General features: G+C 34.9%; 5 protein-coding genes and 1 non-coding gene across 6 annotated transcripts; 3 read left to right on the top strand and 3 right to left on the bottom strand.

The window, feature by feature from the left end:
• Nucleotides 1-9,507: 9,507 nt before the first annotated feature.
• TRNAS-GCU (transfer RNA serine (anticodon GCU)) lies at nucleotides 9,508-9,589 on the bottom strand. The gene has a single exon. It is a non-coding gene; the product is annotated as a tRNA-Ser (tRNA).
• A 7,299-nt stretch (nucleotides 9,590-16,888) lies between these two features.
• Nucleotides 16,889-25,771, top strand: LOC111998573 (ubiquitin carboxyl-terminal hydrolase 17). The gene is made up of 12 exons (XM_024030661.2): nucleotides 16,889-17,439; nucleotides 19,707-19,843; nucleotides 19,934-20,727; nucleotides 21,038-21,126; nucleotides 22,210-22,295; nucleotides 22,429-22,591; nucleotides 22,710-22,824; nucleotides 22,955-23,112; nucleotides 24,051-24,135; nucleotides 24,214-24,426; nucleotides 24,908-24,969; nucleotides 25,074-25,771. The coding sequence occupies exons 1-12, from the start codon at nucleotides 17,168-17,170 to the stop codon at nucleotides 25,669-25,671; spliced, it is 2,772 nt and encodes a 923-aa protein (XP_023886429.2). The 5' UTR covers nucleotides 16,889-17,167; the 3' UTR covers nucleotides 25,672-25,771.
• A 103-nt stretch (nucleotides 25,772-25,874) lies between these two features.
• LOC111998574 (uncharacterized) lies at nucleotides 25,875-30,947 on the top strand. The gene is made up of 6 exons (XM_024030662.2): nucleotides 25,875-26,400; nucleotides 26,622-26,663; nucleotides 27,932-28,047; nucleotides 28,203-28,308; nucleotides 28,508-28,561; nucleotides 30,182-30,947. Exons 1-6 carry the CDS (start codon nucleotides 26,137-26,139, stop codon nucleotides 30,338-30,340), a joined length of 741 nt encoding a protein of 246 aa, XP_023886430.1. The 5' UTR covers nucleotides 25,875-26,136; the 3' UTR covers nucleotides 30,341-30,947.
• Nucleotides 30,948-43,428: 12,481 nt separating this feature from the next.
• LOC111998609 (extensin) lies at nucleotides 43,429-44,076 on the bottom strand. Its single transcript, XM_024030702.2, has one exon. It carries the CDS (start codon nucleotides 44,074-44,076, stop codon nucleotides 43,429-43,431), a length of 648 nt encoding a protein of 215 aa, XP_023886470.2.
• Nucleotides 44,077-49,595: 5,519 nt separating this feature from the next.
• On the bottom strand, nucleotides 49,596-50,024 carry LOC111998608 (protein PELPK1). Its single transcript, XM_024030701.2, has one exon. It carries the CDS (start codon nucleotides 50,022-50,024, stop codon nucleotides 49,596-49,598), a length of 429 nt encoding a protein of 142 aa, XP_023886469.2.
• A 13,495-nt stretch (nucleotides 50,025-63,519) lies between these two features.
• Nucleotides 63,520-68,749, top strand: LOC136064987 (uncharacterized). The gene is made up of 2 exons (XM_065767553.1): nucleotides 63,520-63,793; nucleotides 68,463-68,749. Exons 1-2 carry the CDS (start codon nucleotides 63,520-63,522, stop codon nucleotides 68,747-68,749), a joined length of 561 nt encoding a protein of 186 aa, XP_065623625.1.
• Nucleotides 68,750-72,089: the final 3,340 nt, after the last annotated feature.

The raw sequence follows: 72,089 nt of genomic DNA, 5'->3' as shown, positions 1-72,089 counted from the left end.
TTGAGCTCTTTGGAGTTTGGACCATTAACCATCTAGTTGGGCTTTGAGTGGAAACTGTGTCCTTACAGTAGCAATAATGGATACATACAGTGTTATACATAGACAGATGTGGGTCAATTTTGAGCAAAAATTTGTGAAATTGTCCACTTTTTTTTTTCTTTTTTTGCACCAATTAGTGCGAGTGCTCTATGAATCTTTTAGCAAATCCAACGAGGCTTATCACAAAAAATGCCCCCAAAAATAGGGAGAGATTGTTTATAGATTACTGATAATGTAGAAAATCAACAGTTGAGATCTTTGTATGTGTGGATGGATAATGGTAATGGATTCATCAAGGGATGAACCTGCAACAGATTTGAAATGGAGAAAAAGGAATACATCGGTGTGGTGTTTGCCAAACACCTTTCGATGATTAAGTTAGAACGGAATTCAGTTGAAGAGTATTGCAAGAGAATTCAACTTAGCAGTAGTTTTTGGGGTGAGAATTGTGTGTACCTTTTGGTTCTGTTCCTATTTGGCTTTATAGCCATCTTGTCTTTAATGAGCAACATATCTCTGCATTCATTCTCATTTGTAACGGTTAATATGTTACAAACCGATGCTTTGATTTGTGTAACGTCTTCTTTTCTGTTGTTCCGTTTATTACTCTTCGGCATAAATGCTCGCTATAAATGCATAACGTATCTTGGGTGTGTCCATTATTGAATGACGAAGTTGTTATTTTTTGGGCTCATCAGTCGCCCCCTTATTGCTGTCCTTGTCTTTATGACAGGATAAGAATATAGGATTCGTCGCTTCATTTTCTAGTGTACGACGTATTTATTGCAAGTTGATGTTTCATCTGTCTCTGTGACACGTGTACGACTAAGATTGAAGTACTGAAGGCTAAGGTTACATCTCTTTTTGACAAGGTGAATTAGGCTCAGGATCATGTGAAAGTTCTAGAGCAGGATGTGAAGACTAAGAAAGCTTTCTCTAGGCTGAAAGATAAGTAGATCGAAGATGCTGCACTTAAGCTTCAAAAAGTTGACTTTGAGGTGGTTGAAAAGTTTAAGAAGTCTGACACATATTCTGACAAGCTGTGCAATTGTTATGTGGAAGATTTTAAACTTTTTCACAAGTACATGGCTAAACATAATCCAGGTTTAGACTTTTCTACTCTTGTCATTGAGGTAGTTGAGAAGGAGATTCTGACGATCATCCTTCAACTGATGCGGCAATTGGTAATGTAGATGATATTGTTGTCACTACTGAGACTCCAGTGAATATGTCTCCTTCTAATTGGCTTGAAACACTTCTTTTATTTCTAACTTCTGAAAAACAATTCATTGGACTCTTTTATTTTGAGCAATTTTATATTTCCAGCTTTTAGTCTCTGTTGAGGACCAAAATTTCATAAAAAAACTCATTCCATGAAAAGTAAGGAAAGACCATGGGCCTTAATAAAAGAATGCCCAATTCATGAAGTTAAGAAGGACCATGAAGACCCAAAATCCCAAAAAGAAGAAAAAAGAAAGAAATAATAATAATAATAAAGAAAGAAAAAAAGAAGAGGATTTCGGCCAGGTTAGAGGACATGCAGCAAGGATCTTGGTCAGGCCAGAGGATATGCAGCAAGAAGAATCAACATCAAAACCAAGATGTATGTTCAGATTTCCAACAAAAAAGCCATTAAAAATCTAGCAAAGACCAGGTATTATCTTTGTGACCCATGGTCCAAGCCCATGAGATCCTGAGTGAATAGTAAGGGAGGAATGGTTTGGTCGGTAGGGGAGTAATTTTTGGTGAAATGAGGATCCCGAGGATTTCCATTGGTTCATATATTTGCTTGGAATGCATGAACCAATGAAAAAACTCAGTTTCCCCATGTGCATGACACCTCCCCACAATTTCCTCTTAATTGTCATTTTCAACAAAACTGTCACAGTACATCAGGCAGCCCACCCACTATTTTGACTTTTCAAGAAGGAATCTTTCATTTGTAACTAAATTCAAATGCTCCTTTTAAGTTATAATTGTCTAAATAAGCTAAATATATGCCCAATGCACTTTTTTAGGTGCCAGAGGACATGGTTTTACCCAACAGACCTGGGGCGTCCTCGCCCGGGATATCAGACCAAGTCTGTTATAAAAAGAACACTAAGGCATAGTAGAAAGGGGGATTGGGAGGGGAGAAAATGGGCATTCATGGGAAGATTTTAGAGGTTCAAAACATATATTCTTAGAGTTTTAAAAGTCGACAAGAAAGAGAAAGAAAGAAACAAAATAAGAGAGTCAAGGTGGAGGACTTTGTCCCATATCCTTGAGATCATTCAAAAATATCACTTAGCCTCCAAAGAAACATGTGCCAAAACATGTACACATCAGATATCACTCTCTTCCACAAAAATCCTCCTCACCTAACTATCTTGAAAGGCAATGCTCAAGCAAAGCCACTTGGATTTGAGTTCCAAATCCCACAAGTCTTGTGCAAAAGCACTAAGTCTGTGAGAATTGGGGCCAAGATCCTCGTGACTGAATCATTCTCATAAAATTCATTTACATATATGTATATGTATTAAAATGTATATCCTAATTTAAGAAGTTAACAATTATTTAAAGATATGTGTATTGTATAGAGTGTTCTTATGCAGGACTTATAGAGGTAAAGGGAAATGACAAAACTCTATTGCACAATAAGCATGGAGAAAGATTGTATAGTTCAAAGAATCAGCATTCTGAGTTCTTATAGGCCTAGTACGTCCGAGGTACTACGACAGTGCGCTCGAGGTCCCAAGTGAAGGAACTCTTTTAAATGTTTATACAATAAAAAATAAGCCTTAAATATTCTATTTTAATCTCTTTCTCATTGTGAATATTATGAATAATTATTTTACTTGTTTCGTAAGAGTAAAGGGTCATTTTATAACACTAAAACACTTATAATAATATTTTATTACTTAGGAGGAATCGCATTTTTGCTTTAAGGAGATTTATGTGACTTGCGCACAACTTGGTTCGTAATCAGCCCCCACTTAGCTGCGGTGAACCAAACCCAGTCCACTAAACAACAAGTAAAGGGCCCAGGATCCTTGTTTCTACTTGAGCCTGGGTACTGTCCAAAAAAAAAAGGACCCTTACAGTCTCTAAGAAACAATCTCTTGGCTCACTTGTTTTGACCATGTTTATTTTTTTTGCTTTGGTAATATTTTGCTTCATGTTTGAATATTTTGATGCTATATTACCTCATCCTTGACGTGTTAACTTTCAGCAATTTTTGTGGTCATGTTTGAATGACAATTATATTATACTTTTAGATAACTTTATTTCATGTATTAATGACAATTAAGTTATGTGTTAATAACTTTTTAGGTCATATATTAATGACGATTTCATTATGTATTAATAACTTTGTTTGGGTCATGTATTAATGATGGATTCACTATGTATTAATAACTTTTTTAGGTCATGTATTAATGACGGATTCGTTATGTACTAATAACTTTTTGGGTCATGTATTAATGACGATTTCGTTATGTATTAATAACTCTTTTGGTTATGTGTTAATAACTCTCTTGGTTATGTATTAACGACGGATTTCGTTATGTATAATAATTCTCTTGGTCATGTATTAATGACAATTTCGTTATGTATTAATAACTCTCTTGGTCATGTATTAACGACGATTTCGTTATGTATCAATGACTCTCTTGGTCATATATTAATGACGATTTCTTATGTATTAATACCTCTTTTTTGGTCATGTATTAATGAAGATTTCGTTATGTATTAATAATATTCTCGGTCATGTATTAATGATGATGATATCTTTTGAATAATATTGTTCTTCATGCTTTATTTGCAAATGATAGAAATCCGAGCTAAAATGGGAAATAACAAAAATGAAAATACACTTAAAGTAAAAATGAAAACTCTTTAAAGTTTCTTATTGGTAGTACTTTTCTAAGTACTTCATGCCCCATGGACGAGCATAACTTCTTAAGGTCTTTCCACATGCTACTAACTCACTTGCTATCATCTTTATTTCACCTATGGGAGCCTTGATATTGTTTGTCTCTTGCTCTCTATTCTTTCTGTCTCTCCACTGTCGTCTGTATGGATCCGTCTTTCACACGAATTTCTTCAGCTTTCCTTGACAAATTAAGGTCTCTATTTGTTTTTTTAAGTGTCTGCATTCGTCGGTGCAATGTCTGTGATCTTAATGAAACCTACAATACTTGTTTTTATCTCTGCCTTTTGTCGGAGCCAATATGGGTTGAGGTCATTGCAAAGATGATTCATCTTTTATATGTATTAACACATATTCAATAGGCATTATCAAAGGTGTAAAATTAGTAAACATTAACGTTTGATTTGGGAGGTTTCTCTTTTCATCCGAAGTCTGCTTTGGGCTTTATGTTTCCTTCTTCTTCTCAAGCTAGATGTATTTTGTTGAACCAAACTTTGGCTGCCCCCTTTAGTGTAGTCGAAAAGGCTCTACACATTACTTCATCCAGAGTCATCTGTTGGTGCATTCAAGTTTTGAAGGACTCGACATAGTCCAAAGGATCTTTTGAATCGTCATAACTCGAGTTGAGGGAGGCAAGACTTTGGTGGAAGAGGACTATTCAATACCTTAGTGGTGAACGGTGAATTTGTTCCAAGTTCTCCATGTCTTTTTCTTTCACGACACTCCTAAGCTCGTCCATTTCTCTTCTTATGTTGTAGAGTTCACTTTCTATCTTGGATGAATTTTCTTCTGATGCCTTTGTTCTTCTGTTAATTTGACTATCTAAATCCTTTTCATTATCGTTTCCTTCAATTCTTCAAGGTTGTTATTCCTCATTATAATTCTCGGCAATCCATTACCGTTCCTAGTTTTGGGATTCAGCTGCTCTTCGTAGTTCTTCATTTTGGTGGGTCAACTTTGCTACATTAGCTGTGAGAGCCTGAATCTGTTGTGTAGCTTGCTTAGGGTTCATCTTGTACTATGAAGATCTCTTTTGTCAATTAGGGAAATGACTTGAATGATCAGCATTTCCCACAAATAGGCCAAAATGATGATGCATAAATTCAACAGTTGGGATCTTTGTCTATATGGATAGACAATGGTAATGGATTTGTCCAGGGATGAACCTGCAACAAATCTAGAGAAAAAGGAATACACTGGTGTGGTGTTTGCCAAACACTTTCCGATGATTAAGTTATAATGTATTGCAAGAGAATTCAACTTAGGAGTAGTTTTTGGAGTGAGAATTGTGTGTACCTTTTGGTTTTGTTCCTTTCCGACTTTATAGTCATCTTGTCTTTAATGAGCAAAGGATCTCTAAATTCATTCTCATTTGTAAAGGTTAATACGTTACAAACTGATACTTTGATTTGTGTAACGTCTTCTTTCACATTGCTCCGTCCGTTACTTCTCGGTATAAATGCTTGCCATAAATGTGTAACATATCTTGGGTTCATCCATTATTGAATGGCAAAGCCGTTATTTTTTGGACTCATCAATTACCAATGTGGAACCATCAATAACTAATCGTTTAGAAATGCATTCCATGTGCCACACCGAAACATTCACACAAACAGGAATATTTTCACACTTATTAGTTATTAGGAACTATCATACCTACTTACGTATGATAGTTCACGTAGTGTAAGAAGGAGGAACTGGGTTTTATCAATCCCCTAAGAAGGGAACAACGTTTCTCATTGACACGAGATGAGTTCGAGAGAAATTATATATACTTATGGTTCTACTTTGATAGATTATATGCCCCTTTAATAATTTTACGATTCATAGGATATATTAAGTAATAAAATTTTGATGAGAGAGCCAAACTTCTTAGTATAAAATTTTCTTTTTATTCAAGGACATTTTAGAAAAATCTATTATTATCCCAAAATTTAACTATTGCACATATAATTATATAATCTTTATTATGAGGGAAAATTACACTTTATCACTATACCCTATGTTACACTTTGCATCCTAAATTTTTTGAATGCACGTTTTGTACCATAAACTATGACTTTTGTTACACTTTGCACCCTGATGTTAAGATTGGTGTTAATTTGGATGGAAAAGTATAATATAATGTGAAAATACCTAATTTCCCCTCTTCTCAATCCATTAAAAACAAATGAAAAGGTACACTTTATCATCTTAAAATATATTTCTTATTACACTTTGCACTCTAAATTTTGAATTTCCATCCAAGTTAGTACTAAACTTAATGTCGAGGTGCAAAATGTAACAAGACTCATTACTCATTAGTTTAGGGTGCAAAACATACACTCGAAAAGTTTAGGGTACAAAATATAATATGTGGTATAGTTTAAAGTGATAAAGTGTAATTTCCTCTTATTATAAAATAAACTGAATTAAAAAATATAGAATGTTTTACTAATTATATAAAATAAATAATTTTTTTGATCATTATAATAATAGGAGAGGGAGCTCGAACTATGATTCTTGTCATAAAGAAAAACAAGTACGTTCACTTAACTAATAACTATAACGCTTTTGTATCCAATAGTGGTAGAAACTTTACCATTATATCGAGATGTTAATTATTCACGCATGTCTTCCACATCTTTTAAATAATTGGCATACAATTTTATTATCATTAAATAAATGTAAAAATAATTTGATTATATCATAAATTAAAGGGTCAATATTGAGTAGAAAAAAAAGTGTGAGAGGGTATTTTAATTATTTTAAATAAGATAAGATATCAACCTTCAAAAAATTTCTCAACTTAGTTATATGAAATTAATCTTATTTTTATTCTAACAAAATAAAAATTAATCTTATTTAAAATAAGTATATATTTGGTTTTATAATTTACAAGATATACACTTGAGATAAATATTTATCTTGTTTTTTTTTAAATTATTATTATAATTTATTTTAGGCAAGACTTATGTATAGTACTTAATACTGTTTCTTAGGTTCCCCTTTTAATTAAGATTTTACAATGTAGTTTTTTTTTTTCTTATAGGATGAAAGTGTTTTTTTTTTTTTAAGTTAAGTAACTATATGGCTGAATTTCAAAATAAGAATTTAAGGAATAATATTTAAGATATTGTAAGTTTTGTCCTTTTATTTATGTACATATAATAAGCAGGGGAGGAGAGATTCAAGCCCATATTTTTTTTTTATTATAAAAGAATAGGGTAAGCCTATATTTTATTTTTTTAGTAGAATTGTGATGTGCTTTTGTGTTAGAATCTATTTTCCTCTCCCCTCTGTGTGTGTGTGTTTATTTCTCAAAAAAAGAATGGATAATTGTACCACATTGCTTAAGAGAGTGTATTGTGCGTGGTATAACTTGTCCCACCCTCCCTTAAAAGTTACCATGACTTTTAAGTAGAGTTGTGGTGTGCCTTTGTGTTAGAACTCCTTTCCCTCTTCTCTATGTGTGTGTGTGTTTGTTTCTCCAAAAAAAAAAAAAGACTACGCAAATTAAATATAATTTAATTGGAATGATCAATAATATCAAATATATCTTCTCAAAAAAAAAATATCAAATATATATATAAATTGTCACCATCATGAGAAATTCTCAAACTTAACTAAATCTTATATCATCATTAATTTAGTAAAAATAAAAATTTATACAGATTTCATTAAATCATGAAATGGCTCATTCTAAAAAAAAAATGAAATGGCTAAAATCATCACTTATAGCTATGGTTCAAATTCTTTTAAAGGCTCGAATAGACTTTGTAATTCTTAAGAGTCGATGATAATAAATTGTGACTATTTTTTACTTTTTAGGATACAAAATAAGTCGTGACTCTTAAGGATTTCAAACACCGCTACTTTATTTACTATTTTTGATGAGGGATAGAGACTACAGAGGGTGGATTAATTATTGGAGGAGATATAAGAAAGTGTGGTATCGATCATTTGATTCGTTTCGGGTTCTATCCCATAAATCCCAGCATTATGTGACATTGGTTGCTATTCTTTAAAAAGTCATAAAACTCATAATATTGTTTGTGGAGTCGTACGTAAGATACAGCACAAAACATCAAATCGATTCCTCAAGCATCACGTGTGACATCCAAAATACGTCCCCCCATGAACGCTTAGAGTCATAAATCGACACTTATATTAGAGATTCTCCAAGATTTTCTGGAGCAAGAAAAAGTGCATGTAACGGACCAAAGGTCCAAAAATGATTGCATGTTTTTTGTTTGATAGTTTATACTTTCAGGTATAGACGGGTTTGGGCAATAAAAACTTTTATCAATTGAATTAATTAAAATATATCGTGATCTCATTCTTTCCCAAACTTTGCTTCTAGATGTCTAAAGTGACATTAATTATTATACAGGAATAGGTCCTTGGTTGGTAACCAGTAGTAGCCCACAAAGGATTTGGTTAATGCTAATCAATCATGGCCTTGTGGTGAAAGTGTTGAATCTTTGGAAAGGTGGTGTGGAAGAGGGCACATTATTCAGATTCAAATTAAATACATGTAATTGAGTAGGGGACGAGTCTATTTAGTGGGCACCAAATGCTATTATTGACTTGGACACCCATTTTATTTACCCACTACAGATCTTGAAGAAAGTTTGATATATATATATATATATTATTAAGGCCCTTTTGGCTGTCTCCAAAAGCCGTCCACCTGTCCAGTTTTGATTAGAAAAAATAGTAGAATGGCACCAAGGGTCACTGACTAGAATTGCACAAGTCTAAACTGACCAAGTTTAGGAGTCAGAGTCAGAGTCAGACCAAAAAGTGCGAGGTAATATTTGAGGAAGGCATTCAATTGAGCCGGCTTCTATAGAGTATAGACTAAAGCGTAAATATAGGCCTTTTTAGTGTACTAGTATTAGTGGTGCTAAATAACTATTTTTAGCACTACTAAAATTCAAAATGTACTCTGCAATAATGGAAAAATAATATTTTTTTTGACTCCACACTATTTTTGACTGTGCATTGTAGCTGAAAGGTTAAAAAAAAAATTGCATTCACACTACTTTTCTTATTTTTTATTCTTTTGTCTGCATTTCATTTTGCGTTCACACTACTTTTCTTCTCTTCGTGTTTTTGTGCAGTGATTTCTATGGCTTTGATTGTGGTTGTGGTTGAGTTTTGGTGGTTGAATGAAATATTATTTTATTGTAGTGTTTATATTATTTTATTGTGTTAAAAACTAAAATAAACTGCTATTGGATGAGAGAAGGTAAAATATATAAAGTGACTTTTTATAGTGTTAAAAAGCTAAAACTTTGGCTCCATTGTTCTGGATGCTCGAATATGATGTGAAAGAACCAAAAAGAAAGAAAGAAAGAAGTTTTGGTGGTTGAGTGAAATATTATTTTATTGTAGTATTTATATTATTTTATTATGTTAAAAGCTAAAATAAAATCATTATTGTTGGATGTGAGAAGATAAAATAGATAAAATGACTTTTTGTGGTGTTAAAAAACTAAAAATTTGGTTCCACTACTATAAAGACTCAAATATGATGTGAAAGAACTAAAAAGAAATAAAGAAAAAAAAGGTTGCGTCGCCTGAGAGATTCGAACTCTCGCGGGGAAACCCCATGTACTTAGCAGGCACACGCCTTAACCACTCGGCCAAAGCGACCCTTGATGACATTTCGACAGCATATAAGAATATTAACGAAGGATATTCGCTTATGATTTGCATGTGAGCCTGTGAGGTACGTCGTTATTGGCTTATGGCTTACACATATTTTGTTTTCTTCGCAAGAGTAATTTTTTTTTAGTAAAGGGGGAAGATTATTCCTTTCTTCTCTACTTCGAATAACAACAATATGGAAGAAGAATATTCACATTGGTTCTCTTCTCTTGCTTTCGTTAAAGAAAAAGTTAAATTGGTTATCTCAAGCTACATTTCCCTACGTAATCAATAAAGATGGCTAGAGATTGCATGAATCAGAATCATGTTATATTAGGGGCAAAAAATTAGAATTTTAAGAATGAGAGATCAAAGTGATATCATAACATATACAAAAGTTCAACAAATTTAAGAAGTCATATAATGATACAAGTAATATGAAGATTTTGAGGAACCAGAAATATACATTTTGAAAAAAATTTAGAATAGTTCCACCCTGGGTTATATACTTATATATAAGGAAACATGTTAGGAACTCCGCATTTAGGTATAGATAGAAGTTTTGTAATCCCTTTAGTTAATTAGTTGATATTAGAATGAGTTAGTTAAGATTTGAGCATATGTAGCTCATTTAACATACGGCTTAATTCTTAGTAAAGGGTAACAACAATAAGAAAGAATTAACTAGCCAATATTATTAGTAAGGGGAGGAGATTATTCCTTTCTTCTCTATTTCGAATAACAACAATAAGGAAGAAGAATATTCATATTGTTCGTCTTACTTTTCTTGCTTATATTAAAGAAAAAGCTAAATTGGTTACCTCAAGCAACATTTCATTACATCATTAGTAGAGACAGTTAGGGGTTGAATGAATCATATCATGTCATATTAGAGGTGAAACTAGAATTTAAAGAATGATAGGATCAAAATAATAACAAAATAGAAGAAGTCATATAATAAATATGAAGATTTTGAGGAACCAATCATATATATTTAAAAAGATTTACAATAGTTCCACCTTGGGGTTATATATAAAGAAAGTAGGAAACAGCTTGGGACCAAATGCATTGAGATGTGGAGACATGCTAAATATTTGTCATGTGTCCACATTTTAACGAGATCACTAGACCTAAACCTTGTCCTGTATATAAATCTATCATTAACCTGAGATTGTTTGCTTCTTTAGTTTCAACCATTTGTCACGTGTCTACATTTTAATGGGATTACTAGACCCAAACCTTGTCCTATATATAAACGTATCATTAGAGATTGTTTGTTTCTTTAGTTTTTCTGTTTTTGACCCTTTTGAGTTTGCTGGGTGGATCAGTTTTGTAAGTGTTTGAGTAATCCCAAAATAAGATGAAATTTCAAGTTGTGTGTGTTTTTAAAGATTATCATTTCATCAACGCACGTGTTTCAATGGCACATTCTATACCGTATAGCATTCAACATTGAAGTAGCCAAATTCTTATCTAGCACTCTAGAGTCTAGATGGGAAATATGTTCATCCACAACATTTTATGTTTTAATTGACTAACATTAATTTTGTCCAATAATATGAAATTTTAGAGCCATGATTATCTTTTTTGAGATAGAGAAAGGTAGGTAGTTTGAGCCATGAAATCTTAACAAGTAACCCTTTGTCCCAGATTTGGTAAATGCTTAGATCATTCACATCCATTTATACAATAAATAAATAAAAAACATTTTACCTCACTAAAAAACTACTTTATCTATTTATATAATTACTTTTTATTTAGAAAACAGTAATACTTATTAAAATACATGAATACAAAAGTAGTATATAAAATTTTTTAAACAAACTTATATAATTACTTTAATAATACATTCTATGTCTCATTCTTTATTTTATAATACATTATATTATAACAATATTATTTTAATGTTAAAATGAGAGAAGAGAGAAAGTGAAACAAAAGAAGAGAGAGAAAATAAAAGAGGAATATATAATATATATATATATATATATATATATATTAGCTCACTGGATGTGGGTGGTTTTTTTTTTTTTTAATGAATTGTATTAGCTATTTTGCATTTTAATGGGTTATGCATAGCCCAATGAGGATACTTTATAAGATAACACATATTTTAATTTTTAATGGAAAAAGTAAACATACCAACATTTAAAAGGTTATATTACGTGGGTTATGTGTATTCTGATTCTTTATGCTCCCACCCACATGTGTCGTGTGATGTTGGGATTTTATTATATTTATTTTACATCACTAAACTACTAAGTCTTTTTTATTTTTTGAGAATCCAATTAGTTTGAGTATTATATTTCTTGCAAAAAAAAAAAAAAATCAGAAAAGTTAAGATTATACATGTCAGAAGTAACTGAATCCATCTAGACTAAGCTTCTCAAAAAAAAAAAAAAAAAAAAAAGAATCCATCTAGACTAACAACGAAAAAATAAAATATTGCTCTCCTAGCTAATGCATGTACTATACCGCATTACCTTTTCTACAAAAATAAGAGAAATAGTAGTTTTGAAGAGAACTAGCCAATGGAAACCAAAAAGAAGAAGAGAACTAGTCAAAGATATAATGTCTTTAATTAAATGACCAAAGGAAGAGTGAGATGTATCACTTGAGTGAAGAGTATTTAGGACAAGCTCTGAATCTACTTCAAAGATTGAGTGAGAAATTCCAACTTCTTTGGCAAATAAAATAACCAGGTCATTTAAAAACAATATTGTAAATTGTGTGAAGAATGAAGTATCTAATAATACCAAAAATCCCACTCAGCCTGGTAATTATTGTAATTATTGGTTTCCCCTTTATTTAGCTTTTTATTTGCTTTTGTCCTTAATGATATTCATATCAATTGTAATCACGACTAAGGAGCACTAATTTATTTTATTATTTACTTTAACTTTATTAGTTATTTAAAAAGTTTTGTATCTCAAATGAAACCTCCTAGTATTTTCAGAAAATGTTTATGATTTAAATCTCCCCGCTCTATTGTAATTATCAAATTATTCTAAATAAAAAAAAAAAAGCAATTTAAGTCTATAAAATCGAATAAAAATGAGGTAGTCAAATCTTAAAAAAATAAAATAATTGTATTGATTATTTGATGACTACGAAGAGATGCGGTGTAACAAATCGAATTGAATCAACTACCACACATATTTCTTTTTCTCGTACGTTAAATAACATGACATTTTAAAAGTTAAAATCAAAGAAACTAATATAATGGATTATTGATAATTTAATAATGTAATTTCAAATTTTTAGAACTCCTATGAAAATTGTAACACAGGACTTCGATTAAAAAGGTGGTACAATCCTATTGTAATATCAAAACTTTTCATACTTTGTGTGTTTGGATAGAATGATTACATATATTTGGAGGATTAATCAAGTGCTCGAAGATCTTTGGACATCATTGTTAGTTAAAAAAAAATTGTATATGATAACTTATTTTTGGTATTGTTAGTTTATTTTGCTTTATAAACAAAATTTAAAACTTTGCATCATTTCTAAGATCCAATTGTGTACGTATATGCAGAGATTATGTTTTAAGATTAATAAAACAAGCAATAGAACTTGCATGGAAATTGTGTGGAATTTGAGGACCAAAGAGTACTAAACCGAGGATTAACTTACCTAATCTAGGCCTAGAAGGGTAAACGAGCTTTGAGGACTCCGCCCACTCGAGGAGAGTAAGAGAATCAATACAATTGGTATCTTGTGAAGGCCAAAAGAAGGGGAAGAGATAACAATGGGAACAAGGATGGTGGAAGTTTCCTGAAGGATATACCTCCCACCTCCGCATTCAATGCCCTACACCAACCTTATTAGCTGCATTAATGTAGAAATGACCCATGAACAGTAATTTCACAACTATCAACTCTTTCTACCACTTTTAACAGAGTCTTAATAGGACAAATATCCTGAGAAATGTCCTGATACATACAAGTAGAGGGTTGGGATACATGGGAGAGTGATATAAAAGGAAAAGGAATCCCCAAGAAAAAAAGGGGATGAACATTTTTAGGACCAATAGAACAGAAAAGAGAATAGTGAATAGCCTGGTGTAAAACTTGAACTATAGTTATATATAAGAGATTGATCCTCGGACTTGCCCGATGAGGTCATTATACCCAATTGCTGTTTAAATTATGCCTATCTATTACTTTGGATCATTTGGCCTTAAACTTGGACTTAGTTTAAAGTTGCACTTGGATTAGTTTCTCACTTTTTTCAAAATATTCTATTGTTTGAGATTGATTTGAAGGACAAGGTACCACTAATCTAAGTGGACTTGGACCTTTATTTTTTGAGTCCTTACAGAAATTTTTCAAAAAGGTGTGTAGTTATAGAAAAATAGTTCCTTGAAACCCGTTAGTATATAGAGGAATATAGTCACTAAAAATGACATCAATAACGCAATTTTTTTTAAAATATATTCCATAATATCCATTTTTAAAGAAACATTAAAGCTTAAAATCCTTTCATAGAATTGAAAAAAATTATAACTAATGGGATCTACATTGTCCAATAAATCTTTCAAACAAAACCGATTCCTTGTCCAAAGTAAGGATGAACGAGAAAGATAAAGATGAAGATAAACTGATAAAGTAAGTTCTAGACAATCCAACTCCATTAAGAAGAGTGAGAATTAGGGGCATGCGTTCAAACATGCAATGTCACATTAATGGTGAATGAGAGCTTGTTTGGATAGCACCAAAACTAAGTGATATCACTCGGTTTTCAAGATCCATCATCCAAAACGAGTGAGTACCACAGATGACAAAGTGTTTGATTTGGTTTTGGATGATTGTTTCCATCACTCAAAAACTCAAAATTTTGAGTTTGGATGATGGAAATTGAAAACACAATTTTGGTGTTTTCACATTTCCAAGTTATGAGTTACATGACATTTTAGTAAATACATAAAAATAATGGGACCCATCTAAATTCTTGTCATATCAATTCTTTTTCTTATTTTTCTTTCTTTCTTCCTTTCTTCTCCAGGTCACATTCCTTGTTCTCTCTTTCTTTCTTCCTTCTTCACTCCAGCACCATTCTTCTCTTCTATTTTCTTTCTTTGTTTCTTCATAGCTGCTTCTTCATTTTTTCTTCATGTCTTCACATCAATTTTTTTTCTTTCTTTTTTCACACTGATTATTATTATTATTTTTTTTTCATTCTTTTTTCTTGATGGGTTGTTTTAGTCTTTTTTGGGCATTTTTGGCTTTGATTTTCGGACTAGATTATTTTAGTTTTTTTTTTGGGTATTTTCTGGGTTTGTGATGTTTGTGCTACTTACTGGGTTTATGACATAAAATCAGAGTTTCAAATATCAACACCAAATCCTTAAAATTGAGATCTTTTGGCTTCATTTTCTGGGTTTATTTTATGAGATCAAAGCTTTTTTTTTTTTTTTTTTTTTTTTTCTTCGGGTTGTAGCCGTTGGGTTTTGTTTAAAGAGATGAAGATGTGAAGTAGAGAGGATGCATTTTGCTAAGAATTAATTTTTGTAGGTCCCACAACTTTACTTAAAATTGAGATTTTGAAATTGAGTTTTTTCAGCCAAACACACTACCAATAGAATTATGGGAAAATTGAGTTAGAGATATGAGAATTGAGTAATAAGTTTGAGTGATGAGATTTGAGTGTTGAGATATAAAAATTGAGTTAGAACCAAACTAACAGGCCCTGAATATATGACCGGATGTGTACCTTCAATTTTCACCCAAACTCACTATATGACCCTCATAATAGGATATGGTTAAAATCATGGAGTAATAGCCAATGGCCTATATAAGCAACAAATGTTGCTTGTGCCAAGGTATGAAAAAAAATCCCAAAAACAGTGCATACAACATATATAATTTGAAGGGTTAATTTAAGGAAGTATCAAATAAGTTTTTGTCGGCAGCACAATAGTGTCACTCTGAATTTATGTGTAATCTTTTACTACTGCAGGTTTTTTCAAAACTCGTTTAGACATGTGAGTCATGTGACCGTTAATTCTTTGTATCATCAACTACGTATTTTGATTTTTAAAATTTTTGGCAGCAATTATGTAATACAATAATTGGTTTTGTTTTTTAAAGCTTTGCGTGGCAAAATGTTTCAAATAATATTCTCTCGTGCCTTAATTCAAAAGACTATAATAACTTTTCACACTTTGTTGTCAAAAACTCAAAATTTGCACTCACCCAAAAGAGGAAATATCACTAAAAATTCTAAGAAACGTTTTTGACCAAAACTAATTTCAAGAAACAACTAAACTAAAAGATTAAAGACATACCAGCACGTAAAGAAATTATATGATGGTAGATTATGTCACTTGTTCATGGGATGGACCTAGGTGGGGCCTAAGGGGGCCTGAGCCCCCAGGTGCAAAATATATATATATATATATATAAAAAAAAAAAAAAAACTATTTTACCACCAAAGAATCAAAAAATCATGTATTTTTGGAGAAGTTAAAGCTATATTTTTTGCAATTACAGTAAATTGGTATAAATTCCAATTTACTGAAGCAAGTTGTTAAAAATAAAATAAAATAAAATATTTTATTAAGATTATATCTCTTCATTCAATTAAAAAACTTAAATTTTCTCACTTCCTTTATTATTTTAACGAGTTGTTTATATCATTTTAAATGAAGCAATAAAAAAAAGAATATTTGATATTGGATGTATTGTAAAGTGAGGTAGTAAAATAGATAAAGTACATTTCTGAGGTGCTAAAAGCTAAAATTTTTAACACTACCACTGTAAATGCTCTAACTTAAAAAAAAAAAAAAAAAATCCTAACTAGCCTATTATTAAAAATAAAAAATTTTGTTTTTGTTTTTGTTTTTATTTTTGTTGGTAAATGATTGCATTTTAATGTATTTAGAAACAACAATTTTGAATATTTAGAATTTATAAATACTACATGGATGCCTATTCAGAATTTTTTTTTCTTTATACTTTGGCTCCCACTAGCTTAAAATCCTAGGTCCACTTGTTCACTTTTTATCCACAATTCTACTAAAAGACCTTCATTTATTTAAAATTATTGAGTCAATTTAACAAATATTTTTTAAAATCATAAGTTAGCTCAAAAATTTTAAACAGATGTAGACATTTTAGCGAAACGGTAGACAAAGTGACATAGTTACGTGTTTTACGCTAGTACGGATTCTTTTTTCGGTCACGTGCAAGAAAAAAAAAAAAAAAAAAAGAAGAAAAAGAAAATCCACACAGTAACACACACGCGACAAAATAGTAGTAGCAATTGAGCCCTTTTCGCTAGTAGTAAAATCAGACGACAAAAATCGCACATCATTCATTCACTCACTCACTCCATTCATTCCCTCTCTCTCTTTCTCTCTCCATTTTTTTAATAATTATGCTAATCGTCATGACTGCCATCACCAATCCCACCTGAAATTCCATTTTTGCCCTCCACCACCACCACCAACACCGAACGGTTCATCCTTTACGGCTCCAAAACCTCCACCGCCACCGCCGCCGTCGCGAAATCTATGTATAGCAAAATCACAATCCTAGGGTTTCTCTGTTCTGGATTGATTCTCGGCGCCGGATAAGGCCAATGCTGGTCTCCGGAATCTTAGGGTTTGAGATCGTGCTCTTAACCCTAATCTTCTTTGTCGGCGTGCTGATTCGCCACAAGTGGAAGGATGCGGAAGCGAAGAAGGAGGAGATCATGAGGCTTGTGGCTATGGCCTCCGAAGAGGCCGCCATGGCCGAGGTCGAAGCTACTGTTCAGTACGGACCTGTTTCAGTCGTAGGGCAATACCAGTGTGCTGTGTGCTATAGTCCCACCACTATGCGCTGCTCTCAGTGCAAGCTCGCTAGATACTGGTTCGTACTTTTGGAATTTTTGTTGTTAATTTTGGTAATTTGTGTTTGGTTGCTTGTATTGTACTCTTTTCGTATTCCTTACTTTGATTGTTGAAGTGATTGAAAGACAATGAAAGATTAGAACTTTAGGAAATGCTGGAGTCTTGTTTGTTGCATTATTTGACAAAGAATCTCTTCATTTTGAGATGGGTGTGGGTGATATTACCATTTAGGGATGGGACAAATACAATGCATAGTGTCTAGAGGGATAATATTCGCAAGACATTTACATGGGTTTAGAAATTCCTCGTCCAACCTTGTTTGTTATTGTGGGTTAGAAATTTGTTTCATTTGGGGTGAGCTTGAGGCTTATGCTTATGAGCTCCAGCCACTTATCAAATTACTGTGGTCATGGTGGAGTCAAGTTTTGTGATTGATGGTACCGTTAAGAGGGTAGACATTCATTAGTGGCCAAGGCTATACTTTGATACATAGAGTTGTTTAAACTATCCTCTTCTTCAATCGGACTTGCAGTCTGTGTGATGAGGTGTTTGTTATTAATTGTTTTAGTACTTTTCAAAAGAGAACAGAATTGTAGTAAGGGTAAATCATTAAGTACAGTCAAACTCCTTTTTGGGTATAAAGCAGTACCCAATGTTCTAGTTTGATATGTTAAGTCCCTGCATTGTCACAAATCACCTACAAGTACAATCAAGTGCACTAGTGTCTTATACCTATCAAAAAAAAGAAGTTGCAGTAGTGTTTTACATAATATTCTGGTAGACACGAATCAGATACAAGTAGAATCAAGTGCACTAGTGTTTTTGATAATATTCTGGTAGACACGTATGGTGAGGATGTAGCATTTACTATCCGAAAGGTCTATTTCATTTAGGAGTGTGAGATTGAAAACCAGCAAGAATTTAGGTACTTTCCTTGTGCTGTAATATTTAGGTCAAAGAACTCACTTGGGCTTTCTGATGATGTATTTTCTTGAGATTTGTGAAGAAGGTGGGATGTCTCTTGTTGATGCATTTCTCTATCTTAGATTAACGTTGGTTGGTAACTATTCTCACTCCTTAGATTGTATTTCCATGTGGTCTTACCGTCTTTTAGTGCGTTTGGAAGGAGAGGAGAGTAGAGGGTATGAGGGAGAAGGAGAAGAGAAGGGAGAGTAGGGTTGTCCTTTCTTCTTGTTTGGATGTTTTAAAAATTAAGTTGGGGGGAATTCCCCCTTTGTTTGAAGAAATGATAAGACATCATATAAATTGACAATCATACCTCCCTTTGTTGTTCAATTTAATGAAATAGATATAAATGGACAACTTAAAAAATTTAATACAAGTGGAACCCCTCCCCTTCCAAATTCCCTCAACTTGGGGGAATTAAAAATGAGTGGTTTGGAGGGGTAGGAATGCCCCCAACTCTTTCCCCCTCCCTTTAAAAAACATCCAAGCAGGGTAAATTAAACCCCTTTCCCTCTATCCTCTCCTCCCCATCCATCCAAACATACTGTGTAATATACATTGTTGCTATGGAAACTTGAAAGTAATATCATCATGCATTCTTTGATGATGATATTGGATTTTGTTTTAGTGAATTTCTTCTGTCATTTCCGGTTGAGCTGTTAGATGAATATTGATTATAATTAAATTCTTTGGTAATCTGGTTGTTTGATTATGCTTGATTACATTAGTTTTTTCCAAGGAATTGAGTTTGTGAACCAGTGTCCGTGGTTGTAAAGTTGTTTCTATATTCTTTTAGGGGATATTATTATTAAGGAAAATGAATTTTATCTATTTACTTGGTTTAGTGTTTATGTTTTTTCTCTCTCCTTTTTTTGGTGTTGGGGAGGGGGGTCTTGGCTGTCTGGTAGGTGGGGTATAATTGTCAGCCTGAGGGAAACTATTATCTTTTTTTGACTTGTCAGACACGTGCGCGCGCACACACACACGCATATAGTGATATGTAGTGGAAGTATGTTCTTGCATAAGTTTTTTTTCTTTAATTTAAACTTAACAATGTTGTGATGGTTAGCATGGATCATTCAACCTGCTCAGATGGATCTCTATTCTTCTAAGATTTGTTAGCTATTCATCACTGGCTCTTAAACTTATCAATTGGATGGTGTAACTGTGGAATTTTAAAAAATAGCTCTATCTCAGGCTTTTGTGATCTCTTATTGTATGTTTCACTATTTGATTTTGGTTGTCTACTGGCTGTAATTTTGCCCCCTTGGGTACTGCTAGGGTAGTTATTCACTTTCAAATTTTCCTATTTGGTTGTAGTTCTGGCAAGTGCCAGATTTTGCACTGGAGACAAGGTCACAAAGATGAATGTTGTCCTCCAATTGCCACCATGCCGTTCGAAGAGGAAAGTGACTTTGATGGGAAATCAATATTGGAAAAACAGTCTGAAATTAATGGTAATAATTTTGGGAGAGAAGAAGAATCTGAAATTTTTTCTAATGCTTCACTAATGATGGATGATGTTAATATTCTATGGTCTTCTGCAGATACCAAAGGACCATATTCTGGATTTGCATCTCCTAGTGCCTCAGTGTCTCCTGGCTCCTCTCCATCTTGTGCTGGAAGTAAACGATCTATAGATATTTCTTCCAATCAGGTCATTAGGTCTGGCACTAATGATGAATTAGAGAAACCTCTTTCTGATGATGTTGCCACTGATATGGTTGGTACAACTGTTAGTTCTAATGAGATGGAACTAACTAAGGCGCTACCTACACAGTCTACTAATGTGGTAAATTATGTAGATGGTATTTCTAGTGCAAGTAAATCAAGTAAGAAGAAATCTGGTCATATTGATGAAAGGGCTGACTTCAAATCACATTTTTCTAAGCCCACTCCAGTTATAACTAATGATGTTAGGCCAACAAATTTTGGCAATAGTAAGCCCACCACAGGATCCACTTTGCCAGGAAAATTAGCTGCAGATGCTTCTAAATTTAGGTGCTCACCATCAGGGTCAGATTCTGTAGCTGATGATGGGGAAGATGATTCTGAATTATTTAAGCATAAAGAAGTGAAGTCTTTGTCCTCTAATGCTCCTAATGGTCGTCCATCTTCAGCCATTGGAGGACAGTCAATTTCCCATCCCAAGTCTGCAAAAATTGAAGCTTATCATGCCTTACCTGCAAAAGTTGGTAGCATCCCAAGCTTGCCACAAAATGTTCGTAATGGCTTGAAAACATCTGTACGAAAAGTTGTACAGCAGTTTAAAGCCTCCAAAGAGTCAAAGCCTAATCTTTTAGATCATGGCAACGAGATTGGTGGGAAGAACAATTGCAAGGTGGTTACAAAAATGATTTATTTATTCTTGATAGGATAATTGTTTTTTGCAAACAGTTTGGGAAATTTCCCTTATTCCAGTATGTGGAAAGTCAAATGACTCCCCATGTATTTTAATTACATGACTCATTGAATCATTTAAGAAATCACATGATTATTAAATAGGTCATGTGATTAAAAGTACACATGGATAATCATTTTGATCACCCCATGGTGGGATTCATGACCATCTGTCCTTAATAGCTGCCTCAATATTTTCTGTGTTATTACTTGTATTGATTATTTTCCAAAAATTGGTTTTGTTTTGTCAGGTAGCCTTTCCATATGAACTTTTCATGAAACTTTACTGTTATGATAAGGGGGAACTACGTCCATTTGGCCTTACAAATTGTGGGAACAGGTAATAAACTTTACAGCTTTGGATTATAAGGCTGCTAAATTTATGTGGAGGAATAATGACTTTCTTGTATAGTGTGTTATTATTATTATTTTTTTAAATTCCATTGTATTTCCCTCATCACTTCATGTCTCCTTAATTTAAAATTTCATTGGTAAAAATAAATTACATGAAAAAATACTGCAAGAATGAGTCATGTGTCTGTAATATATGATGAACTAAGCTTATAGTCTACTTCCTTATTATTGCCTTTAGGTTTCATTTTGAAATCTTTATATAATTAGCCATTTTATTTTTAATTTTATTGTATTGTTAGTATCATTTTAACAAAGGTCTACACTCTTACCACCTTTTAGATATAGATAGTAGAGATTAAACTGAAGAGATTGCCTATAAGGCTATGAATATACTTGGATACTCTCACTTGTAACAGTACGTTTTGTGTTTTGATGTCCTCATGTTCTCTCTTTTCTTTCTCTCCTTTATAAAATTCTCATCAATTTGCTTAGTAAGGCATTTTACTTTCCTCGGGGAAATTTTTTATAGAGCTCAGAGTTAAATGGGTAGGAGGCAGGGGTGACTTTTATGTATTTCTAGGAGGCTGGGCATAAGCCTCAAAGCCTAAATTGTAATTATCATAATTTTGCCCACAGCTATAGATGGTAAGTATGTTACATGGCTGTATACTCCCAGTATACTCAGGTGACACCTCTTCTTTTTATAATATATTTTTTATTACTTATAAAAAAAAGGTAAGTATGTTATGGCTACAATTGAACAGCAGTTATATATAAGTAAAGATGCTAGCTAAAAAAAGGGGTAAAGAAGAGTTGTCATCTAATTATCCATATCCATATTCTCTCACTCCTGCTTCTGCTGCTGCTGCTACTGTTCTTTCTGCCTCTTCTCAGTGTGGAGTTTTATGCTGTCATTTTCTATTCCATGCAATGTATAATAAGAACACAGAAGAATCCTTTGCTTCTTTCTCTCTCTGAATATCTGTGCTGTTCTGAAAGAATGTTTTATTTTTTTTATTTGTTTTATTCATTAATACTTTTTCTAATTATAAACTTTTCTTTTTTGCAGCTGTTATGCTAATGCTGTGCTCCAATGCTTGGCGTATACTCGGCCTCTTACTACTTATCTTCTTGAAGGGCTTCATTCTAAATCATGCAAGTTTCTCTTCATGATTCTACTGTGGGCTTATGAATTGCTCAATTATTAGGACAATCTACTTGTCAAAAAAATTATTAGGATAATGTGCATAATGTCCCTCTCATTATACAATGTTTGTCTCTTTACCAGGCCGAAAGAAGGGATGGTGTTTTATTTGTGAGTTTGAATCTCTAATTCAGAAGGCAAAAGAAGGCTATTCCCCGTTGTCTCCCATTGGGATACTGTCCAAAATACATAAAATTGGAAGTCATCTTGGACATGGGAGGGAAGAAGACGCCCATGAATTTTTGAGGTTAGCCAAGTTAAAAACTTGACCAGTTGTATTTATAAATTTTAATGTGAGAGTCTATCTTTTTTCCTTTTTTTTGCTCCTCAAATGTGTACCACATGATCAGTTACTAAGATGACAGGTATGCTGTTGATACAATGCAATCTGTTTGCCTTAAGGGAGCTGGGGCTGAGGGCCCAGTGGCACAAGAAACAACTTTAGTTGGCCTGACTTTTGGCGGTTACCTTCGATCTAAGGTTCTTCCTTACTTTGATGTTTCGCATAGGCTCATGCACTTAAATAATTGATTGTCTTCTTACTATAGTACAAGTCTTTCTGGTGTTGGTAATAATTCCTGTTTTGAACTGCCATGACTGGGATTCTCAGATAAAGTGCATGAAGTGCCTTGTCAAATCTGAGCAATATGAGCGGATGATGGATCTTACTGTTGAGATAGATGGGGACATTGGAACTCTTGAAGAGGCTCTTACTCAATTTACAGCTACTGAAATCTTGGACCGAGAGAACAAGTACTATTGTGGCAGGTTAGTTCATGTGCGCGCATTTGGATCAAATGCTCATAATGCTCACTTTTATTTTAACAAGAAAAGTCCTGTAGTGCCTTCTGCTCAGTTTATCTGTGTACTGATTATGCGTTCACACACTGATTAGAGTACTTATTTTTCCTGTAACAAGAGAACTCCTGTATTGCCTTATTTGCCTCGTTAGACCTTTTATTGCCATTCCCAACACCAAGATTGTGGTCTGCAACTGTGGTTTATTTTCTCCCTTTTCTTTGGTTTCTTCTTTGGTTGGGTGTTGAAGACGTTGGAGTGAGGAAGTTGGTTTTTTTTGTGCCAGATGGTTAGGCACCTTATTTTATTTTCTTTGTCCAACACCTTTGTTTGAGTTTTTGTTTTCCAGGTAGTTTAGAAGCTTTTATGGAGACTTATAGAATGTTTTTATAGGATGCCAATGAGCTCTAGCTGGGATAAGACCTCCTCACTTTGTAAGAGCTAGGTGGATGGTTAGGTTGTTGGTACATGACCCATTCGTACTTGTGTAAGTACAAAGAAAAAAGAGAACGTTTTTAAAGGAGAGTTTGAGAATACTTCAGACCTCATGTGGTTGTTATCCTCTCTCTCTCTCTTTTTCTTTTTCTTTTTGGGGTGTGGGTGGGGGTGGGGTGAGGGGTAATTACACTGTTAGAACATCATATTAAGTTTTGAACTTGAGACCAATAATTAGAACAAACTGTGCCAAACTTGTTCGTTATGGTTTCTGCAATTTAATCTATGTCATTTTTAGCATTTGATTATGAGTTGTGAAGAGTGAAGCTTAGATTTATGTCAGTAATTTGAACCATCTTTGTAACTTAGTTTTAAAATACTTTTCTCTATTTTCTGGTTGAATCCTCTTATTATTTGCATTATTTTTATTTATAAGTTTGATCATTTGACTTCTTTTTACTGGTTTAATCTAGATGTAAATCTTATGAGAAGGCCAGAAAGAAGTTGACAATATTGGAGGCGCCAAATATTTTAACGATTGTGTTGAAGCGATTTCGAGTAAGTTTGTGATTATTAATTTCTTTTTGGTACTTCATGCTATTTTTAGTTCTAATGTTTTTCTTCAATCCCTTGCAGTCTGGTAACTTTGAGAAGTTAAACAAATCAATTCAGTTTCCTGAGGTCCTCAACATGGCCCCGTATATAAGTGGAATAAATGATAATTCTCCTTTGTACAGTCTTTATGCAGTAGTGGTTCATTTGGATATCATGGATGCTGCGTATTCAGGTCACTATGTGTGTTATGTAAAGAATTTCAATGGGGAGTGGTTCAGGATAGATGATAGCACGGTAAGTTCTCTGTCTATTTTTAGTATCCGTACATATATTATCAAGTTGGGTTCCTGATCTTTTCTTTTATATACACTTCTTCTTTGAATCTTTCTCTTCTTTTGGGTTCGGGGAAATGAGGGACCTTAAGTTCTATTGAACCTTTAGATGGTTTTTCAGAGCTTTCTGGATTTTAACTGCCAAAATCTGCTTGCATCTCAGATGAAAGAGGCAATCTATCATTATGTTCTGAATTGAAATCTTTGTTGCTGATGTTCATTCCATAATGTACGAATATACTAGTGTTTTGCAATCTTGTGGATCATTCTTTTGGATGAGAACTTCATAGAGAGTTGTCTGTGGGTAATTGTGTTTATATGGGTGCTTTAGTTAATGCATGTATTCTTGATTATAATATCTAATGCTAGATGATATTTAGAATGAGTGGCTTGAGTTCTATTCTTAATTTTAGACCGATTGGTGGCACCCATTTTTTATGTAGGTGGAACCTGTGGAATTGGAGAGGGTCTTGTTAGAGGGGGCGTACATGCTTCTCTACGCTAGGTAACATGTCTGTGGAGCACAACTTGCATATTTTTATTTTTATTTTTTATTTTTCTTTCAGAATAGACATCATTTTCAAAATGTTACTATTATTTTATTACTAGGCGCTCTCCACGAGTGTGTAATGGCAGAAGATTAAAGACACAGTCGGTAACACATCAGAAGCCTGCGAGACACAACAATCAATCATTCCAACTAGACGATTGGAGAAACCATTCGATGCAAAGAATTTCAGTTATTGATTCATCGAGCGAGAGTTCCTCCCTTTTTAGCTGCTCAGACGCAAGTTCTTGCAGCACAGCAAGCATCAAAGAAGACTCTGCCAGCACGGGAGACTTGTCTGATTACATATTTGGTGAAGTGGGACCCAGTTGGTATAACAATTATGGGCTCTCATCAGACTCGGTTCCATCTTCCTCCTATGAAGACTACGATGCAGATCCAGAAGTGGACAATTACGATTGGAGGCAAGCATCCCGACGGAATGGCTGGAGGGAGGATTTGAATGGGGATGGAAACCCTGCAATTTTGTATACTGACACAACTAGACACCGTAGAAAGTCTTGCAGCCAGTTAGGTTGTAGTAGTACTAGTAGGGACACTGACTTTGGGCAATTTGCCTTCGTTAACCCTTCTGTTGTAAATTCTGGTGTACCATTGAGAAGAGCAAGTGGTGACAGATCAGCTCAAACGTTTTATTGAGGTTTGAGTTGTGAGATGAAAGTAAGCGTTGTCATTAATGTTATTAAGGAAAAAAAAATATCAATCATTAATTCTTAGCTACCCATTCCCTGTTCTCCAAGTCTTTGATCTTTACTTTTTCTTTCTATATATATATATATATATGATATTTACCTTTTCTTTTGGCTTGAATTTTGAACTTGTCAGGTCTCCTCTTACAAGAGAGGTGGGATAATTTACTTAAAAATATTTTTCTTGAATCGTAAGTTATCATATTAACAAATATCAATTGTGAAAAAAAATTGTGAAAAATAGGATTATGAATGAGAGGTATATAATTATATATGGGAAAAAAAGAAACAATACGGAAAAGATAAGAGGGAAAAAGATTAAAAAAAAAAAAAATTGTGAAACTGATGAGTCGTCAAGTCCCAAACCCAAATACAAATACAAATACAAAGAAAAGAAGTGAGAAAACAAAAGCAAATGCCACTACTATCATCAATAACAACTCCCAGTTACTATAACCACTACCAGAAGTTAATAAACCACCGAATCTCAGCCTCAATCGTGGCCCTCGTTGGAGCCAAGAGAGCGATGGTGACTGCGAGCAGTAGTAGCAAGAGTGCAGGTGCGTTCACGACCATCAAAGAGAAAGTAAGCTTCGAGAAAGAAATAAAGAAGAGCAAATTCATCGCCATCGCTGGCCCTATCTCCGACGAGCAATCCGCCTTCTCTTTCCTTTCCCAGGTTTTCCTTTCCTTTCCTTTCCTTCCCACCCATTTTGATCAATTGCCCAATTATAATAATAACAATAACATTGCTTTACTGGTATGGTATGGTATGCCACAATTCCTATGTTGCTTCTTTGCTAACACTACCACCTTTGATTAATTTATGATGATGCTCTTTATTACTCATCTTTTTGAATGCTTCATAGAATAAGCTTGAATATTTTGATTGATTTTTAGGTCCGAGATCCACGTGCTACTCACAACTGCTGGGCGTACAAGGTGCTACATTATTTTATTATATGCAATTTACTTTGTAATAATAATAAGCCTAATTGGGTTAAGCTTCTCAGAACAACAACAACAACAACAACGTCTTCGCTTCAAAAAAAAAAAAAAAAAAAAAAAATAAGCCTTGTCTCAAATTTGTTTTGGTTGGCTATGGATCCTTAACAGTTTAACTTGTCTTGTTACCTTATAATATTTTGTAGAAGGAAGGCAGTTTGATAGTGAAATCTTTTATGTTTCACTTTCACATGCATGAGTGATCCCTCCTCACCCCGTGGGTTTATAAACTTGTTCGTGTTCTTCTTTCTAGCGCAAACTTGTGGGGACCTTGTTGAGGGTTTCAGCCCTCAACATTAGACTTATAGTTTTTATGTCCTCAGAATGAGTGCGGATGCGTCGTTCAAAGTCGGAAGAATTTGGGAGGAATAAGTTTAAGCTTTATTTGATAAGTTTCTATGGCCACTTTTTTTGTTGATAAATAAATAATACTTCATTGAATAAAAGAAAGATAATACAAGGAACCAAAGCACACATGCAGTGTGCTAAAGACAGCAGCAATAAAAACTACAATGCATGAAAATTACAATAATCAATCAAATCAACCAGAGAAACAAAAGTGAAAACACCTGAAGCATTTGTCCACTCAAATAAGGTGTGGAAAAAAGATAGCTTCAAGTCACGGGTTGATCTCTCACTTCCTTCAAAAGAACAAGCATTCCTTTCTCGCCAAATACCCTGCATAAGACAATGAGGGATCATAGTCATAGCCCAGATTACCACAGATCTATGCCTGTTGAACTTACCAGGTATCTAGAAGTTCTTTAAACCCACTTGGCATCACCCACTGAACCCTGAATAATGAAAACACCATGTTCCACAACTCTCTAGCTATAGGGTAATGCATAAGTGAATGATCAATAGTCTCCCCATCTCTCCTGCATATGCAACACCAGTCAACCACAACAACTACGCCTCAAATTATCAGTAGTTAAAATCCTCCCCAAGGCAGCCGTCCAAAGGAAGATACTAACCTTTGTTGGAAATTTACCAAACGGTTTTCCAAGGGAAAGAGAGTTGGGTAGTAGACTCCCTAATAATTTCCTATTCAGAACCATATGCATTGCATATTTGATTTTTCTGGAATCTAAACAGCATAGACTTCCATGCAGAAGATGATGGGAGTCCATTAAAGAAGGTCGTCTTTGACATGGTTTTCTCAATTTACTGAATTTAGTCCCATGTTGTTCTCTTCTGCATCTCAGGTTGGAGATCAATATCGGTCTAATGATGATGGTGAACCGTCTGGTACAGCTGGCAAGCCAATACATTCTGCTATTCTTTCTTCAGGAATAGATAGAGTTATGGTGGTTGTGATCAGGTAAGCATTTCCATGACTTTTTCCTGAGTACATATTGTTATGTTGAGTTCTCATGTGTGGATTCTCAGCTTTAAATTAGTTGTGTTATATACATAAGCTTTGGTTGGTTATATTTTGTTGCACTTCTTGTTTTTGCTCCTTCAATTAAATACTAGGTATTTTGGAGGCATCAAACTAGGCACTGGAGGATTGGTCAGGGCCTATGGAGGAGTTACATCAGAGTGCCTAAGAAATGCCCCAACTTGTGTTGTGAAATCTAAGGTATTGGATTTCTTTTGGGGTTTTTATGCGTCTTTACTTATGAGTTATGATTGCCGCTGCATGCTGTTCCACTTAATTAAAAAAGTATGTGAAGATAATTACATATATGTCATGGAAATTTGTTAGTTAATTTTGAGGCTATTTATCATTGGGAAAGGAAATCTCTTGGGATAAATAATTGGAATGAATATGATTGCAGGTTCCAATGGGTGTGGAGGTTCCATTTGATCTTTTGGGCATTCTATACCATCAGGTGATCTGAGATCATATTACTTAGTTTTTTTATGCCTTCGCATGGTTTGAATTATGTATATGACAAAACTGATCTGGAAAGAAAAAGTTTCTCTTTGACTGTCCATAAGGACATTTTTGGTTGCTATTGATCTTCATGATAAGTCTCTGTCAATGAAATAGTTATACCTTGAAAAAATGTTAGCAGAACATTTTGATAATATCTCTGTTACTCCTAGTTCTTTTGAATGTCCTCCTTCTTCTATCTCTTTTCTTATTTTACCATCTATTATGACCGGGATAATTGAAAGATAACTTAGTTGATTCGAGGTGACTAACTTCATGAACCTGAGAGGGAGAATATACTTTTTGGGTTATTTTTTGCTTGCTTCATTCATATTCCTCTACGTACTAATGAGGAGATAGCCTTATCACAACCACCTCCTAAAACATAGGATCCAAATCCTATTTGAATTTAAATACAATGCAACTCCTGTTTAAATTTAAATACAATTTGAAATGAATGCAATGCTAATCCGCTAATTTCCTGCATGATTTTATTTGAATTCAACTTAAGAACTTTATTTTAACCTAAACCGATCCTTATCTTGTGTTGTTTGAATTCTGGACATAACATTCACTGTTACAAACCATGTGATTATGAACTCTTAGAATGGAAGTTTTGCTAGATTACCTTCTCTAATATTAGCCACCATTATAATCACATTTTTCTTTCAAGCTTGTCTAACAAGGAGGACTATTGACGTGGGTTCAATTTGTGGCTTGAATTGCCACTGAAGCCCACAAGGCCCATTGCTTGTAAGTCGGTCAAGTATGACCGAATACAACTAGGAATGTAACTCCTAGTGTTGCCGACCTATGACATATATAAATATATATATATATATATATAAGGTTTGTGTTGTACGGAATAGAGAGATCAAGAATTCTATTAACCTAGTAAGTGCAGCCGCATAAGAGAAAATAGAGAAAAAGAGAGGCAGTCCACTTCTATTCTTATTGTATTTGTGAGAGAGTGCTAGGGTGTAATTGGGATTTGGGTTTCTTGAGAATGTTCTTGTGCACTATTGTATCTCCCAATTTTTATAGTGAAATTTCTTTGTCGTCGTTGTGGAGGTAGGCAGTTTGCCGGATCACTTAAATTTTTGTGTTCTTTGTGTGTGCTTGTTATTTAATTTCTGCTTATTTACAGTTATTGATTGGAGTCCTGTGGTGCTATCTGCACAACAAGGACATAATTGAGTGGGACTTATTTGAAGACTTTAGTCAATTCTTTCTAATTTAAGTTCTGACTTTATCCTTTTCTGGTATAAGTGAATTGATGTTGATAAAATTCTTTTGGGTTAAGGTATAAGTACATTTATGTAATTTAATCTGTGAAAAGGAACAGATGTAAAATGCTATGGTTAATGAAGTCCTTTATTATTATTTATTTTTTGTGGTAAGTATCAGATGCTTTTTTTTTTTTTTTTTGGTTGATAAGTTATCAGATGCTTTTCCTTGGTGAAACCTTTTTTTTTGGTATGGCAATATATGGCATAAATGGAGACTAGAGACCTTGCATCTTTGAAAAGTTAAACTTAATGTTTGCGTACTCATATCTTGTGCTTGGTATTTACAGTTACAATCTTTTCAAATTGAAGACATCAAACAGGATTATGATACTGGTAAAGATGGCATCAGCATGGTCACTTTCAAAGTCGATTTTGACCGGGCTGAGAAGTTGGAGGAGGCTGTCAAAGCCAATTGTAGCCGAGATTTGGTGTTTTATAAACACTGAGAGACTTGGCCATGTCTTATATGTGGGTGCGGACATTGTGAACATTATTGGCCATGTCTTATATGTGGGTGCGGACATTGTGAACATTATTGAATCTGTCATCAAGGCAGCACTTTCAGGAGCTGGTATGTTCAACCCTTTTTCTCCTGCCTTGCTCCAATGATGTGCAAAATATGTCAGCAGATTTGCAGATAAGCCTGCCATTGGTTAATTTATTGTTTGAGGGAAATTCATAGAAGAATTAATTACAGGTAGATGTTTAAGATAAATATTGAATTATTCTTGAGAGGTGGTGGCGATCTGAAAACTTATGAACTGTATATATGATCTTTATTTCATACAGATACCCTGTTTCTAATTTTACTGGCGTTGTTGTAGATTTGTTTACTCTGTGCACTGTGCTGATCTTTATGCTGTTCAGCACATTGGTGCCTTCCTACATCTGTGAAAGGAATTATAAAGTAAAAAGACAGCAGAGAAACCTCACTTTTAAGTTGATTTATGATTTGAATTAGTATTCTCTGTAACCTGAGATTGGTTGACCAATTTGTACTTCTTTATCTTTTTTCCTATGTCATTTTCAATGTGAGGAACGCTATATTTTGAATGTTTGTTTTAATATTATCTATTAGTAGCTTAATGTTTGATTTAATTAATGAATGTGTAGCATGTTGGCTCATTGCAGTGTAGGAAGGATAGAAGCATGATCCTGAGTTTGGCTGAATTTAGAGCTGGTTTTATAGTTTGTACTAAATAATGTCTCCCCCACCCCCATGATCATCTTCTGTGGCTACCATAGGTAACTGCCATTATTTTTGATATCTTTGATTTTTTTTTTTGGTGGGTGGGGTGGGGGGGGGGGGGGGGGGGGGGGGAGGTGTGGGGAGGGGAGAACCCTTAGGGAGAAGGGTGGGGTGGGGGTCTTTGCTATTTGTTTTGTTTAATTTTGTATTTTGTGGCCTTCATAATTTTAAGTTTGGGAAGTTAAAAAGTCAACATTTCGAGTAAAATGACCTTATCTAATATTTTGAGGACTAGATGACAATATGCAAGTGATTCGTTATTTATTTTAGGTAGGGGGAAAGAGAATATGACTCTTTACAATCTCTACCAAGTATACTTAGGCTAACTTGAGACATTCTAGATAGTAGCAACAAGCCAGGATCAAAAGACTCTGTGTGGCTGCCACATTCAAGGGTCATTTATTTATTGTTGGAGGAAAGGCAGAAACGTAGCATCAAAAGGGCTAGTTTTCAGTTTGATGGGGGTGTGATGAGGCATGAATAATCGGTGGTTCAGATCACGCTCTGCCAATTTTTTTTAGTCTTATGGGGAGATTGAAGCACCATTGGCAAGTTTTTTTATGGAATGGGGGGGATTTGAGAATGTTTGGCAAAGATGGACTTGCAGAAAGTGGGTGTTGGTTGCTTGGAAGTGGCAGTCATGTGGATTGGTGGAGTTGATTCTAATTGAATTGGGAGCATAGGTATGTGGTTGATTTTTTTTTTTTTGCTTACATCAGGTAGGGGAGGGGGGGATTTGAACACATGCTCTATCCTTGGAGAATTGGGTAATGCCATTGAGGTACAAGATTCTTGGTGGATATGTGGTAGTTTAGCAACTGAGTCAATGTGTATTTAGGCACTGTTGGCTGGGGCAGGAGTTGGTTGCTTGGTGAAAGTGACTTTGATGAGTTGGCTGTCTTGGCAGTGTTGGGAACGGGATGGTAGGCAATGTGGCAATGTGGTTTTTACCTGTGTTTGCTAAGAGGGTATTTGGATGGGAGCTTGGCAATAGTGGCATCTTGGGGCTTTGGTAGAGAATATTGAGTCAGCATCCCTGGCAAAGGAAGAAACTGTAGCCGGGGAGGCGAAGTGGCTTGGGCAGAGATAGTATTGTCTGAAGTATCAGTGCTGTGGTCGTGTCCAAAAGTTTTCAAGCTGTTTAGGCTCGTATTAGTGCTTGAGAATGGCAATGCTAAAACAATAAATCTATGACCAAACCCATCTCAAACCTATTTCACACCATTTCCACGTTCATTACATCATCACTTTTGACCCCAAAAACACCTTTAATAATTAATACCTCATATTTTCTTTGCTTTTTTCTCTAACCTGACGGACTCTCCTTCTCTCTCTGATGATGAGGAATAAATGTTAGAATGGAGAAGAATGAGATGGGTTCCGTGACCATGAGAGTCAATGTTAAGTCTTACAGAGAATCCTGAGAGAGAGAAGGCTTCCTTTGACTCTAATGGGTCACGGACCCATCTCATTCTTCTCCCATTCACTATCATTTATTCTTCATCATCATCATCATCAGAGAGAGAGAGAGAGAGAGAGAGAGAGAAGAGAGAGAGAGAGAGAGGCCCCTTTGAGGACGCATCCATAAAATATTAAATTTAGATAGGACCATATAACTGTAACAAATTACAAACCATAGGATCGTTTTTCCATTACTAAGATCGACAATAGAACAGCCTTTTGCAAGCTGATACGACTAACTAAAAAACAATAGAAGAGCCTTTTACAATTTGGTACAAGTAAAGAATGCATGAATCATGATGCATGAAAAGTGAAGCCTGAAAATCTGTAAGACTAACAAATATATATGGACTTGCTAGAGCCTGCAAACAAACTCAAATAAGAACCATGCAGGTTCTATTATTTACGAAGACTCCAAGGCATTGAACCATTAAAGAAAAGGCTAGGCGAAAGATGAATATAAATGTTACGGGTCCAGCATTAGTGGCTCAATTTGAAGGGGTGTAAAGAGGGAAAAAAGTGTTGGTATAGTGGTTGGGGTGGGCATTGGAGTAGATGGAGCGGAGGTAGTGTTGCCTAGGGAACCGTTGGGATGGTAGGCAAAGATGAAACTTGTGCACTTGGTAATGGTGGCAAGGTGAACTAGGGGACATTTGGTTGGTTGGCAGTGTTGGTAACGGATCGGCAGATAATAATAGCAATGTGGCTTTTGGCAGATATGAAAATTGGGTGCTAGGCAATGGTGGCAACGTGGGATTTGGCAGAGTTGGCGTGGTAGGCAACGTGGCTTTAGGTAGTGTTGGTATTGTCGGTAGCGGAGGTAATGTTGCCTTGGGCAGAGAAAATTGTAGGCAGTGGCATTGTTGTGGGTGGAGCAGCTGGTGTGCCCAAAATGTGACGAGCTGCTAGACTTATATTGGTGCTTGAGAGTGACAATGCTATCATCAAAGTGTTAGAATATGAGTTGTTTTTGTGTCTAGTGGCCAGTTCTATTGGACACATTGAAATGCGGACACATGTCTGTATCTTAGCGTATCTAGTGGAACTGGTTACTGGATAGAAGCCTCTCCCTTAGTATATAATAGTAATAGGTGATCATACCATAATATGATGCATCTTCACCTATATAATAACACCCACTTGGTGGATAGTGTTGCTTCACCAACCATCAGCAGAATTAATTAAGCATTAGAGTTAGTTCTTTACAGAAGATGAGTGTTTTTTAGATAAGATACAACTCTTGGTAAATAGACATATTTCTTTTCTAGAGACACGAGGAGTCTATAAATACTGAGATTCCTCATTCATTGTTACAATACATAATTTATTCTCTATGTCTGTGTTGGTGATTCCTTACCATACACAATAAGGAATTAACACACAGGTGGGAGGAAACAATGATTAGAAAATCCCAGGGATTGATAGAAGTTTTTCGGATCTGGTTCACTTGAAGAGTTGGGCCTATTGGGTAGATGTTTTTCTTATTGAAGAAACCATGTTCCATAGGAGTATTTACAGTGGGTGAAGTACGGTGGGTGAAGTGTTGAACAATCATGAGGATATGAGTAGCCAATACAAGTTTGATGGGATGTGGTTGGAGGAATTGTGAACAAGCTTTATTTAGAAAAAGGTAATAGCTAGTTGCTAGTGCACACACATTATTGCACAATGCGTTCTTGAAAAGATGAAGGGACTATACGTATTTTGTCATGTTCTCATATTTTGTCATATTCTCTTGCCATGATTTTTCTGACAAAATCTACTTTACACATTTTATCATGATCTCATATTTCGTCATGTTTTCTTGCCATGATTCTTCCGACAAAATCTACTCCACATATTTTGTCATATCTCATATTTGTCATGCCATGATTCTTCCGACAAAATCTACTCCACATATTTTGTCATGCCATGCTTCTTCCAACAAAATCTACTATTTAGTAAAGCTCCTACACCTTTACACGCATAAATGAGTTTCTTTTGGCTTTTTGTTATTTCAAAGTCAATTAAATTCTTTGCTCCATGCGTCTCAAGCTTTCTTTGGTTTGGAGATTCAGACTTAGCTCCATTTATTGAAGTTTTTGAGTCAAAAAGGAGAAAAAAGTGCTGATCACCGACTACTATTCACTGATTACTGTTTATTTTTACTGTTCATGACACTGTTCATTAACAATTTCAGGTTGGTCAAATCATGATTATTTTGGTAAGTAATACCAAACATAGACATATGTCCCATTTTATCAATAATTTCTTGTTCTAAAAAATTATCAATAATCCATTCATAAATTTTATCAGTAGAAACAGAAAACTGAGTTTGAAAAGGTCTTTCTTCAAACTGCATATTAGGAGGAGTAGGTTTTGAATACTAATTTTTGTAAGAAACATGGGTTTGGAATTTCTAACAAATCTTTTAATTTCTGGAAATCATTATCAAAAACATTTTTAGCAAAAACAGAAGAAACAATGTTAGAATCTGTGTTTTCATCAGAAGCAATTTCTTTTTCATTTCTTGAAATAGTGTAAGCATCATGAGTACTTGTAGAAGTACCTTTAGTTTTAACTTTTAAATCAGCAAGCATTTTTTCAACAATTTCAAGAGTTTTAGATTGGGAGGTTTTAAACTTAAATTTGTTACCATGATCTGGGTAAATTAATCAAAGGTTTCTCAGTTTTGACAGAAACAGATTTTCAACATAAGCAATTTTTCAATAGAAACAGTTTTTTCAACAATTTTTCTTGAATACGGTCAAGCTGTTGACCAATAATATGCAAAGATTCATTAATAAAATTGTTTTGTTCAATAAGACTAACAATAGGAGTTTGATCATTAGCAATTCCACTTGTTAACCTTACTGCTCAAAATGAGGCTTATATGAGCCACTATGCTAACCTTATTTCTGAAAACAACCTTGTTTCAGAAAATAACCTTGTTCCAGAAGAGAACCTTGTTTCAGAAGATGACCTTGTTACAGAAAATAATCTTGTTTAAGAAAATAGGCTTTTAGATTCGTCTTGAAGCCTATATTAGTAAACTCTTTGGCAAAGAGGATATCTATTCAAAAGATAAAATGACTATAATGGACACTGATTATGCTAGATTGAGCCTTAAGACCCAATCTATGTTAAGAAGTGCTTTTGCCAACTTACCATCAGATATAAAATCCGTATTCTGAGAAGCAAGGCTATGTTTAGGTCTTTCGACCTACGGTTCAAATGTTTTAAGAAACTTGTTACAGCCACTATTCTTGATCCTGATGAACTAGATGAAGGTGATGTGTTTATCTAGTTGGACTAGGAAGAACACTTTGGGAGTACTCTCAGAGTGTATGAAAAGAAACACCCATTTCCTAGCCTCTTAATTAATTATGATGATGGTTCATTTGTTGCTGATGATTCAGAAGATGATGATGATAGAGATCCTAATGGCTTTCCCAAATGTTTGAATATGGCTTTATTAGGTTCTTAAAATTAACAAGCCATCACCCCCTTCTTACCACCGTTGGCACCACCCTAGACGTAAAGTGAATTCCCAAAACCTGACTGTAAGGCCTGTTTGAGCCAAGAGAGGGCGTGTAGGGCATGTGTGTGATATAGGGTTGCTTAGGGTATGTGTTATGAAATGCAAGGTTGTGAAAAAACATATAATTGAGTGTTAAACCTAGGATGTATGATAAGTTGTGGAGATCCAACTCCTCTGTCAGCTCCAGGACTAGTTGTCCTCCTGATATTGTAAATGAAGAAGATCACACTGTTGAAGATCATGAACTCCCTAATTTCTAGAAATGGAACATTCCTAAAGTTAGTACTAAAACTATTTACATAACTAGTTGGGCTGAAACCACTTTTCATTCCATCTACAAAGTGAGAACTGTTGAACAAATATTTTCTATTTCAAAAACTCATGAAAAATGTTGCTTGTTTTTTAAAAGAAATATTAATAATTTCATTGCTAAAAAACTCAGTTATTTGCATATTGGCATGGTTCAAGTTGCTATTAAACCACTTACTAGAAAAGAATAAATGCTTCTGTTCTCATGTGTTTAAGAGATGCTAGATTTAAGTACTTTAAAGATAGCATTCTTGGTATGATTACTGCTTCTTTGTATGATGGTCCTGTTTATTTCAACTGTTATCCTAACATTACTCCTGCTTTGGATGATCCTAATATTGTTAAAGCTTTGACTTTGAATATTGCTTCATTTGGGTATATCATGGACGAAGGTAGGGAAGAAATATAGTGAAAGAGAGTGAGAGAGAGGAAAATGAGGTTTCTATATTTTCATTATACAATGGTATTTATAGCTTTGAATCTAACATATTGTTAGTTCAAAAAATAACAAAAGAAAATGTTAACAAGTACCGTGTGGTGCTTATTAAGATTTCTCTATATGGGTCTCACTTAAAAAAAGGAAAAAAGTTATAAAAAAAACTGCCAAAAAGATAAAAAAAATTGTCAAAAGCTGCAAAAAAAAAAAAAAAAAAAAAAAACTGTTGTTATTGCCAAAAGTTGCCAAAAAATTTGTTGTTAACGGGTACTTTGTGGTACCTGTTAACACAACTCAATAACAAATTGGGATGGGTTAGGAGACTAATTCCTGTAACGAACTTCAATGGCTAGTAACAGTGGTAACAAAGTTAATAGCACTAACAGAATTTTGAATTTGAAGTCACACTTGCTCTCACAGCAGTACTTAGCTATATCAAAACACAAAAATTCACACTACAGTAGTGGAGCTAAAGGTAAAATTTTTACCCTCATTGCTACAGTGCACTGTAGCTTAAAGCTAATTTTTTTTTTTTTTTTAAATTTATAATTTTGCATTCACACTACTTTTTCTATTTTTTTTTTTTAATTTATTCTTTCTAGCTTTCATTCTCCTTTCTCCATGTCTCTCCTCACTGCCTCTCCATCTCTTCTTTCTTCCTCCATAGACCCAATACCAGTCGAGAAAAGAAAAACAAAAATAGCACCCATTGTTGAAATCAAAAACCCATTAAAATGCACACAACCACCACAACAGAGAACCAAGCAATGGAGTGGCTGGGCATGGGTGATAGAAACAAAGGAGAAGAAGTGAAACAAAGAAAAGAAGAAATGATTAAATAAAAGAGAAAAAAAGGAAACTTAAAGGAGAACCAAATAAAATAATAGTTTTTATGTATAAACTTTCATTGCTATTTTTTTTATTTATGGGAATGATGGTGGTTGTGGTTGTATGCTAGTGGTTGAATGAAATATTATTTTATTGTAGTGTTTATATTATTTTATTGTGTTAAAAGTTAAAATAGCTCCACTGTAGAATAGTGGCGGAGCCAGAAATTTAGGTTGGGGGGGGGGGCAAGATTAAAAGACAAGATTGGAAGTAAAAAATTAATCTAAAAAAATTAATCAGTATTAATAACAAAATAAGTAAACAACTATATGATTGCGTAATTGTTATACAGAATCTAACATAAAATGTAAACTTAAATTTATTTTTTCACATCTAGCTTATTTTACTCAATTGCTCTTGGCGATTTTTTATATTTTGAAACCGCTGCATGATTTATTCACACTCAATAGTCTTGAATATATTTTTCTCAATATATGTGACTAAGCAATCATTCATCACTGATCTCCTATTCGATTGTGTAATTGATTTTTAATTATGTTCATTACTGAAAATGCTCTTTCAACAGTGGCTATTGTAACTGGTAAGATCAATGCCAAAGTCACTAATGAGTAAACCAATGGATATGAAACATTCTTTTTCATTTTTACCATATTTTTAGCAAGCTATCCAATTCTTTTAACTGCTAAAAACTATTCAGTGAACTGCATGTCATGGATGTATGTCTCAAGTTGGCAATCCAAGAAAAAAACTTGACACATAAAAAAATTCTACAAGTGGTTTTGTCTAGTCCATCAAGTTTACTAAGTGTGATTCATTAATTTTATATATAGAATTGTACTAGGAGTAGAAGTCTACTACTACTAGAAAAGTTGACAAGGTAACGTGAATTTACTTAATTGAGATTTTTTTTTTTTTGTAGGAGAGGGGTGGGGGGGGTCAAAACATGTGAAAGTTCAGGGGGGCAGGTGCCCCCCCTCCCTCCGCCCCTGCTGTAGAATGTGAGAAGGTAAAATAGATAAAGTGAATTTTGTATAGTTAAAAAACTAAAAATTTAGCTCTACTGCTGTGGATGCTCATTACAGAAATGGTGTGAAGTTTAACCACCTTTAGTAAGACGACACTGTATTGTTAAAAGGCTAAAGTGTGCTGAGTGCCAGACACGATGCCGTGTTGCTATGGTTGTTTGAAATCGGTGTCGTGTGATCGTGTCTAACAGTAGAAACTTTGAGAAGCTGTGAGAAGATGTTGTAGATTGAAAAAACTAGGTGGCTGATGGCCATCAGTGATAGGTATTTTTAGTGGGAAAACGTTAAAGGATTTTGAGGACTGAATAAACGATATATGAGTTTGAATGTTTGATGGAATATTATGGTTGGAGGAAGTATGAGGAAACCTTGGTTAGTTCACCTTCCAAACTAGACTAATTGTTTGTTTAAAAATACCAGTCAACCTAAAAGGATGCAATTGTTCCAAAAAACATAAAGAGAAGAAGAAAAAGAAGAAACAAACCTACTGCTTATATGAGTCTATCATGAGGCACTCTCTTTTTTAACTAATAATAATAATAATAATAATAATAATAATAAAATTTACAGAAAGACACTTTTTCTTTATGAATACACTGACTTGAATATTTGACTAATTTTCATGTGAAGCTTAGTAGATGATGGTAATTTACATTTTGAAGAGGTTTTCAATAAGGTTTTTTTATATGCCAAGAGCAATTATTTTAGCTAACTGTCTGGTATCATTTGGTCTTTTCAATGGAGACTTATAAGGGAATATTTGACTAATTTTTCATGGGACACCTAGTAGATGATGATAATTTATATTTTGAAGAGGTTTCAAATAAGGGGTCCGTTTGGATTGAACTTATTGTTGCTAAAACTGAAAATTAAAAACTGAAAACTGAAAATATTGTAGCAAAATAATTTTAAAATGTGTGAATAGTACCATGGGATCCATTTTTAATATTTTTAAATGCATGAACAGTAACGTTATAGTACATGAATAGTACTGCTACAGTGAAAATTGTCTCCTGCACAGTACATCTGTGTGATTGTACTATTCATGCGCTGGAGGGAAAAAAAAAAACAAAGGCATAGAAACGCAGACGCGGGTTTGGAAAAAGTGGTATCCAAACCCACACAAAATCTTATATATGCCAAGTGCACGCAATTCATCAGCTGATAGTCTGACATCACTTAGTGTTTTCAATGAAGACTTCGAAGGTTCAAATTTTTCTTCAATTGTAACCATTGAATTTATATATAAAAAAATCTTATTAAGTTGGGCAAAACTTATATATAATTGCTTAGGTGTTGGATATTAGATTATTCAATTAAATTCAAACAATTGATTGTATTAATCAGTGAAATATTAACGCTTTTCACTGTTTCAATTACAATTAAATTCTTTATTTATGTTTTGAATTTAATAGGGAAATTTAACGTACTATAATAAAGAATTGTACTTAAATTTTATACTTAGAAGTTTGTGTTCTATTATGAAATTTATAAATTACTAGTATATACTAGCATGTTTGTGCATGTTAGTATACATGTCAATTGGACTCTAGCTAGGCCCATTGTACTATACTTATACTATATTTTATATTTATTGCACACATATTACTTATGCTGCCTATGTATAGGCAACATCATTTTGTATAATTTTATGGATCAACATATAAGAGAATTGATCCTTTATTCTAACAATGCAGTATACGAATTAATTATAAGTTATACGATATGATAGTTTACAATCCATAAGTAACCCATAATTAATCTCATTACATATTTGTTTACAATCATTTTTTTCACACTCGTACACTTTTCATTTGCATAATCCTCTTCCAAAAAGTATGACAATTCCATTTGAATTGACATAATTTCATTAGTATGCTTGCACAGTTGCATGTGCAATATACACTTTGAATCAAAAACCAATGCAGAGAAGGTTTTGTTAAGAGAAACTTGGATTGTCGAGTTTAGACCTTTTCAAATAGGAAAAAATTGTAGCATGTGTGTTTAATTTGGAGGGAAGCATGTACCCATTGGGTTTTTATAGAGAAAATACATTAAATATTTAAGGATCCAGAGAAATTAAATTAATGAGTTGTCACGGGAAAATCTTTAATAGATAACATCTCTCACTTGATTAGTTAGAGTTTCACTTATAAACTAGTTAGACGAATGGCTTCAATTCTCGAAGGTCAAGGGACTACATTATGGTTCAATTTTTATACCAAACCATTTGGTATATATGGTGCTTGAGCCATCTGGCTCTATCCATAATTTTTCCTTTTTCCTTTCTGTTTTTTGTTTTTATTTTTATTTTTATTTTATTATTAGCAGATATCTAGTCTAACCTGTGTCATTTATTACCATGGCCAGTAATACGGCCTTACAAGGATGCTAATGAAAAAATAAAAGAAAAAAAAAAATCGACCAGTGTCATGTATAAATTTAAGATAGAAGACTGATCTCAGATTATAAGTGAAACTCCACCTTTTTTTTGTTCGAAAGATTAATTAATTAAGTGATTTATGCAATTATTCCATATCACAGATTATCATAAAGTATACCGTATGTAAGAGAAGCTCCAGACTTTTTAAAGAAATCATGTACATATATAATCATATTTCATATGGGTAATCATATGAATAACACTCCAAGTGACACTGAAAAGTATTAATTGAAGAATGAATCTAGAATAATGGAAAATAATAAATTTTATTTTATCAGGCAAAAATGCAAAACTGACCCTCTAACTTTCAGTCTTTTTCATTTCAGTTCTTTAACTTTTAGTTTTGTCATTTCAGTCCTCTAACTTTCAATTGTTGTCAATTTGGTACTTCGTTAGAACTCAGTTAGAGGTTTCTGTTAAAGTCACTAAAGCAACGCTGTTTTTCCTTTTATTTTATTTTATTTTTTAATTTCGAAATTAAAAGAAAAAAAATCTATTTAAAAAAAAAACATTTATGGGGGACAACCTTGAAATCAAAACAAAGAAACATTGAGACCCAAATCCCTAAGGTAAATCAAAACAAAGAAACATTGAGAGACACAAATCCCTAGTGTAGAGAATTTGGGGAAAAGGAAGAATCGGTTTGAGAGAGAGAGAATTCGGGGTCGGCGGTTTGAGAGAGAGAGAGAGAGAGAGACCGAGTCCGTTTGAGAGAGAGGCTGAGTCGGTTTGAGAGAGAGTGACTAAATCGGTTTTCTAAGATAGACCAAGTATGAGAGAGAGACTGAGATGAAGGTGACTGAATCGGTTTTCCTTGGGAACAATGATGACGACCAAGATGAAGGTGACTGAATTGGTTTTCTTTGATTTCAGGTAAAGGGAAAAAAGAAAGGGGGCAAAGGCTAAACATTTAGCACCCAAAAACAAAAAAAATACCAGAAATTGAACTAACTGAACCATATTTCTAGCACAGTACTATTACAATTTTCTAGTCAAAGACTTCATTAAATCGAAAAACCAAGACAAACCGAGAAAAAGCTTACTGCTATAACTATTTGCTAGTCCAAGACACAAGAAATAAAGAATCAAAACAACTTGATTCATTGGAAACACCAAGACAAACCCAGAAAAGCATTACTCTTTTGAGAGGGTTTGTGCGATGAGTGGCGAAGAGGCAGAGGTGCTCAATGTCGGGTGTTTGGCCATGAATGGCTCTGAAGTCTAGGAGAGAAAGCTTGATCTTTGAAGTAGGTACAAAATAGCCTCAGTCCTTGATCATTTCCAGCACAGTTCTGCGAGCAAGGTAGTATCTATGACTCTCTGTGCTTTCTTGGTCCACATAGCTGCTCATACAAGGTCCTAGAATCTCCTGATCCCCTAAATGTTTTTTATTTTTATTTTTAATATCCGTTTTTTTTTTTTAATTTTCTTTAAATTCTAAAATTTATCCCAAAAAAAAGAAAAGAAAAGAAAAAAGAGTCAAAACGATGTCGTTTTGGTTCAATTAACGGTAGTACATAACTGGGGTTTAACGGAGTACCAAATTGACAGCAATTGAAAGTTAGAGGACTGAAACGACAAAACTGAAAGTTAGAGGACTGAAATAAAAAAGATTGAAAATTAAAGGATCAATTTTGTATTTTTGCCATTTTATTATTAGTAGATATCTCATCTAACCTATGTCATTTATTACCGTGGCCAGTAATATGGCCTTACAAGGACGCTAATGAAAAAATAAAAGAAAAAAAAAATTGACCAGTGTCATGTATAAATTTAAGATTGAAGACTGATCTCGGATTATAAGTGAAAGTACTCCACCTTTTTTTTTTGTTTGAAAGATTAATTAATTAAGTGATTTATTCAATTATTCCATATCACAGATTATCATAAAGTATACTGTGTAATAAGAGAAGCTCCAGACTTTTTAAAGAAATCATGTACATATATAATCATATTTCATATGGGTAATCATAAGAATAACACTCCAAGTGACACTGAAAAGTATTAAGTGATCGAAGAATGAATCTAGAATAATGGAAAATAATACATGAGAATCCTCCCTGTGACAAACAAATACACATAAACCTAGTCGCCCCTGTAAAAGAACTTACATATATAAAACCAAGGCAAACTGGTTCCCACCACACATTTAAAAAACGCTTCAAATAGTGGTACAGAGAACCATCCAATGATGAAGCTAGAAGGAAGATGAAAGGAAATTTGGCATATCAGGGACTAGTGATCAATTTGATGGTGGTGGGGAGAAGAAAGGAATGGTTGGAATTGTCGTTGGAATGGTGGGGATTGAAGGGATTGTGGTTGGGATGGTGGGCAATGGAGTAGCAGCAGGTAGAGGAGGTAGTGTCACCTTGGGAACTGTAGGGGGGGTTGGGGAAGTTGGATTTGGCAAAGGTGGAATCTGGGTGCTTGGCAATGGTGGCAAAGTGGACTTTGGAAGAGTTGGCAATGGTGGCAATGTGGTAGCTGGCAGTGTTGGCTGAGATGGGATCTGGGTGCTTGGCAATGGTGGCAATGTGGGCTTTGGCAGAGGTGGTTGAGTTGGCAAAGTTGGCAATGGCGTGCTAGGCAGTGGTGGCAATGTGGCTTGAGGCAGTGTTGGCACTGAGGGCAATGGAGGCAATGTGGACTTGGGCAAACTTGGGATTGTAGGCAATGTCAATGCCGGAGGTGGAGCGGCTGTTGTGTCCAAAAGCTGGCGCGCTGCAAGGCTTACATTGGTGGTTGCGAGCGAAAATGCTACGACCAAAGACACAGCGAAGCAATAGTTGGAAAATGCCATGGTTTGGTCTGAGAAGAAGATTTGAGAAGCTGCTTCACTTTTACTGTTGGCTAGATAGATGTTCTTGATTGAAAAAACCATGTACTGCATGGTTATTTATAGTAGGAAAATGTTGAAGGATTCTGAGGATTAAAGCATCGATATGAGTTTGATGGAATGTGGTTGAAGGAAGTACGAATAAACCTTAGTTAGTTCACCTAGCAAACTAGATTAGTTGTTTGTTAAAAAATTATTAGCCAACCTAAAATGATACAATTGACTTGTGGGAGCTTATAGGAAAACAAATCTACCTGATTATATGCTGTGACTTATCACACCTTTTGTTTTAGGGCCGTTAGGAATGTTCAAAAGAATAGCTGAACAAAAAATAGAAGCAAGAGATATCATAGGACACCATTGAATTCCCTTGTGGATAATGCTGGGAAGTTCAATTGGCTTAACGTGTTGCTTTAAATAAAGAATAACTTATATTTGACCAAATTTTCTTGCCACACATGTAGATAATGATAATTTATATTTGTAGAAGGGTTGAAATTAGGTCTTAGGAATTTTATGCTATATATGATGAAATTTGTAAGGTAAATTGTATTTTTGATCCCTCACATAGTGAGATCTATTTGATTTTGGTTTTTAATTTTAAAAAGTTTTAATTTAGTTTCCTCAAATTTTTTAATTTTACTATTTAGTCCCTCCATCTATTTCTCTTTTAACGAAATGTTTAAACACCCTATATGTCATTGACTAAATTTGAACCAACCCTATATTTAAGGTTTAAATTGAAATTAACCCCATGTTTTAAGGAAAAATGCAAGTAAGAAATGGATGGAAAATAGATGAAGTGACAAAATTATTCACTTCTTACAATTTGAAGAATTGAATTACAATTTTTTTAAAATTAAGGGACCAAAATTGCACAAAACCTATATCTATGGGATTAAAAGTACAATTTACCTAAATTTATAAATAACTAACAATATGTTCATGCGATATACACATAAAAAATAAAAATTATGTAAGTTTATGAAAGTATTTTACTAATATAATAATAATGTATCAATAAAATTGATAGTGAAAAAAAAATTCAAAATTACATGATTGAACTATACCCTTTAAGAGAATTTTTTTTTTCATTAAAACCAAATAATGTTGTAGATGATTTTGATAAATATTATATTTCTTAGGATGAAGATTTGATTAAAACTAAAAATTGTAGTTGATGATTTATATAAATATTGATTTTCTTTTAAATCTATTGAAAGTTTGAAGAAGAGAGTTTTAATTTTCGATAGTATTTTAAATTTCTTAAAATTTTGTTAATAAATTTATAGTTAGAGTAAACTATTCTAATAATTAGTATTTAAAGTCATCAAAAAGCAAAGATTTTAATAATTATAAACCACATAACAAAATATAGTTTACGATGTGTAATGCAGTAAGGACATATTTTATATACTGTAATGGTTATTACAAAGTAATATAAATTAATATTACAAAAAATACAAGAAGGTAGAATGAATAATTATTGTTTTTTTTTTTAAATTTTTAATTTTTAATTTTTATGGGATGAATAATTGTTGTTATTCATTCATTTGGTGATCCATTATGAGAAGGTAGTGGAATCACATCATATATTAATCAAATTTTAAATATAGTTTAAAAATAATTATATAATCAATACTGTGGGGGATAAAAGGATCAGGCCCAAGTTAATGGGCCGAACACCCACAAGAAGACTGTTTCACGTCCGAAGAGAAGAGAGCATAGACTGCGGGGTCCAGGTTGGATTGGAGTCCCCTTTGGCAGGGGATCACCTCTGTCCGAGGAGAATGTCCCCGGTCCGAGGAGGGCATCTACTGTCCGAGGAGAATACTTCTTTCTGATATGGTGCTGGAGACTGATTGAGTAGGGGAAAAGCCTGGTTGATCGTCCGAGGATCCCACCTGATCAAGATAAGCTCAAAGCACACCTAAGAACGATAAGGATGAAGAAATATCTGAGGGGAAGGCTGCTGCCACCGTATTCAATGCATTGCAACAGCTTTTCTGGCCGCATTTATGTGGAGAAGACATCTGAACAGTACTCCATGACCTACCGCCACTCACACAGAGATGAAAAACAGCTGCCTGACGTGACAGGTACTTGAGCAAGTCCATGGATGGGGAGCACGTGGACGGTAGGGATGAGAGTGAGAGTGGCTATATAATAGAGGGAAAGGGTATGAAACGGGGGATGACATGTATGAAAAACTGAGGAATAAAGGAGAAAAGGAATGATAATCTTTTGGCTGTGAATCCCTTGTCAAACTCTAGTTCTTCAACCCATACTCTACAAATTTATTGTTTTTGGGTTTACGTAAAGAAATTAGACCCTACAAATACTATGTTTTCCAAATTAAAATATTCGTAAATATAGTAAAAAAAATTGATAACATCTTAGTGCAATATTGATATAGTTTGTCATACCAATATAGTAATTAGTTAAAAGTAGTAGTATTTGGTTTTGTAGTTGGGAAATTAGAAGGTGAAAGTAATGGTTTTAGCCATAAGGGGAAAGATTCATCAATCATACGGACTTGACCAGTGTCACGAAAAAGTTATAAATTAATGTCAACTCTATTGGAAAGTTGTAAAGTTTGTTGGACATTGAATCTCACAGAAGCCAATTTACAAGGTGAGAAATCGAGAGAAAACAAAGTAGACATGTATAATTTTCTAGTTTAGGTCCTTTAGGGTTCTGTGTCGTCTTATGAAGGGGTTATAATGCAAGTAAGTAGCTTTGTAACTTGTAAGTTCTGGTTTTATTAATTTGATCTTTAGCTGCTATCTTTACCTTTTTGGTTCAGACAATGGCATTGTTAGTTTAAATTTCATCATTTCGCAAATTAAATAAACTTGTTTTATTATTCGCATCATAGCATAGTAATATTCTTAGCTATGGGAGAGGAAGAGAAAAACAAACTCTTCAAAATCTGTACTCTCTAGCAAATAATACATAGACTGACTTGTAACTAGAGACAACACATACAGATACATTAGTAACAACTAGCAATAAACCAGGATCAAAGCACCCGTAAGACTCCATCATATATCCAAGGCTCATTTATTTATTATAGAAGTAAATGCATAACTATAACATGGCTGCTTATGAGTGAAAGCAGTGCTTATTGGGTTGGCAGTGTTGGGCCTGTTGGCTTAGACGGGACTTACGGGATGCTTGGTATGAGTGGCTTTGCTAGCTTTGGCCCTTTGGGTTGACTTATTGGAAGCTGTGTGTTTTTGGTATGTGGTGGGCATTTGGCAACCGTGGCAATGTTGACTCAAATGGGAATATTATGGATGCTTGGTAAGAGTGGTCCTTTAGGTAGTATACAAGATAAGTGTACTGACAATGATGGGAACGGTGTGGTATTGTGGTATGCGTATGTGACACTGTGGTTACTAGCCGTGTTGGTGGAGAGGGTATTTGGGTGCTTGGCAATGCTGCTGGCATCTTGGGCTTTGGTAGAGTCTGAAACACAGGCAATCCAACATCGGGAAACTTCGGTTGGATCAGAGGTGGGATTGTAGATTTTATCAGTGCTGGGGTTGAACTTGAAACTGCACCTGTGTCCAAAAGGTGGCGAGCTGCTAGGCTCGTATCGGTGCTTGACAGCGACAATGCTAAAACCAAAGAGAAGGCGAAGATATGCTCAAAAAGCAGCTGAAAGAAGCAGAGAGTTCAGAGTTAGGGGCAAGTTCTAGCTAGTTAGTGTTTTTGTGAAGAGCAGCATGTACCAATTGAGTTTTTATAGGGAAAATATGTTTAGAAATCAAGGATTTGGGGCCAGACTCCAACATGATGAGTTGTTGCTGGGGACAATTATGAAAAACATTGGTCACATAATTAGCCTCTCTCACTGATTTGTTGCAGTTTCGCATATAAACTAAGTTAGACAAATAGCTTCAATTCATGGTGGTCACGATTCATCTATAGGCCTATGGGTTATTGAATGAAATCCGGACCAACAAAATTTTCATGGGGGGGCTCCATCTTAGTTCAATAATATTATACTTGGACATTGGCCATTTGGTCTGGAGCTTGAGCCATTTGACTTTCTACCATTTTTTTTTCTTTTTGGTTGGCAGAGAACTCGTGTAACCTATGTCATATGGTATATTCGGCCAGTAATATGGCCTTACAACTTACAAGCATACTAAAGAAAAAATTACAAAAGAAAATAACCGCTACAACGTGAGCTACCATTGTCAAAAAATCTGGCAAGAAGAACGGTGGGCTAGCTGGCGGGGGTGGTGGGGGCCTAAAGGAGCCCAGGCCCCGACCAGGAAAAAAAAAATTTAAATGCCATGGTTTGTTTGTTTGACACTTTGAATGTTTGTTAAATTCAATCATAAATAATTTCCGAGGTTTAAAAGAATGTTGAGTTCGCTTTTCATAAATGATTTTACTGTAATATATTAATAAATAAATGTGTTTTTGTTTTTGTCTTTGTCTTTGTAGGTAGGTGATTGGATTGTAATGTATTATAAAACAATAATTTTGTGTCTTTGTTTTTATTGATAGTTTGTTAATATTAAATAAATGCTTGTATGAAAATTTATTTTTAATTTTTTATATTTTGGTCTCCAAACTCGAAATCCTGACTCTGATTGTTAACAACGATACTTTGATTTATTATTGGCTTCCAACATAAAAGTCCAAAAGCCTTAAAGAAGATGAGGTTGTTGATGGGATGTTGAGATGGCCAAATTGGAAATTGTCTACAGTTCTAGCTATTAATGGTAGCCAGATACGAAAGATTGCAGTTTAGTAATCAAATTCCAAAATCCTTTCGTCTTAAAAAAATTTATGTTTCAATTTTCTCGCTTTAAATGGTACAATTAAAAGACCTTTTTATGTTTATTACAGGTGCACAATTGAACTAGAGAACTAATGTGGTATATTTGTCATATTGTTTTCATGAGAATCAGAATCAGTATTAACATTATCTTCTTTGTAACCGTAATCATCTTCATATAGATGGACCAGCCTATATAGTGGCATTGTTTGGGATGGAAGTTTTTGCACTTCCATTATTTAAATTTTCAGAGGCATAAGGTATAGCATATTCTTCTCAACCTTTTAAAATAATAATAAAAAATATTATATTTTCTTTTAGCGATGGAAGTAAAACATGTTAGTAGTCGATAATCGATATAAGCTATAGAGACTCATCATTTTACAGTAATAATAAGAAATCATATCTTATGGGCAAACATCCCAATGATAATCCAAGTCATACTAAAATGAGTAAGTATTAACTCTACAATGACAAATACAAACAAACACTATTACAATTATTAAAAAAAGAAGAAGAAGAAAAAAAGAAGAAGACAAAACATGGCGATAATAATCCAAAGTCATACTGAAATAAGTAAAGAATAACTCTATAATGACAATACAAACAAATACTATTACAAAGTACAAACCCCCTTCAGCCTATAAATACTCAAATATATAGAGACAAGGCAGGCTCTAAGCCTCCAACACACTCGAGAAAAGCTTCAAGAAGCCGAGCAAACTAGGAGAAAGTGAGTGGCCCAATGGGCTGCAGTGCTTCAAGGACAAGTAGATCAGTTTGATGGGGGTGGGGAGAAGAAAGGAATGGTAGGGATTGATGGGATTGTTGTGGGGATGGTGGGCAATGGAGTGGCTGGCAGAGGAGGAAGATTCACCTTAGGAACTGTTGGCAAAGTTGGATTTGGTAAGGAGGGGATTTGGGTGCTTGGTAATGGAGGCAATGTGGTCCTTGGCAGAGTTGGTTGAGTTGGCAAAGTTGGCAATGGAGTGCTAGGCAGTGGTGGCAATATGGCTTGAGGCAGTGTTGGCACTGAAGGCAATGGAGGCAATGTTGGTAGAGAAGGAATTTTAGGCAGCGTCAACGCTGGGGGTGGAGCTGTAGGCGTTTGCAATAGTTGACGAGCTGCCAAGCTCATATTAATGCTTGACAAAGACAGTGTAACAATTAAAGCCAACATGAAAACATGCTTGCAACTAGCCATTGTTTGATAGGATTAGAGAGACCTAGCTAGTCTTATCTGAATATATATGGGGAACTTCTATTTCTGTTATGAGTAGAAAGCATGAAATTCTAATTGGCATTTATAGAGTGGAATGTTGAAGGGTTCCAAGTGTTTGATGAGATATTGTTGGGGATGCATATGTGAGAAGCTCGGGTTAGTTCATCTTCTCAACAAGACTTGAAGCCTGTTCAAATTCCAACCTACCAAGATAGCTTAACTAAAACAATCTGCTGTGGAAACCAATTTTTTGAGTGTTAATATGACTCTTTAGCATTCCACACGCCAGCATAAGGCAATGATATAACCAAGAATTTGGTTCATTTTCGAATCTAAGGAAAGTATAAATTAGTATTACTTATTAATTGTATTAGAGCAACCACATTAGCTCTTGCAAAGTCTTGCAAAATACAAAAAGTAGCTTATTTTACATATTTTGACCGAAAAAACACCCACATTAATGGGTGTAAAATTGTGCATAAATGTACAAGTGCTACAATAGCCGTGCATATAAGCACAGTTATTATAACTCTTCTATACATTATTTTAGTATTATTTCTCTCTCCTCACATTCTCTCTTCCACTTACTCTCTCTCTCTCTCTTCAACTCATAAAAATATTATTTATATAAAATATGGTGTATAATAGATGAACTGATGTGGATGTTTTGTAAAAATAATGATGTAAAATAGACGGATTTTTTTAGAAGAGCTGATGTGGTTGCTTTAGTCTCTAGTTTCATAACAATACTTCATGCCAAAAATTTATGAATTCCGGTTTAGATGCCTTTTTTAAATTTGCAGCAGAATTATTAATTATAATATAATCAAATTATTTCAAATATGTGGTGCACAGTATAATTATATTTTACTGTAGTTATATAATTATATTTTACCATATTTCAGAATGCACCAAATCATAAAGTAAGAAAATGTAAAAGCAATACATGATTTGGAGAAAAGAAAAACCGATGAAGCAACTGTTAAAAGGGAAAAATCACCTTAAGGACAGACAATCTCATAGAAAATCCACTACGAAAGAAGCAGTTAGATATAGCAAGACAAACACAAAACCATTGCACTTTAGATCCTCTATGCAAACCCTACAAGAGAAGAGATCTACTTGCCTTCCTAACGCAATAGTGATCAACTCATAATGAGAATGAACTATTTGATGGATTTTAGACTTACAAGCTTATGCCTTGCTTAGTATCATTTTTCAAAACTAAAGTGACATGAAAGCCAATCTAAACTGCTTAGGCTTCCATCTTAACTGATTTATCTCTTAAGAATTGAACCAAAATCCCAAACGACCACATTCTATCTCACAGTACCTTTACCGAATTCCTCTTATGAATTCAACTCAATCTGTCTCCACCTTGAAACCCATATTGACATCAGGCACATTGAGAAATTCAACCGTAGAAGATAAATCAACGATACTAAAAATACTCGTTATCAACCGCGTAGGAGAGACCGAGTTGAATTGAATAATTATACAATACAAAAATGACATACACCCCCACAATTATGGGATCCACCCCAATGTGAGAGGAGTGTTGTATCTTTATGATATCTTATTGCATATTGTTAGAACTTAGAATAACTATAACTCTACAATGACAACCTATTTATAGGCACCCTCCATGATTATGATTGTAGTATAAACTAGTCAATAATCCGTGCACTGCACAAAAATGTTTAACAAACATATCTTCTTTTTCTTTTTCCTTTCTTATTTTATTTTTTATTTATACAAGATAGAATTTCTACTCTAGCCTAATCTAAGTGTATATTTGTGTGAAACTCCCTCCTAGAGACTTGAACCCTAACCCTTACCTCTCACACCCCACAAGCACTTATACATGTGTGGAGTGACCATCGCACCAAGGATTGTGACATTTATTAGTCCAATATTAAATTTGATAATTATGGCAATTATTAGTGCTTATTTTTTATGATTGTATTTGTATATAGAACTATCTATTCCAAGATTTATAGAAAATATCACTTGACAAGATTCTAAATTACTAATTGAGTGGTTTAAATATAGAATAAAATTTAAAATCAATTAAAATTATATTTTAGAATTGACCTATAAAATTGTGAGAGCTAGAAAATTTATGTTAAAATATTATTAGATCAATCAAAAGTAAAAAATCTTNGCCCTCATTGAAGTCCCTGAGGGAGGTGTTATCCCTCAAGGGCTCCTCATGGAGCATCGGGGCTGGGAGCCAGGCCTGGACCTCGGAAGAGGTGGTGTCGACGACTTACCTCTCCTGGCTCTTGTCGCCTATCTTAAGCTGTTTGGACGGCTGCAGAGTAGTTTCCTCCTCCTGCGAGGACACCGTCTATCCTCCATGATCCTTTTACCCTTATCCTTCTTCTTCTTGGGGTCAGCAGGCATGGACCCAGAGGGCGAGCGCGTCTGAGAAGGAGAAGGAGGGAGCTTCTGCCGAGCGGAAGTCGACCTAGCCTTCGGAGGTGGAGTAGGAGGTTTCTGTTGGGACTCCCCCAGCTGGCCCTCAATCAGGTCCAGCAAGTTGGTGGTGGGCTTCCTCTTTTAACCCATTGACGGCCGAGGAGTGGCTTCTGAAGCAAGGAGGTCTGCTTCAGTCAGATTGGGATCACCCAAGTCCCCAGGAGGGTCCTCGGACTGATCAAGCTGAGCGAAAACGTCAAACGCGTCCCCTTCCCCCTCTGGAGCTTCCTCGACGGCCTTGGCGAACGGTTGGGAAGAGGAGGGGACGGCTAATGTGACAGCTTCCTGGTCGGAGGGCTCCTCAGGGAACGAAAATCCGTCCTTGGTCACAGCAATCCTCTGAAGCCGAAGATCGTTGGCGAGGATGATGTGCTTCGGAACTGGGAACGATTTCTGGGTAGGTGTATAACCCAAAATTATGTGGGCGGCCCTAACCTGGTTGTCGTCCTCGTTTATATACACCGGCGCCCTTAGCACCTTTTGCAAATCTTCCCGGTTGACCAGATGGAAGTGATGCTGAAAGGCGTGCGGGTCTGCAAACGGAAAGCACCACCGCGTTAGTAAAAAAAAAAAGGGGAAAGAAAAAAGATGAGAGCTTGAAACCCTTTCTGTCTCCCACTGCCCCACCTGGTATTCCCTCTGTTGTTGGGCAGTGAAGGCCATCGTGCCACTCCCATGACACGATGAGGAAATCCTCATAGAACCCCTTGCTGGACTCGGGGAGGCACTGAATGAGCCGCACCCTGTCGTCTCTCATCTTCAGGTAATACGACTTGCCCTTAAGAAGCTGAAGGTTGTAACACCAGTTCACGTCGTGGTGGGTCGACCTCAGCCCCATCTTCTCATTCAGGGCGTCCACACAGCCCAGAATCCTAAAGACGTTTATCCCACACTGGGTGGGGGCCAACCGGAAGTGCATGAGGTAATCCCTCATCACCGGCCCCATGGGGATTGTCATCCCCCCTTCAAGGAAGGCGACTATGGGAATTACCACCTCGCCCTTCTGCCTGTGTATGCGCCACTCCCCGTCCTCACAATATCTCAGACCTACATTGCCGGGAATTCTGCAGTCGGTGATGAATTGCTCTATCGCCTCCGCGGTATCGACGTACTTTTTAAACCTACCCATCCCGGTTGATGCTTAAAAGAACTAAGAAAGAACAAGCGAAGTAGAAAAAAGGGGTAAAGAGAAAGAGAGGTCAGAGAGAGACAGAGCGACTTACTGGAAAGAGGAAGGGCCCCTCGGAAAGGCTTTTGTGCTGGAGGTGCTAGTGAGAGTGTGGCTGAACTCAGGAGGGGCGCACGAATATTCTCGATTACAAATGTGGAACAGGAAGAAGCGGTTTGTACGGGTATTTATACCCCAAATCGAGGAACCATGCGGGTTTTCTCGCCCATAAATGCAAGACGAATCTCCACCGTTGGATGGGTAACGCCTCAGTAGATGTGGGGAGCACAGAGCCGCCTGAATTTGATGATGGACACGTTACGTGCTCCGAAACGTCAGCGACGTGCCTTTGGCAGGTGAATTGACCCCAGTACTGACCGGGGGGGGGGGTAAAGCCGAGGATGTCAAAATCCTTCTCCCCGCCCGAGGATGCGTGCAACAAGATTTTGAAGGGCTATTGTGGGGCCAGAAAATCGGGTAGCCTCAGCCCACTTCAACCTAGGCCCAAATAGCCCACGCCGAGGACGCATGATGGGTCAGAGGATGACTCTATCCTCGGTCGTCCGAGACTTCGGTACGAAGAAGGGCAAGCTCTGGGCGAACTGTCACCTCGGCATTGAATACGTTCACCTAACCCCTCTGGCCGCATTAATGGGGATGTAACCCCTTGACAGGGCGACATTGATCAGGGTGAACCACTTGAGCACGGATATGACCTTTGATGGGATAGGCGGTCAGGAGGAAGACCAATAGATGATCAACAGGAGGAAGAAGATGGGGATATATAAGAAATGTGAGCAAAATGTATAGGGAGGAGGTTTTCTGGAGGGAGGAGGTTTTCTGGAGGGGGGGAAGAAAAAGCCTCCTCGGCTATGGGCCGAGGAGCATCCCCCAGTTGTAAATTGTTCTAAGCATTTTTCAATGAAAGAAAAAGTAGTTCGTGCTTGTTGCACGCCGGCGAGCGCCTAAACCTTCGATCCACTTTCTACAAATTCATTGTTCGAGGTTCGTTGGGCCTTTAACCCATATCCTTTGGGCTTGGGCAACAAAAACTATTCTTAAAATGATGTGATTATTTTCAAACAAAGTATAGTTGATATAATATATTAGATTTTCAAAATTAAGCTATATATATTTGTTTTGTTTTGTTTTTTGTTTTTTTTTCAAGGAAACATAATTCATTTTACATTCAATTTTTATATAAGGTGAGATATTTTGCAAATAATGTAATTTCTAGGTAGAATTTGTTTCTAATTATTTTTACAAATGATTCATCCTCTATCCATATTGAATAACTAAAGAGTAAGTAGATATAAGTAAATCTAACACTTATATTAGGAAAAAAAAAAAAAAAAACTTTATGAAGAACCTACTTACGTTAGACTAAGAATGTGAAATAATTGCCAATGAAGTAATTATAGCTCATCTTTTTACACAAACCTCTCCTCCCAAATCATCATAAAATTGGAATGAAATTGACTAAACTAAATGGAATAGAATGAAATGGACCGATTTGGACGAAATGGACTAAAGTGGACTGAATTTGACAGAAATAGACCAAAGTGGACCATAATAGACCAAATGGACCGAAGTAGACAGAACTTGACCAATTAGACCAAACTAGATGGAATGGACATAAATATAAGACAAAAATACAAAACTCACTCTTTAAGTTTCACCACTTTTCATTTCAATCCTCTAAGTTTGCATTTTGTCATTTCAGTCCTCTAAATTTTAATTTTCCTCAATTCAGTCATTTGTTGACATTCCATCCATTTATGCTATTATCCTATCCAAAACAACGAAGTTTTGACCTTAATTTAATATATATTTCTTAATTTTTTTTATAAAAAAAACCCAAAAATTATAATAGCAAACTACTCGTCCCTCCATTCTGAATAACACGATCAAATGGAAATCCCACCCACCCCTAGCCTAACCCATCGATAGCTGAGACTAAAGAAGGATAAGGAAAGATCTGGGTTATTTCTCATACGTATAGTACTAAAGCATCTATGGTAAGAATTGATGATGGACTGCAAATGCTAATCATAAACCAAAATCCTCCTCTACCAATGCACTTCAAATTCTGAAAATAACATATATATATCAATGATCGTCACGAATGATAGTTTTGCGAACCTTTATGGGTTATGACGCTTTTCACCACATCAATTATATCTGTAGTACGTATGAGCTGGAAATGGATTGACGATTTTACCCAGAATTGACGATTTTCTTCCCAACACTCAAGTAGTGGTCCTTAATTGTAGTTGTACATGTTTGATATAAGGGGGTTGTGATATGGATTCCTTTTTCTTTTTCTTTTTCCATTAATGAAAACCTCGTTTCTGGAGTGGGTATAGTAGTTATAGCAATTTTGAGTTTTCAAAGTAGTACTAAAACCATGAACATTAGTTTCGGAATTTTAATCTCAGCTATAGATGGGTTAGGCAACGGGTGGGTGGGGTTCTATTTGATCGTGTTCTTCAGGTGGGGAGGGACGAGTAGTTTGTTATTATAATTTCTGGGTTTTATTATTATTATTTAATTAACATTTTTTGGCTAAATGTAAATATAGATTATAGATAATATATGAGTATTGGACAAGTAAAGACAATGGACTTGGCCTTACGCAACACTATGTGCAAAGAAGGTTTATTTATAAGAATATTAAAATTTAAAAGTGGAACACAAGTAATACTAATATATACCAATGTATTTGTAAGTACAATGAATTAGAGCATTCGCAGCAATGGTTGTAAAATTTTAGCTATGTAGCTACACAAAAAGTCATTTTATTTATTTTACCTACACACATGCTGCAACAGTGAATCTATTTTAGGTTTCAACACAATAAAATAATATACACATCACAATAAAATAATATAAACACTACAATAAAATAATATATCCTACTACCAAAAAACAACTACAGAACCAACCACAACCACTATCAGCCACATCCACACCCACAACCACCACCACCACCACCACTACCACCACCAGTTCACAGTAGGCAAAAAAAAAAAAAAACCCAAATTTCCAATTTTTTTTCTTCAACCCAGACCAAACAAAATAAAAAATCACGAGAAACCCACCTGATCGGCGAGCAAGCACTCCGATTGGCGTCAACAATCACAGTTGATCGGTGGCAACACCCACACCCACCACCACGAAACCCACCCGAGCCACCCACTGATGCCGACGAACCCAGCCACCCACCGATGCCGATCTACCCACACAACCACAACCACCACCACACCACAGCCCACAACAGAGAAAAAAAAAAAGAAAACCAAGTAAGGTGCGAGATGGGTTGGCGGGGTGGATCGAGGCCAGGGTCTGCAGTGTGGATCGACGGCGAGGTTTGCAGCATGGATCGGCGACGAGGTCTGCGGCGTGGATCAGCGGCATGGAGGTGGGCTGGCAGCGGTGAGATGAAGTTGAGAGAGGGCTGAGAGAGGTGAGAGTTGGGAGAGGTGAGACTAAGAGTTGAGAGAGAGAGAGAGAGAGAGAGAGAGAGAGAGAGGGACAATATTTTAATGCGGCTAGAATAAAAAATTAATTTTTTTCTTTTATAGTTGTAAGATGTGCACTGTAGGAAATTATCTAAAAAAAATAACTATAGCTCCATTGCTGGAGCAAGTTTTTGTGCGTGAGGAGCTAAAATATACCAATATAGCTTTTTAGTACCACTGTTGCGAATGCTCTTAGTGTCTATACAGGCCATATCTTAACGTGCTCTGACACAAATTTATGATCTGTTTGCCATTATGGTTACTTTAGGCTATGATTTAGAATGTTTATTTATGCTATATCTGTTTATTGCTTTGCACATATTACCTTTGATGTGTTCGCTATTTAAATTTATTAGGCTCCAAACTGTTCTATATTCTATTTGCAATAAAATTTGTAATGATTATGAAAAACTGAGTTGTTTGGGATCCAATGGCTTTTGATATTAGAGTTTAGAGTTTAATTTAGTTGCTTAAAAAGTCATCTTAATTGAGGTAATATCAAACCACAACCCTTTCAACAAAAAGTCAAATAATCCATCCCAATTCAAAAGCAATCAATCAGAAGCGTGGTAAAAGGCATCAATTGGCCTTCACAACTCTTCCTCTCCATCATTCACAACTCTTCCTCTCCATCATTCATCAAGCTAGGGAATTCTATTTCTATGCATGCAACAACGTTGAGTCTACCGCAAAAGTTATGAAGTGGATTTCCTGGGACATTCGGGATGGATTATCTTTTGCGTGAGAGTTGGGAAATTATAATCTAATTCCGAACCTGACTCTATTTAGGAATATATCAAATTTTCTAACTATTGCTACTATTTCTCATTCATCTTTTAATGCATTAACTTATGATTGGATGATTGTGCTTGCTAGGCCTTGGCAAGTTTCAATCTAAACACATCTATCGTGAAGTAAATAAATGTGCTGACACCTTAATTGTTGAATCTTTTTATTTATTGTTGTACTTGCCCCCTTTTTGTGTATTTATGAAAAATCCAACATATATATACTCCTAAACTTGAGTAATATGTTCATCTTGGTGGTTTTATTTATTAAATTTTATTCTTATTAGAAAGAAAAAGACGGAAAAAATCAGAATAAATAAGAAATCATATTTTAAGCACAAAGATGATAATAACAATCCAAATGACACTGAAATGAGTAAAGAATAACACTACATTGACAAATACAAACAAGTACTAATTTCAGAAAAAGGAGAAAATACAAACAAGTACTATCATAAATCAACTTGTTCCTATTAACAAATATATAGAAGCAAGGTAGGCTCCAACACACTCGAGAAAAGCTTCAAGATGCCATGTAAACATGGAACCGTACTAAAATGGGAGAGGGAGAAAGTGAATGCCTGTATGGTTTCGGTGCCACAGCTAGCATTTCAAGGACTACTAGTTCAGTTTGATGGGGGTGGGGAGAAGAAAGGAATAGTTGGAATTGTGGTTGGAATGGTAGGGATTGATGGGATTGTTGTAGGGATGGTGGGCAATGGAGTGGCTGGCAGAGGAGGAAGTGTTGGCAAAGTTGGATTTGGCAAGGAGGGGATTTGGGTGCTTGGCAATGGTGGCAATGTGGTCTTTGGCAGAGTTGGCAACGTTGGCAATGGAGTGCTAGGCAGTGGTGGCAATGTGGCTTGAGGCAGTGTTGGCACCGAGGGCAACGGAGATAATGTGGGCAGTGATGGAATTGTAGGCACTGTCAACGCTGGAGGTGGAGCTGCAGATGTTTGCAATAGTTGACGAGCTGCCAAGCTCATATTAATGCCTGACAAAGACAGTGTTACAATTAAAGCCAACATGAAAACAAGCTTGCAACTAGCCGTTGTTTGATAGGATTAGAGAGACGGAGCTAGTCTTATCTGAATATATATGGGGAACTTCTATTTCTGTTATGAGTTGAAAGCATGAAATTCTAATTGGCATTTATAGAGTGGAATGTTGAAGGGTTATAAGTGTTTGATGAGATGTAGTTGGGGATGCATAAGAGAATCTCGGGTTAGTTCACCTTCTCAACAAGACTTAAAGCCTGTTCAAATTCCAACCTACCAAGATAGCTTAACTAAAACAATCTGCTGTAGAAACCAATTTTGAGAGGTAATATGACTCTTTAGAATTCCACTCTATAGCATAAGGCAATGATATAAATAAGAATTTTGTACATTTTAAAATCTATGGAAAGTATAAATTAGTATTACTTATTAATTGTATTAATCTCTAGTTTCATAATTTTCTCAACCAAAAAAAAAAAAAAAATTTATGAAACTAGAGTTTTTTTTTTTTTTTTGGTTGAGAAAATTATGAAACTAGAGATTAATACAATTAATAAGTAATACTAATTTATACTTTCCATAGATTTTAAAATGTACAAAATTCTTATTTATATCATTGCCTTATGCTATAGAGTGGAATTCTAAAGAGTCATATTACCTCTCAAAATTGGTTTCTACAGCAGATTGTTTTAGTTAAGCTATCTTGGTAGGTTGGAATTTGAACAGGCTTTAAGTCTTGTTGAGAAGGTGAACTAACCCGAGATTCTCTTATGCATCCCCAACTACATCTCATCAAACACTTATAACCCTTCAACATTCCACTCTATAAATGCCAATTAGAATTTCATGCTTTCAACTCATAACAGAAATAGAAGTTCCCCATATATATTCAGATAAGACTAGCTCCGTCTCTCTAATCCTATCAAACAACGGCTAGTTGCAAGCTTGTTTTCATGTTGGCTTTAATTGTAACACTGTCTTTGTCAGGCATTAATATGAGCTTGGCAGCTCGTCAACTATTGCAAACATCTGCAGCTCCACCTCCAGCGTTGACAGTGCCTACAATTCCATCACTGCCCACATTATCTCCGTTGCCCTCGGTGCCAACACTGCCTCAAGCCACATTGCCACCACTGCCTAGCACTCCATTGCCAACGTTGCCAACTCTGCCAAAGACCACATTGCCACCATTGCCAAGCACCCAAATCCCCTCCTTGCCAAATCCAACTTTGCCAACACTTCCTCCTCTGCCAGCCACTCCATTGCCCACCATCCCTACAACAATCCCATCAATCCCTACCATTCCAACCACAATTCCAACTATTCCTTTCTTCTCCCCACCCCCATCAAACTGAACTAGTAGTCCTTGAAATGCTAGCTGTGGCACCGAAACCATACAGGCATTCACTTTCTCCCTCTCCCATTTTAGTACGGTTCCATGTTTACATGGCATCTTGAAGCTTTTCTCGAGTGTGTTGGAGCCTACCTTGCTTCTATATATTTGTTAATAGGAACAAGTTGATTTATGATAGTACTTGTTTGTATTTTCTCCTTTTTCTGAAATTAGTACTTGTTTGTATTTGTCAATGTAGTGTTATTCTTTACTCATTTCAGTGTCATTTGGATTGTTATTATCATCTTTGTGCTTAAAATATGATTTCTTATTTATTCTGATTTTTTCCTTCTTTTTCTTTCTAATAAGAATAAAATTTAATAAATAAAACCTCCAAGATGAACATATTACTCAAGTTTAGGAGTATATATATGTTGGATTTTTCATAAATACACAAAAAGGGGGCAAGTACAATAATAAATAAAAAGATTTAATTAAGATGGAAGTCTAAACAGTTTAAATTGGTGTCTTGGTTTGATGATAAAAAGCTATAAAAAAAAAAAGTAAGAAAATATAAAAGCAATACATGATTTGGATACAAAAAGAAAAACCGATGAAGCAATCGTTAAAAGGGAAAAACCACCTTAGGGACTGAAACCTTTGCACCTTAGATCCTCTATACAACCCCTGCAAGCGTTCCACTTGCCTTCTTAACACGATAGTCCTAGAACCTCTGAAATCCTTTAATAGCGGTTTCCTTCACACAAACCATAACCTTTGGAGCACTCCAAGACACCTCCATGAAGATTTATTTTAGAGTACACTCACTAGGGGAGGGGGGAATCTATGTTTCCAAGCTGATAAGCTCTTTGGATCACAAGGATGGACAAAGAACAAAGATACTTTTCTAAAGCACAATGAGAAAAGGCACAACGTTTACTCTTGAATACATAGATTCCTTATTTTCACTACTTAAAAATCACACTACGTTAAATAAGCCTCTTCAACCAATTAGCCTTCGATTCTTCTTTTAACTTGAGAATTTGACCATGAATAAAATACATCGATAACCCAATTTGATTACAAGTAAAAATCATAAAATTGGTCAATACAAAAAAACCTAACACTTTCCTTTTTTAAATCATTATTTTCCCCCTTCCTCCACATGCATTTTTTTTCCTATTATTTTGTTAAAAATCTTACATGTAAAAATGTGAGCAATAAAATACGGGAAAGTCCAATAATAAAAAAAAAAAAGTTTGTCCCCTATGACAATCTAAACATTTTGGTAATGTAAATGTTAAAGACAAAGTAATTTGTTAACATTAACTGCCTAATCTCGTACAAAGCCATGCATCAAACAATTTTTTTTTTCTCTCTCTCTCAACACTAAAATAAATTTTTAAAATTAGATTTCAACCTTTCTTCACCATGTATCACCTTACCCAACTTAAAGTAAAACTCATTCTCTTTTCTTTTTTTTTCATTTTTTTTTTAAATGAACAATAAATTTTCATCTATTTTTCTTAAAACATTTCACCTAAACAATGATATTTAATTCTCTATATGATTTTAACATTTTTTTATGGTGGAACTTTTTTTCTTAGAAGTTTTGGTGGAACTTAAGTATAAAAAAACGTTTCCAACCAAACCAAGATTAAAATCATAGCATTTATAATTTCCACCATAATAACTATTACATCATCAAGTTATGTGTTGAATTCATTTGCTTGGACATTTTGAGGTTATTGAGTTATTCTATGTTAAGTGAAGTTACAATAGTGCTTTAATAAATTAGATTTTGTTTTTCTACACTTAAAAATTTTTTTATTCTTTTCATATTGTATAGTGTTTCTTTTATTTATGTTATTTTCATTGTTAATGTCTATTAGAAATATCAATCATGATATTAGAGAGAGAGAGAGAGAGAGAGAGAGAGAGAGAGAGAGAGAGAGAGAGAGAGAGAGAGAGAGAGAGAGTTTCAATAGGATCTCTTAATCAATTTTTTTACTAGAAATATAAAAATTATAACACACATTTAGATGAAATCACACAAATATACAAGAAATTCATAAAATAAAAATAAAAATAAAATTTAGAGGATAAGGAAATAATAAAATAGAAAGATAATGATAAAATTAATAATAATGAAACTCAAGCATGTAATATAACAATTCTTAATTATTTAAAAAATTTACTTTTTTTTTCCAAATGCATGTATTACTTACTTAAATTTATTGAAAATTCTTGTTACAATTTGTTGAAGGAAAACATTTATCAAATTTAAAACTGACAAAATCCCATTTAAGATCGATTATGTCCTCTAAAGATTAGATTGATTAACCTTATTATTCATATTAAAAGTGAGAGTTTATATGGTAGTTCCAATGGTTATTTGAGCCCCTCTGGACTTGTTGGCATAATTCGAGATCATTTTGGAAATTGAAATGTAGGATTCTCATGCAAATCATACATCTAGTTTATTCGCAAATTGTGGACTGTTTAGGATGGATTATCCTTTGCTTAGGAGTGAGGTTATTATAATCTCTATTCAAAACTGACTCTATGCAGACACATTAACTTTCTTACTGGTGTTGCTTTTATTTCTCATTTGTCAATTAATGTTTTAATTACTGATTGCGGGAACGTACAATAAACCCTTGGCAAATTTCAATCCAACTATATATATCCACCGTGAAGCAAATAAATGTGTTGTCACTCTAGTTGTTTGGTTCATCTATTAGTCAACTCTTTTGTTTATATTGGACTTATCTATCATATTTGTATTTTGTGTATTTAAAATTACTCCTAAACTAGTGTAATATGTATCTTAGACGATTTTATTAATAAACTTGATCCTTTTTTTGTTTTGTGGGGGGGGGGGGGGGAGAGAGAGAGAGAGAGAGAGAGAGAGAGATAGAGAGAACCATCATTAGAATAAATAGGAAATCATATTGTATGGAAAAAGCTGACAGTAACAATCTGAATGACACTAAAATGAGTAAAGAATGAGTCTATAGTGATAAATACAAACAAGTACGTACTAATTTAGCAAAAGGGAAAAAAAATACAAATAAGTACTATCGTAAATCCACTCGTTCCTATTAACATATATGTAGAAGCATGGTAGGCTCCAACACACTCGAGAAAAGCTTCAAGAAGCCATGCAAACATGGAACCATAAAAAGATGGGAGAAAGAGAAAGTGAAAGCCTGAATGGTCTCGGGGCCACAGTGTTTCAAGGACTACTAGTTCAGTTTGATGGGGGTGGGGAGAAGAAAGGAATAGTTGGAATTGTGGTTGGAATGGTCGGGATTGATGGGATTGTTGTAGGGGTGGTGGGCAATGGAATGGCTGGCAGAGGAGGAAGAGTCACCTTAGGAACTGTTGGCAAAGTTGGATTTGGTAAGGAGGGGATTTGGGTGCTTGACAATGGTGGCAACGTGGACTTTGGCAGAGTTGGTTGAGTTGGCAGTGACGGCAATGGCGGCAGTGTGGTAGTTGGCAGTGTCGGCAGAGTTGGCAATGGCATGCTAGGCAGTGGTGGCAATGTGGCTTGAGGCAGTGTTGGCACAGAGGGCAATGGAGGCAATGTGGCCGTAGGCAGAGATGGAATTGTAGGAAGCGTCAATGCTGGGGGTGGAGCTGCTGGCGTGTCCAATAGTTGACGAGCCGCCAAGCTCATACTAACGCTTGACAGAGACAATGTTACAATTAAGGCCAACATGAAAACATGCTTGGAGCTAGCCATTGTTTGATAGGATCAAAGAGACCTACTTTTTTTTTTTTCTGAATATATATGGAGAACTTCTTTTTCTGTTTTGAGTTTAAGTGTTTGAGACAGGAAATATGAATTGGTATTTATAGAGTGGAATGTGAAGGGAATGTTCCAAGTGTTTGATGAGATGTAGTTGGGAATACATGGGAGAAGTTCGGGTTAGTTTACCATCTCAACTGGACTTAAAGCCTGTTTAAATTCCAACCTACCTACCCTATCAGGTTATAGCTTAACAAAAATCATCTGTTTCGGAAACCAATTTTGAGAATATATATTTATGACTCATCAGCATTGGACACACCAGCATAATGCAAAGATATAAATAAACAAATGAAATCAACAATGTCGGGAGGGGATGGACTATCAAGCAATCAACTAATTTTGAGAATGGACTTTGATGGATTTCAGACTTACAAGCTTATACCTCTTGCTTAGTATCATTTTCAAAACTAAAGTGACATGAAAGCCAATCTAAACTGCCTAGGTTTCCATCTTAACTGATTCTCTTAAGAATTGAACCAAGATCCCAAACGACCACATCCTATCTCACAGTACCTTTACCGAATTCCTCTTATGAAATTCACCCCACAATTATGGTAGCCACCTCAATGTGAGAGAATTGTAGTATCTTTATTGAGATTTTTTTTTTTTTTTTATAAGAAATTTTTTTTGATAAAGATAGGAAAAAATCTCAATAAAATCTCTTTTTTGAGATTTTATATATAGAAAGTCTAATTGCAGATTGTTAGAACTTAGAATAACTATAACTCTACAATGACAACCTATTTATAGGCACCCTCTTTGATTATAATTGTAATACAAACTAGTTGATAATCCGTGCAATGCAAAGTTTAACAAAATATATTTTTTTTCTTTTTTTTTTTCTTTTTTTTTTTTATTCAAATTTGATCATTATTGTAATTATTAGTGCATATTTATAATGATTGTGTTTGTATATAGAACTATCTATTTTAAAATTTATAGAAAATATCACTTGACAAGATTCTAATGGAGGGGATTAAATATAGAGTAGAATTTAAAATCAATTAGAAAAATACATTTTAGAATAATGACCTATAAAATCGTGAGACCTCAAAAATTTATGTCAAAATGTTATTAGGTCAATCAAAAGTCAAACATCTTCAATTTTATATAGATTCATCACAGACCTGTGCAATGCGCAGAAAAAATTTGAAAATATATTTTTTTGTTAAGTGAAAAATAAAAATAGTAGATGAGACTTTTTTTTTAGAGCGTTGCAACCTATAACATCCACTCTTAATGATAGCTCTTTATTATAAAACTAAGATACTAATTGATTTTTGACGTAGAATGTGATTGAATCTTAGATCTCTTATTTAATCATCAGGATTCTACTTATAATATACTATATGTTGATGTGACTCAATAGGAGCATGACAATAATAAATGATGAACTTCAACTTTTAGATCGATATTATATAAATATAGATTATAGTTAATAGGAGCATTGGACAAATAAAGACAATGGACTTGACCTTACACAAACTATGTACAAAGAAGGTTTATTTATAAGAATATTATAAGTGGAGTGCATTTATAAGTACAATGAACTTATGTCTATACAAACCAATATCTTAACCTATTCTGACACAAATTTATAATTTGTTTGCCACGATGGTTATTTCAGGCTATCATCTGTTTATTGCCTTGCACATATTACCTTTGATGTGATGTAAAATAAATAGCACATGCTTTTCTAGAGCAGTAGGGGCACAAGAAGTTACAATACAAAATCAAAGGAGGGTGCCAGTAGAGGCCATCAAGGTGACAGTGTCAAAATTTCATAAAATATGGCAGATTGAAAGAAAATGGCATTCTGATCAAGATTCATAAAATGATAGTCGCCAAAATTTAGATGAATTCCTTCATTAAAGCTCGAAAAACAAAGTTTTTGCTATTTATAGCAATATTTGTTTTTCCTTAATAACTTTTAGTTTAAAAGTTAGAATAAAGTCTTGTCTATTTCGGGACGACCCTTAAGGTCAGTAGTTTATGATTCTGCATTTAACTCAATTTTGCGATTTTTGGTAAATTTCAGTATTTTGTTACCTAATTACGTAATTAGTGGAAATTAGGGGTTTTTAAACTTTTTTTTTCCTAGTATTTATATGTTTTGTAGTCGTTAGAGGCAAATTAGACTATTATCAATAAATACAGACTTTTGTCAAATTATTTCTCTAGTAGATTGCAGTCTTCTTCTCCTTGTGGATTCGAGGTTTACTACCAGGAATTAATAGTTTAGTTTCTATTCCATCAAGACAGTATCGTGTGTGCTTTTTTTAGGCTTCCACGACATCATGATGTGTTTGCTATTTAGATTTATTAGGCTCCAAACTTTTCTATATTCTATTTGCAATAAAATTTGTTGTGATTATGAATAACTGAGTTGTTTGGGATCCAGTGGCTTTTGATCTTTCTTAGAGCTTAGTTCTCATATTTGGTAACTTAAGAGTTTAATTTAGTTGCTTTTCTTGTATTTCCTCCTTCAAACATAACAAGTCATTTTAATTGAGGCAATATCAAACCACAACCCTTTAAACACAAAGTCAAATAATCTTCTAAGCAAAAAAAAAAAAAAAGTCTAATAATCCATCCCAATTCATAAGCAATCAATTAGAAGCTTGGTAAAAGGCATCAATTGACCTTCACAACTCTTCCTCTCCATTATTCATCAAGCTACAGAATTATATTTCCTGGTCCCTTCTCTTGAAGGTACTTTTAAGCATATTGTAGTTCCAAGGTAATTCATGTTGAGAAGATAAAAACCTTGGAGAGTTTCTTTGAGTAATTAATATAGCATATAAAGACACAGTTTAACCTAAAAGACCTAAATCCAATTGATATGTACTCAATTATATTATATTAACTACTTATTTTTCTCATCATTATTCAATATGGGACTTCACTCACACGTATACACCCAACAATCTCCTCCTCACGTGTGAGTCTCTACTTCTCTGTGTGCTTCAAGACCTCTCCATGGGCCATGCATGAACAAGTCCTATTCGCTCCCCCTTGCCTAATGGGTTTTTCCATTCACTAGTGCATCACCCATGGGTCTCTACATGTCAACCCCGCATGTTTTTTTATCCTCCACGAGAACCTCACACTTCACCGTTGTCTAGTATCATTGGCAATAATACTCCTTTGTTAGGCTTTTCCAAGATCGTTTGTGTAGGCTTGGTGCAATATAATGTCCCCACTCCAACTACTAAAGGGACCCGCCCTGCTCCAATTGCAAAAGGGTTTCAAGTCTACACACCTGGCCTGCTCCTGCTTCAACTGCGAAAGGAACCTCGATAACCTTGCTTCCTTTGCGCCACACCACCATGGGCTCTGATATCACTTGTTGGGAAGATAAAAACCTTGGAGAGCTTCGTTGAGTAATTAATATAACATATAGAGACACATTTTTTAACCCAAAAGACTTAAGCCTAATAAGTATGTACTTAATTATGTTATATTAACTACTCATTCTTCTCACAATTATTCAATGTAGGACTTCACTTACACATGTACACCCAACAATTCAGGCTCCTCTAAATTAAGATGGTGGTATAATTTGAGATCATTTTGAAAATTAGAATGTAGGCTTCTCTCGTAATTCAAACGTCTAATTTATTCGTAGAATTATGGGCCATTCGGGATGAATTATCCTTTGCGTGGGAGTTGGGAAATCATAATCTCATTCCTGAAACTGACTATTTAAGTACATATCAAACTTTCTTACTACCTCCAGTACTTCTCATTCATCTTTTAATGCATTAATTTATGATTGAATGAGTATTCTTGCTAGGCCTCGGCAAGTTTCAATCCAACACATCTACCATAAATTAAAATAAACGCTCTAAATCTCTAACTGTTTAATTCTTTTGTTTATTATTGTACTTTCATCCTTCTTTGTATATTTATGGAAAATTCAAAAAATATATACTCCTAAACTTATGTAATATGTTTGTCTTAGAGGTTTAATTTAATAAATCTTATTCTAATTAAAAGAAAAGGGGGAAAAAAATCAGAAAAAAATAAGAAATCATATTGTAAGGACAAACATGACAATAACAATCCAAATGACACTGAAGTGGGTAAAGAATAACTTACAATGACAAATACAAACAAGTACTAATTTCGCATAAAAAGAGAAAATACAAACAAGTACTATCATAAATCCAATCGTTCCTATTAACACATATATAGAAGCAAGGTAGGCTCCAACACACTCGAGAAAGCTTCAAGAAGCCATGCAAACATGGAACCATACGAAAATGGGATAAGGAGAAAGTGAATGCTTGAATGGTCCCGGGGCTGCAGCGTTTCAAGGACTACTAGTTCAGTTTGATGGGGGTGGGGAGAAGAAAGGAATAGTTGGAATTGTGGTTGGAATGGTAGGGATTGATGGGATTGTTGTAGGGATGGTGGGCAATGGAGTGGCAGGCAAAGGAGGAAGAGTTGTTGGTAAAGATGGATTTGGTGAGGAGGGGATTTGGGTGCTTGGCAATGGTGGCAATGTGGTCTTTGGCAGTGACGGCAATGGTGGCAGTGTGGTAGTCGGCAGAGTTGGCAATGGCGTGCTAGGTAGTGGTGGCAATGTGGCCTGAGGCAGTGTTGGCACTGAGGGCAGTGGAGGCAATGTTGGCAGAGATGGAGCTGCAGGTGTTTGCAATAGTTGACGAGCTGCCAAGCTCATATTAATGCTTGACAAAGACAGTGTTACAATTAAAGCCAACATGAAAACATGCTTGCAACTAGCCATTGTTTGATAGGATTAGAGAGGCCTAGCAAGTCTTTTCTGAATATATATGGGGAACTTCTATTTTTGTTATGAGTTGAAAGCATGAAATTCTAATAGGTATTTATTCAGCGAAATGTTGAAGGGTCCTAAGAGTTTGATGAGATGTAGTTGGGGATGTATATGTGAGGAGCTCGGGTTAGTTCAACTTCTCAACAAGACTTGAAGACTCTTCAAATTCCAACCTACCTAACCTATCAAGAGATAGCTTAACAAAAACAACCTGTTGCGGAAGCATTCAGCACGCATCACCGAATGACTCATGAGAATTGACTATCTGTGGCTTTCCGACTTACACGAGTATGCCTGCTACCAATTAATTTTTTCAAAACTTAAGTAGCATGAAGCCAATTTAAACTGCCTAGGTTTCCGTCCCAAGTGTTTTTCTTAATTCTTGAACCCTTTTCTTAATTCTTGAACCCAATTGACCACACCCCACCTCGCAATACCCTTACCAATTTTCTTTCACAGTATTGGGTAATGCAAATCTGTCCCCACCCTGAAACCCATCTTATATTGAGATCGAACACAATGAGAAATTCTAGTGTAGAAGATATATGAATGGTAAATATACTTATTATCAATGGTGGAGCGGGGTGGCTATCAATAAAAATAATAGGGAAAAAAGAAATAGAAAAAAGAGACTACCTCACCACAAGAATAAAGAAAAGTATAAATTAGTATTACTTAATAATTGTATTAGTCTCTTGTTAAAGAACAATACTTCATGCCAAATCTTTTTTCTTTTTTTTTTCTTTTTTTTTTTTGAAAATTCCGATTTAGATTCTTTGTTAAATATATGTTTCAGAATTATTAATTAATTATCAACCCATCTCAAATATGTGATCCACAATATAATTATATTCTACTATAGTTCAGAATGCATCAACTCATAAAGAAATAATTTTTTTAAAAAAATGTTATAATACACTATTTGGTATGACTAAAAGGAAAACGACCTTAGAGATAAAGGCAATCCCATAGAAAGTCCAATATGAAGACACAATTACATATAGGAAGACGTACACAAAAACTTTGCACCTTGGACCCTCTCTGCAACCTCAACAAGCAACCCACTTGCCTTCCCCGCAATAATTCTAGAACCTTTGAAATCCATCACACAAACCAAAACTTCTGGCACACTCCAAAGAACCTCATTGAAGATTTCTTTTATAGTATGCTCATTGGGGGGAAAATCTATGGTTTGAAGCTAATAAGCTCTTTGGATCACAAGACGGAACAAAGATAAATTTTTCTTTGAAGCACAAAAAGAAAAGTGTAAGGTTGAATTTATTCAATCATGTGTTGGCTTTATTCCGTACCAAATTTGCTTGTAATTTAGCAATTAGATATCTAGGGAGTCTTGCGACTGGGAAGTCGCCATAATGGCACACATGTGAAGCATGCAGGGGGAGTTGAAGGGTCACGACAGCTAGAGCACTATAAGACAAAACTTTCAGTCTGGTCAGACAGTTAGCTTGCGACTTAAACTCGCGACTTGTTCCAGTCGCAAGGTCGAGTCGCCAGAATGCCCTGTTTGTTGAAAACTGACCTTTCGCATTCCTCATACACCCTACTATAAATACCCTTATACCCATGAAATGTTGAAAGCTTCTAGAAAGAATTTTGAGAAAGAAACCCTAGAAAAAAAACAAGGCTGACTCATCCACAATTTTCATTATTTGATTCTCTAAATTCTTCTACTCTCACCCTCTCCATTGATATATCCTTGAAAGGTACATTTAGCCAAATCCTTATCTCACCATACTCATATTAGTGAGGAGGTATTTTGGTGCTTGGGAAGCAATTCAGAGGGAACCAATTCATTTTGGTTGATGCAATGGACTATTGCAGAATCTGGTAAGCTAGAGAAGACAAGGTTCGACGTAATCTTATTAGAGTAAGAAGCTTGGAAGGCTTAGATGCACTTGGTAGATTAGGCTTGGAGGGTCTTCTGCTATTCATGTATCCCAACTTGATTCTCTAGTGGATTATTAACCGCTTGGAGGGCGGTGGAAAGGTTTTAGGCAGAGTACTTCGGTTTCCTCTTCAATAACACATCGCCGTGTTATTTTTGTGTTTGCATCTCTCTTCCTTTACTTTTTAACTTTTAACCACTGTTGTGATTGTATTTAAATATGGTTTAGAGTGTTTTACCAATTTGGGTTTAGCCTATATTCATCATTCTGTACATATATTGTTTGTGTATAAGCTTGTGTTGGTAATTTTATATTTTGGAGTCTAAACATACATAGTTGTTTTACACCTATTTGAACTTTCAAAAAATCACAAGGTTCACTCTCTAAATAGCACAAGTTGTGGGCTCCTTTTCTCTATTGAAATAGTATAGTGCAAATTAGGGTTTATATAGATGCAAACATAAGTGACAAAACAAAATCTAATGCAAAAAGGATACGAAAACAGAGTTAGAGAACAATTTTTAGCAATCTTTCAAGCAAGGGCCCTTGCTTGAGTGGGCTTTAATCACTTGCTTGAGCATGTCTTTTGTTTCTTGGTAGACCAAGCCTTGGTCTCTACTTGAGCAAGCCCTTTCAACCGGCTAGTCTTTGATTCTTCTTTTAAGTAGAGAATTTGAACATGAATAAAATACATTGATAAGCCAATTTGGTTACAAGTAACCGCCTGCATTTTTCCTATTATTTTGTTAAAAGTCCTACTTTTAGAAAATGTGAGCAAGAAAATAAAAGAGCAAAGTCCCAAAAAAAAAAAACTAGAGTTCCCCCCTTATGACAATTTAAACATATATTTTGCTCATGTATATGTCAAAATCCATACAGTAAATTGTTAACATTAACCACCCAATCTCTCACACAGCCACACATAAATCTCTCTCTCTCTCTCTCTCTCTCAAAATTAAAGATTAGATTTTAACTTTCCTTCATCATGCATCGCTTTATCCAACATAAAGTAAAAACTCATTCCTTTAAAAAAAAAGAAAAATTACTTTTCATCTATTTTTCTTAAATTTTACACCTAAACCAGGATGCTTAATTCCTTATATGATTGTAACATATTTTTATGGTGGAACTTTAGTACAAAAAAAATCCAACCAAAACAAGATCAAAATCATAGAATTTATACCATAATAACTATGAAATCATCAAGTTATGTGTTGAATTCATTTTGTT

Source organism: Quercus suber, unplaced genomic scaffold, assembly GCF_002906115.3.
Source record: "Quercus suber isolate HL8 unplaced genomic scaffold, Cork oak 2.0 scaffold_822, whole genome shotgun sequence".
Lineage (NCBI taxonomy): Eukaryota > Viridiplantae > Streptophyta > Magnoliopsida > Fagales > Fagaceae > Quercus > Quercus suber.
The sequence above is the reverse complement of the archived record's forward strand: the minus strand, read 5'-3'. Positions and strand labels throughout refer to the sequence as shown.

Bases quoted from the DNA above. Each gene is read 5' to 3' on its own strand.
- LOC111998573 (XM_024030661.2), top strand. From the start codon at position 17,168: ATGCTGGTCTCCGGAATCTTAGGGTTTGAGATCGTGCTCTTAACCCTA. The intron at 22,825-22,954 runs GTTCTTCCTTAC...TGGGATTCTCAG, and splicing joins GCGGTTACCTTCGATCTAAG to ATAAAGTGCATGAAGTGCCT. The intron at 24,970-25,073 runs GTAACATGTCTG...TTTTATTACTAG, and splicing joins TACATGCTTCTCTACGCTAG to GCGCTCTCCACGAGTGTGTA.
- LOC111998574 (XM_024030662.2), top strand. From the start codon at position 26,137: ATGCCACTACTATCATCAATAACAACTCCCAGTTACTATAACCACTAC. The intron at 26,664-27,931 runs GTGCTACATTAT...TCTGCATCTCAG, and splicing joins ACAACTGCTGGGCGTACAAG to GTTGGAGATCAATATCGGTC. The intron at 28,562-30,181 runs GTGATCTGAGAT...TGGTATTTACAG, and splicing joins TGGGCATTCTATACCATCAG to TTACAATCTTTTCAAATTGA.
- LOC111998608 (XM_024030701.2), bottom strand. From the start codon at position 50,024: ATGGCTAGTTGCAAGCATGTTTTCATGTTGGCTTTAATTGTTACACTG.
- LOC136064987 (XM_065767553.1), top strand. From the start codon at position 63,520: ATGGGAGAAAGAGAAAGTGAAAGCCTGAATGGTCTCGGGGCCACAGTG. The intron at 63,794-68,462 runs GTTGAGTTGGCA...CCGGGGCTGCAG, and splicing joins CGTGGACTTTGGCAGAGTTG to CGTTTCAAGGACTACTAGTT.
- LOC111998609 (XM_024030702.2), bottom strand. From the start codon at position 44,076: ATGCAGTACATGGTTTTTTCAATCAAGAACATCTATCTAGCCAACAGT.